Source organism: Pistacia vera, unplaced genomic scaffold (assembly GCF_008641045.1).
Source record: "Pistacia vera cultivar Batoury unplaced genomic scaffold, PisVer_v2 Contig374, whole genome shotgun sequence".
Lineage (NCBI taxonomy): Eukaryota > Viridiplantae > Streptophyta > Magnoliopsida > Sapindales > Anacardiaceae > Pistacia > Pistacia vera.
The window spans coordinates 570,597-642,685 of NW_022196195.1; the positions used below are offsets into that span (position 1 = coordinate 570,597).

A 72,089-nucleotide genomic window follows, 5' to 3' on the forward strand; every position below is an offset into this window, starting at 1 on the left:
AAGCAAGATAAGAATAAATTAGAATTGGTAAAGAAATTCACAACACTTTGATTTATACTAGAAAGCAATATCTGAAATCAAAAGGGAATAAGAATAAAACCGAGTATCACTTCCTTTCTTTTGTCCGTATTTCCGACAATGCAACCAAATATATAGTTATTTCCGACAATGCAACCAAATATATAGTTTTCACAACAAAAACCATATATACTTTGACTCCACACCTCATTTTCATTCAATATTTTAACACACAACAAAACCTAATACATCCAACAATTAAAAGTTGTTTAATTTAAAATTAACCCACTTTATGGTATCGTTGGTTTTTAACCTAAAATTAATTTTTGATTTATGAGAGATTGCATATTATTCCAAAAGCTATTTATAGAAATAATTACCTCATGCATGCAACATGATTTTCTTATGAGGGTTGATTATTTTAAGTGTTGCATTTATCTATTTATTGTTATTGATTATTGTCAATACGATTTGTCAATAGGGCAAAGAAGTTGGAGATGAGTGGTTTCTTTAAACTTGTCAATAGGGCAAAGAAGTTGGTTAAACTTGAGGATTTGGTCAAAGAGTTGCGAATTGACATTGACAAAAACTTGGAGCCTGAGCTTGATGCTCATCAGTGTTGTATTTATAGGGTTCATAAATATCTTTGTAGCGTAAATGAAGAAGCCTACACACCTCAATTAGTTTCAATAGGTCCTTTTCACCATGGAAAAGAAGAATTAGCTAACATGGAAAAGATAAAAAGACAATATGTGAAAAGTTTTGTTGAAAGAATAACAATAGATAATCGAGATAAAATTTTAAACTTTATCAAGGATAATGACAAAAACATTCGTAATTGTTATGCAAAACATTTGAACTAATTGGGAGCATTGAGTATGTAATGATGATTCTATATGATGCTATTTTTATCATAGAGTTATTATTAAGGGATCAACTTGATTTTGATGTAAGTGATTTATTACTATCTACACCAACGGCAAAAGCATCTTTATGTTTGGACTTTCAGTTACTCGAAAATCAACTTCCATACTTCGTCCTCGAGAAAATATGTGAGTTAGCTCTTGCTGGCCTTAACATGCATACCTTCATGTTTCTTTCATGGTATTTTTTCTGGCCTTTCAACGATTTGGAATTGAGTATATTAACACCCCAGGTGATAGTTAAACATTTAACCGATTGGAGAAGAACTACGATACTGGAACGCTACCAAAGATCTGAGCAGACGAACGGATGGATTAATGATTTACCTTGTGCATGAAGTTGCATGAGTCAGAGGTGAAATCTGAGTGTTTTAAAGGAGAACACAGCTTAATTGACATAAGATTGAAAAAATGAAAGCAACAAATCCAATATTTTGAAGTACTTGAGATGCAAATACCACATTTAAAAATATTCGACATCACCGAAAGTCTACTTAGAAACGTTATGGCTTTGGAGCAATGTCATTACCCATGGAATACTCATGTTTGCAATTACGTTAGGATAATGAATTATCTTATTGATACTGAAAAAGATGTGGACTTGCTTGTTGGAAATGGAATTATTTCCAATTATGATATGGGCGACAATGCTTCGGTAGCAAGTATGTTTAACAAACTTGGCCTATTTATCAGTGTCAGCGGATCCTCTTACTATGGCATTTGCGAGGAACTCAAGAGACACTATAACAATCCAGGGAATAGAAGGAAAGCAACTTTGAAAAGAGTATATTTCAACAATCTTTGGAGAGGCACAACAACTGTTGCAGCAGTTTTACTCCTACTGCTCACTATCATACAAACCATATGTTCTATTTTGCAAGTTGTGTGATTGTAATGTAATTGTGTATTGAAGCTTGTTGTCTTAATAATGTAAAATGCTTGCTAAGTATTTCATTATTTCTCATTCACTCACTCTAGCATGTTTCAATTATATCTAGTTATTTTTCTTCTCAAACAGTCAATATTTTAATATGCATTCTTAATTTTTTGTATGGATGGCAAAAATGCTGGATTCCACTTCCACATGAATTTCTATCCAATCTAGTACAGTCCATTCTTATAATCTAAGGATGGATTGGATTAGATTTTTGTGGATAATGGATTGGATTATGGATTACTCAATTCATAAATTTTAATATGCATGCTTAATCTTATTTTTGGTATTTTTAATCAAGTCTTTCTATTTTCATATTAATTTTTGTAATTAGTCAAAATACAAATTTTCCTTCATACTAATTTGTGTTTTAATAAGTAGTTAATAAATATTTAAAAATGTATTATAACAATATTAGTTATTAGAAAATGCTAGTTAACCATCGTTGATGGGTCAACAGTCTGTCAACCATCATTGACCGGCGATTAACATGAGTCAAAGGTAGCATGATGGCCCCACCTTTGATCTAGTCTAGATCAGACTTCTCCGATCTATAGGAATTTGGTTGAATCATCGAATTTTGGCGCTTATTTTGGACATAGAAGATGGTGGTGAATATTTCATTGCCTTTTGAAGCCAAAATCTGATGATTCAACTGGATTCCTATAGACCGGCTTGTTTCAATTTTAACAGGATCAAATTTGACTCTAGCGGGCCACCTTTGACCAGCATTGATCATCAACAGTGGTGCCCAACAACCATTGCCATTTCAAAATTTTTTTAATTTATAAAAAAATTATGAAATTCGTTGATTTTTTTTTTTTTTATTAATTTAAAGAATGTATAGATAATGTATAAGAGTAATACTAGCCTTACAAAGAGGCATACAAAGAGCCATATAAAGAGTCAAATCTAGCCCTTGAAATTCATAATTACCTCTTTCTCTCTCTCTTTTTCCCTTTTTTTAAGGGTTGGATTTGACTCTTTGTATGACTCTTTCTATGCCTCTTTGTAAGGCTAGTATTATTCAATGTATAATGGATGGGATATTAGATATCTGTATTCTAGTCCCATCCATATGGATTAATGTGGTTCATATCCATATTGATCCATTTCTTATATGGACTAGATCCAATCCAATCCAAATTACATAACACATCCCTGCTGTGTGGTAGCTGTGGCTTTCAAGGGGAGGAAATCAAATAAGGTCAGGATACTATCATGCTGCTATTAACCTTTACTTAAACTACCCGAGCATGTACTTAATGTTCATTTGCTTATTTATCCTAATCAAATTCAAGACTAATGGGATTGCCAGATTTTGACACCAGAAATTTTTTTTTGGCGAGTGACACGACACATCCAACACCAGTGTGATCAATGTCTGGTGATCAATCTATTAGTGCTAGCCGTGTAGCCTAAATCATCACATTTGTAGTTGTTTCTAGAAAACTGAAACTTCAAACCTTCGATGACTATGAAACTCGGACAAATATGTTTATCTTCAATGACTGAAGAGTAGCAAACTTTTGTAGTTCTATAATTTAATGACAAATCCTGAAAACGTAATGTATAAACTTTAACACAACAATTTTTATGTCACTTCTCAATGTTTCCACCAAGAAAAATCAGATTTTGCAGATCGTTAACATGTCCGTTGATCTGCATTTGTCTTCCAAAAACTTTATGAAAGATGTGACTAAGCCTTGGATTTCTTCCCTTTAGCTTCAGCAACTGGTTTTGCTTTGAAAGGCAGGAAGGTCTTGCCACCCATGAACGGTTGCAAGGCTTCTGGTACTTCCAAACCATCTTCCTTTTGGTAGTTCTCAAGGATACAGCAAATGGTCCTTTCGGTTGCTGTGAGTGTAGAGTCCAATAAGTGCAGATATTGCTTCGTCTGCTCATTGCTTTGCAATATTTCAAAATTACAAAAGCAAGATTGTGAGTTTGGAAGAATTCTGGCCACAAAAATAATATTAAAAGATCAGTGAATGCTCTGATTAATTTCCATACTACCTACAAAGTTCTACTGGTAAACAATACAACATGATACCAGCAGTCCACGTTAGAACCAGTACCTCAAACAAAATGGATAACAATCTTTGTGTAATACCAGCAGAAATTGCTAGCTTCTATATCATAAAGGAGTTTGTTTATTTTGAAAATGAATAGGGGCATCATACTACTGATCATATCATGTGGCTTTGCCCGCACTACATAGGAACAAGTAAACAGAACATACATTTTTCTGTCCATATCGAATCTCCAATCTTCTCGACTGATAATCTGTACAGTTTGAACATGACAACAACTCTCTATAGGTTTGCGATGCAGGAAACCATCCTTCTAAATCGTACTTCTTCGCAGCCGCATCATTCAAAGCACCAGAGACAATGGCCACAATTTGATAGGGGATGCCTAGCTGCATGTAAAATAAAATTCAATTAGAGCCAAACCTTTCCTCATTAATTAGTTGATTGCAGCTCACAACTTTGCTACTAAAAAGATCCATATAAGAATCAGACTTATGATTGCCGATTTAAGGCTTCAATATTTCAACGCCATCTTCCTTCTGGTAGTTCTCAAGGATCGATACAGCAAACGGTCGTCTATGTTATTGGGAGGGTACTAGGGTAGAGACCAACAACTGGACATATTGCTTCCTCTGTTCAGTGCTGTGAAACGGTACAAAATTACAAAAGAAAAACTTGACCTTGGTAGACCTTTTGCCACAAAAATCGATATTTAAAGATTAATGAATGCAGGTTCAGTTGCTCTAACACCAACCGAGTTCTACAGGCGAGCAATATAGTACTGTTCACTATCTAATAAGTGCAGCAAACAAAATGGATGACAATCTGTGAATCACACCAGCCGTAGCTACCAACAATCAAACTAAACATTGCTGCGAACTTCCCTTATAAATATAGGTTTGCCAATCCCGTAAGTAGGAACAACGAGTTGAACCTCCAATCTTTTTGACCGATAATCTGTACAGTTCAAACAGAACACCTATACTATCTATACGTTTGTTATCTCGGAAACCACACATCCAAATCACATTATACGTTTGTCATATTAATTTTTGTATTTTAAGCCTAAGTAATCAGTCAAAATACAAATTTTCCTTCATACAAATTTGTATTGTAATAAGTATTTAACACATTACCAAACACAGAGAGAGGGAAGGGTGTATCAGGTAGAGGAATCTGGATTGTTGAATATTGGTCTAATATATGTTAAGTCCTCATCTACTAGGTTAAACTTTTAAGTAGGATGACAACTTAACATTGTATCAGAGCCAAATGTCTCAAGTTCGAATCCTCACATACAATCTAGATATAGAAAAATGAAAAAAAATTCAAATTTGATGTGAGAGAGCTTATTGATCTAATATATATTGAGCTCTCGCCTATTAGCTTAACCTTTTAGGTGTTCCTTGGATAAGTGAACGACCTAAGAAAAGAATTTAGCATTACTTGTATTGGAGAGGGGAATCTGGATTGTTGAAATTCATTGTTACTCCTTGGGTAATTGAACGACCCAAGAAAAGATTTTAGCATTACTTTCATTGGAGGATTACCCCAGACGTATGTATAAAGAAATCCTATATTCTTTCCTTATTAATTTAGGATTGAAATGTGGACAAAAAAGGAGGCACTCATGAATGTCAAGATCAACACCTGAAATTACAGAAGAGAGAAAACTCATTATCATACAGAGAGGGAGAAAGATAACACATAGTAAGAAAATAAATATCTGTGAGCTGTGATTTTGAAGAGGAAGGAGCTCTTTGGACCTCTTAACTACATATTCAGGTTCACTTGGAGTACTTCTTTCGTTATATTTATATTCTTAATTTATCTTGCGATTTATTTTCCGCCAAAAATTCCATGATTAATAATTTCGATTAATTATCTTTCATTTTAATTATTAAATATTAAGGTGATGTTTGGTCAACAAAAATAAAGCCATAAAATGTAGGAATTAGATATAAGTAATGCTAGATTCACAACCTTCTCTCACAACCCTTGATGTGATAATTCGTCATTGATTAGTTCGTAAAATGGGTCTTGTCTGCTTGTAACTTAGCCATTTGCGAACTAACTAATGATAAACTGTCACATCAAAGGTTGTAAGAGAAGGTTGTAAGCGATGGTTGTAGAACTAGCATTATTGATTAGATATATGTTGGCCTAGTTAAAAAGAATTAGACTTGGGTTCGGATGAAAAGGAAAGTTTTGGAAAACTGATGTAACTAAGGTCAAAAGGACCCTGTAAATTTCATGTATCTAGTTTTAGCTACCTCTCATACGAGATTAAGTCCAACAATAATTCTATGTTTTTCATGTGGATTAATTATACAAACTTGCTTGAATAACCCATATATATCATTATTTTTAATTAAGAGGTATTAATTGGAGAGGAGGATCTAGGAAACTGCTTAATTTGCGGTCAAAATTTCAGGTTCAAATTATATTACTGCACTTTTTTTTTTTTTTTTTTTCATTTCTTATTATTATTATTTGAATTGATCCATTAGTTATTCATGCTCTTAACATGTTAATAATAATTGATAGGATTGCGTGCAATGTATAATATAATTTTATATCCCACTTAATTTTAGTTGATTTTATCTATTGGCTTTCTTACATCTTTTGATTTCCATACATGTGGAATGAAGATTCTTAGGAATATTATGAATATCAGTTTATATAAAAGCTATATATTTTCCATGTTATGGTTTTTTACTCTAAAAGTATTTAAGCTATTTTATTATGAACTATATGTATATATGAAGGCTGAGATACAATTTTTTTTTTAATTTTTATTATTATCATTATAAATTGAAAAGAAACTAATTAAACTAAATGTTTAAAATAATTATTATTCAGATAATTAAAGTATATAAAATAGTAAAATACTTTTTTATTCGACCTTTTTAGTTTTTATATATATATATATATATATGTTATGCCCGGGAAAATACAGGGCTGACGTGGGAAAGTCACGTGAAGGGTGACCTGCTCCCGTCAGAGCAATACGCACACGTCAGACCTGCCAAATGATATGGAGCTCACACGCGTCCATTTCCCTGCAATAAGTCGTGCGAAGTCAGCCTGGGGAAGGGAAAATGGGACATAAAGCCGAATTAAATCCTGACAATCACACCAAACCACGGATTTAATGATGATTACACGCTTCAGTTTGATATAAAATGAGGAAGACCCCTTCATTAAGGGGATTCGGCCATTTTTCATAAAAAGAAATCTCTCTCTCTCCTGTAAACATTTTCACTTTTTCAACTTATGTAAGTCAGCCCGCAGTCGCGACCTGACCCACACTAACATCAATACAAATCAGTGGACGTAGGATTTGCTACCTTAGCATCCGAACCACTTAAAAAACTCCCTTTGCATTTATTTCGCTTTATATATTCCATTTTCATGTGTATTTAACGGCCAATCAACGTTACGCACGTGAGAATTCGTTGGTGCGTAATCCTAGCATCAACAGTTTGGCGCTAGAAGGAGGGCTGATTTAGTGTCAACCTTTCATCAGGAGAATCTTTGACCTACGGGTCCTACAGCTATAATGGCCCGTCAATCTGAACCTGAGCAGGGGACCAGTATGCTGAACGAGTCCCCCCAGCCCAGAGGGACACCCCTTCCAACATACCTCCAGTTTCGCAAAATGCTACTGGGAATACCCCAGCAGCCCCGCAACTGGACCCTGCCATCAGAAGCTACCTGGAGAGGTTCGACAATACTCTCCAGACGGTCAACCAGAGGTTGGACCGTCTGGACCAAGGCATGTCATCTACGACAGCCGGAGCGGTACAACCGCCAAAAACGCCTGCAAGTCGTGCGAAAGCGCGGCAAAGGGCGATAACCCATGCCGCGAGCACTGCAGCGCGTAAGCGCAAGGGTAAACAAGTGGCAAAAAGTAAGCCTACGGACTCCCAAGGGCCGGCGAATACCAAAGGTGCCCCGAGCAGGGTATCGGCAAAGCTGAGACTCGGTGAAAAAGTAAATCCCGAGCTGTCCCATGCCACGTCGCAAGCAAACCCAAGCGGAAGTGCTGGGCGCGATGATTCCGATCACCACCAGCAGAACGATCCCAATCGTTCTCATGCTGGTGGCCCCCACACCTCGCGGGGCGGTTCATACCACCGCGAGGGTCGTGAAAATGCCCCGCACAATACATCGCCTTCACACGCCTCTAGTCAGCATATGTCGAGCGCGGCCGGGAATACCGGCCGAGGCGAGGAGGGATCCGACCTCCGAACTCTCCTGAACAGCAACCGGGAAGGCCAGGCTCGCATGGGTGAAAGAAACCCAGGTATGGCTCCATTACCACAAATTGAGGAGCTGCAGCGAGCTCTGGACAGGTTAAGGGAGCAGCAAAACGAACAGGCGCAGGTCGCCTCTACATCCCCATTTTCTCCTGAAGTGCTAGCTGCCCCACTCCCACCAGGGTTCAGAATGCCAGATATGCGGCCGTTTGATGGAAACTATGATCCGCAGGATCATTTATATGAGTTCAACGACCTGATGGAGCTCACCATGTTTCGGCCTTGCGAAATGCCGTTGTTGGCTGTGACGCTGACTTCTCACGCCAAACGGTGGTTAAGGTCGCTCCCAGCGGGATCGATCAGTTCGTGGCCTCAGATGAGCACGACATTCTTGTGGCATTTCCAACCAACCGGAAATTTTCAATGCCTTTGAGCTACCTCAGCAATATAAGGCAAGAAGAGACGAATCCCTGCAGTCTTACGTTGACCGCTTCCACAGGGAACTCAACAAGGTGGCTCATGCCCCAAAGAGTCCATCCGAACTCTTATAATACCGGAGTTCGCCCGCAAACCGACCTGTGGAAGAGCTGCAGGCTGAGGACGATATTTCCCTCACCAGATTCTACAACCTGCTGAAAAGTATCTCCGATAGAGATTCACTTGCGGCACTTCGCCTTCGCGATCACGGCACTTCAAGCAGTATGTCAGGTCAGGGAGAACAGGCAGCTGATCGCAAGAGAACAATGACGATCAGCGAAAAGGGAAAAAAACCCCGCTACGAGTAGAAAAAATCCTATGCTCCTGTCCCCTGTCACGACCGCGACAGGACCCAATACACCCCGCTGAACGTGTCCATATCTGCGATCCTCGACAAATCCAGGAAGTCAGCCTGCTCGTGAGCCAGAACCCATGAAAACTCCTGCTCGGCCAGAAATAGCAAGAAATACTGCCGTTACCATCGGGATAACGGCATCACACTGATGAATGCCGAGCTCTAAAGCAGGCTATCGAAGAGCTTACAAGAAGGGGCACTTCAAGGAGTACATGATGACCCCCCAAAGAAAACCAGGGAGCAAAGAAAGCGTCGTGATCGCAGCGGGTACATCAGTGAACTTAATTTTCGAGTCCGCACCTCGCTGAAAACACGCGAGGGGCGCAGGACAGGTATGCTCGGGAAGCACATCACGACCATCAGGGTAATGAGCACATCGCAGCGACCTCAGAAAGCCAGAAGGAAGAACCAACACCTTCTGCGAGAAGGAGGCAGCTCGCTTGCACCACCCACACGAGACGCTCTGGTGATCACACCCTTGATAAGGTGTCATAATGTTTCAGAATGCTGGTGGACAACGGAAGTGCTGTGAACATTCTGTTCAAATCCGCTTTCGATAGAATGAACCGTCCGAGGCGGACCTGAAGCCAGCCTCGATGCTCTTGTACGGTTTTATAGGGGATCACCTGATCCCCACGGAACAATCCAGCTCCCAGTCACGCTCGGTGACTACGACGAGGTACTAGGGTTACAAAATTCTTGGTCGTGGACTACCCATCGGCCTTCAATGGAATCTTAGGGCGACCTCTACTGAGAACTTTCAGGGCAATCATTTCCATTTATCATCTCAAGATGAAGTTCCCCACTCCATCAGGGATCGGGGAGGTAAGCGTCGCAAAGCGCATCTCGCGAATGCTACGTAAAAACGGTCCAATGGCCGACAAGGGAAGCGTTTCCGTGGCGTGCCCCGCCAAGCTATGGCGATCAGCCGGATCGAGCCACAGCCTGGTCCGGCGGAGATAATATAGATCTGCGAATTCAGGAAATCCCCCCGAGCGGCCGGTTGAGGATCTGTCCGAAGTTTTGGTTGATCCAAAAGAGCCGAGCCGAATGCTAAAGATCGGAAGCTGTCTCAACCCCCAGCTCGCTTTTGAGCTAGTAACTTCTTGAAGGAGAACATTGATGTGTTCGCCTGGTCGCATGCGGAATGGTCGGATCAGCCCGGACGTTATTTGCCATTCACTGAACGTCGCAGTGAAGCTAAGCCATTTCGCCAAAAGAGAAGGGCGTGGATCCAAAGCGGTACGCCGCGTAAATCAGAAGTGGAGAACCTTTCCGAAATGGATCTGTTCGCGAGGCTCCTCTACCCGACCTGGGTCGCCAACCCGGTCCTGTAAAGAACCAAATGGCAATGGACGAACCTGCTAGACTTCAGCGACCTGAACAAAGCTTGCCCGAAAGACAGTTTCCCCCTGCCAAGAATCGACCAGCTCGTTGATGCCACCTCGAGACACGAGCTGCTAAGCTTCATGGATCTACTCGGGAAACAATCAAATCCTGATGTATGAGCCAGATGAGGAGCATACGATCTTTATTACGGATCGGGGGCTATACTGCTCCAAAGTATGCCCTTCGGCCTCAAGAAGCGGGTGCGACCTATCAGAGGTTGGTCAACCGAATGTTCTCCGACCAATCGGAGGACAATGGAGGTCTATGTGGCGACATGTGGTCAAATCCCAGGTCGCCTCAGACATATTCGCATCTCGCTGAGTGTTGACATACTCCGCTCTACAAAATGAAGCTGAACCCTCTCAAATGTTCATTCGGGTATCGTCAGGAAAATTCCTAGGGTATATGGTCAATCAGCGGGGCATAGAAGTAAACCCCGAAAAGATTCAAGCTCTGCTCGATGTGAGAGCCCGACCAACAAAAGCAGGTCATGAGTTTGAACGGGCGAATAGCGGCACTCAGTCGCTTCATATCAAGGCTAACAGACCGCTGTTTACCATTCTTCAATGTCTGAAGGCCAATAAGAATTCGAGTGGACTTCCGAATACAGCAGGCGTTCCAGAGTAAAAAGAGCCCTTAGAAGCCCACTCTCCTCTCTAAACCTCTTCCACAGGAAATCTTGCTCATCTACCTGTCCGTGTCTCAGTTCGCGGTCAGTGCAGCTTTAATACAGGTAAGGAAAAAGCTCAGTGGCCAGTATATTATGCAAGTAAACGTCTATCGGATGCCGAGATGCGTATCCGAAATGGAGCGACTAGCTTTTGCCCTACTGTCGCGTCTAGAAAGTTGCGACCTCCTCCATGCCCATACGATCATGTAATGACAAATTACCCCCTTAGGCAGGTCCTCCAAAAACCTGAGCATCAGTAAACTGCTCAAATGGCCATGGAGCTGAGCCAGTTCGACCTAAAGTATACGCCCAGGTCGACCATCAAAGGGCAGTTGTTGCAGACTTCATCTCGGAATTTTCCTATCTCCCAACGAGCACAGTCTAGCGAAGTCGGGCAGAAACTATTCGGGCCTATCGACCTGGAACCTCTACGTCGACGGGTCTCAAACAGGAAAAGCTGGGTCGGGTCTTTTCCTGGTGAGCCCCGAGGAGTTCGAATTCATGGTATTCTCCGTTTCGGGTTAAGGCGACCAACAATGATCCGAATATGAAGCTCTGCTCGTCGGGTTGCGACTCGTCAAAGAAATGGGTGCAACCGCGATCAGTATCTACAGCGACTCCATGCTGTCGTCAACCAGATTCTAGGAGAATCCCAGCCAAGGAAGGAACATGGTCCGCTACCTAAGCAAGGTCTCTCTGGGGTCGTTTAGGCACTTTGAAATCGCTCAGATCCCCAGGGAGAGCAACTCTATAGCGGACGCCATGAAAAGATAGCCTCATCATTAGATTCTGAGCTCCTGATAGCATTCCTGTTCGTTTCGTCGATCTCCGACTATCAGCTCGACCGAACAGGCCATGAATGTGGTTGCAGCCAGATTCCTGGATGACTCCATGTACAGTACCTCAAGGATGGAACCTTGCCTAGCGACAAGGTCAAGGCAAGGGTCCTGTGAGTAAGGTCTGCTCGTTTCACACTCATCGGGATCAGCTGTACAGGAGAGGATTCAGTGCCCCCCCCCTCATGTGTAACCAGTGAAGAAGCAGACTACATCATGAGGAAATTCATGAAGGGATCTGCGGTAACCACACAGCAGCTCGATCTCTTGCGAACAAGATTGTTCGTCAGGGATATTATTGGCCCCGAATCCAGGAAGATACGCACAACTTTGTTAAGAAGTGCGACAATGTCAGCGGTTCGCGAACATTCCGCGAGCGCCATCTCACGAGCTGATTACTATGTCTAGGCCCTGGCCATTTTCCATGTGGGGGATCGACCTCATCGGCCCCATGCCAGTTGGAAAGGGAGGGGTCAAGTACGCCGTGGTCGCGGTAGACTATTTTACAAAATGGTCGAAGCCGAGCCACTAGCCGCAATCACGTAGGATAAGAGACTTCGTTTTCAAGAACATAGTGTGCCGCTACGGAATTCCTCACCCCTCATCTCGATAATGGAAACAATTCGTAATGAGAGTTCAAGCAGTTCTGCGACGAGCTAGGCATCCATAAAAAATTTGCCTCAGTCGCCAGGCCGCAAGCGAATGGCCAAGTTGAAGCAGTCAACAAGACCATCAAGCACACTCTGAAGGCCAAGCTCGGGCAGCCAAGGGAAATTGGGCTGACAATCTCCCCGAAGTCTTATGGGCGTACAGGACAACTCCAAGGACCTTCACCTCGAAACCCATTTTGCTGCCTAGGCTGCGAAGCGATGATCCCTGTAGAGTCGGGACCGGTTCTCTTCGGAGGACCTGTACAACGAGGACGACAACGGTACTTCTGAAGCAAGTTTGGATCTAATTGAGAGGCATCGCAGCAAGGCTTCGCTAAGGATAGCAGCCTACCAGCAGCGAGCAAAAAGGTTCTTCGACTCAAAGGGCAGCTCAGAGACTTCCAGGTCGGAGACCTGGTGCTAAAGGAAGTTCTCCTCGGGACCAGAGAGCCAAGTGCGGGGGAACTAGGGCCTAACTGGGAAGGTCCGTACCGGGTCGACAAAATGATCAGACCGGGGACCTACCATCTCAAAAGATTGAACGGCTCCAAGGTACCCCGAGCTTGGAATGCCGAGCACCTCCGGCCATACTATCAGTAATCCTGAACTCAGCTCTCAGTTTTTGTTAATTTCTTTTTCAAAGTATTACTCTGTTCGCTTAAAACAGTTCGCATGTGTTCTGTTCGCGTGTAAGAATTTATATGTAATCGCTCATGTAAATCACAGTTGTAAATAGTGCATATTTATGAGAAAACGAACTGCAATTGTAAAGAAAATGTCTTCATTTATATACAAAAAGTCAAGACTCGAGTATAATGAGAATGACTGTTAACGCTAAGGCTAGTCGGGAAGATCCTTCGAGCAAGAGCCACCTGTCTGGTCGGGTCCCTGGGCGGCCGCGGTAGCCTGGTCGTCCTCCTTGGCCATGATCCGCAAGGTCGCCTGCCAAACCTCCGGGAGGTCGGAGAAGTCCAAGGCAGGGTTCCTTGCTCGCAGGGTGTAGATGGACCCGACTGCCCAGTCCGCGGCCTTCTCCTCCATCTCCTCAGACTGATTCTGTATTTCTACAGTCAGAGAAGCGACTCTCTCCCGACTCTCCTGAAGCTCGGCCTCAAGAGCTAGCCTTTCCTGTTCGGAGGCCCCTTTGTCTTCTTCAGCTCGCTGAGCCCGTTCGAAGGTCGCCCGCATCTCCTGGTCCTTTTCTCCGACCTCCTTGGATAGCCAGGCGGTGGTCCTTTGAAGCTCTTTGATCTCCTCCGCACGTCGGTTGAGCTCCGTTTTTTGGAAATCCACCGTTCGTAAAGCGGCGTCCTTTTGGTTCAGATACCTGTTCGCCGCTTCGAACGCTTGTGTTCTTTCAGCTTCGACGGACTCCAAGTTCTGTTTTAGCTTCGCGACCTCCTCCTCCAGGTGGCTTGTCCCCTTCGCTTCCCCCAACTGCGTGTTTTCCATGGCCATCCTCATCGCAAGCAACCCCTGCGAGCAAGATGAGTTAGAAATAAATCAGAATGAAGTTTTAAACACAACTCATTTACCTTGCTCAGATGCTGGAACGACCTGGTCATCAGGTCGTCGCCCGTGTCGGCGAACTCGTCGTAGGACTCCGATAGCTCGCACTCGAGCAGGCCATAGACAATCGGCTGTAGGTACTCGGGCAGACTCCCCAATGAGTCTAGAACAGGCGCGTCCTTCGCCTTATCACCGGTAACCGCCTCGCTCGCGGGCTCCTTGCCCGACCTCCAGGATCCCTGGCGCAACNAAGCGGCATCCTTTTGGTTCAGATACCTGTTTGCCGCTTCGAACGCCTGTGTTCTTTCAGCTTCGACGGACTCCAAGCTCTGCTTTAGCTTCGCGACCTCCTCCTCCAGGTCGCTTGTCCCCTTCGCTTCCCCCAACCGCATGTTTTCCATGGCCATCCCCATCGCAAGCAACCCCTGCGAGCAAGATGAGTTAGAAATAAATCAGAATGAAGTTTTAAACACAGCTCATTTACCTTGCTCAGATGCTGGAACGACCTGGTCATCAGGTCATCGCCCGTGTCGGCGAACTCGTCGTAGGACTCCGATAGCTCGCACTCGAGCAGGCCATAGACAATCGGCTGCAGGTACTCGGGCAGACTCCCCAATGAGTCTAGAACAGGCGCGTCCTTCGCCTTATCACCAATAACCGCCTAGCTCACAGGCTCCTTGCCCGACCTCCGGGATCCCTGGCGCGACCTCAGAGGCTCTCCCTCAGATTCAGTCTCCGACTCCTCGGGCTGAATCTGCTTCCTCTTCTTTGACCTCTGGGCCGGAGCCTTCCGCTTTGAGCGAGCAGTTAGCGCCCGAGCGGCCTGTTCCATCCGGGTCGCTCCTTGCACAGGACAGGGCTGGGAAGCCGGGACTGTTCGCACTGGCTGTGCCAGGACAAGACGAGCAGCTTCGGTCGCCCTCTCACTCCTCGATCGAGGGAAGACAAAGGGTGCTCGGCGGGGCTGCCCGGACTCCTTTGGGGGCATCGTTTCTGCATTTAAGTTCGTTAGTAAGCAAACTTATTCTACGACCAGAAAGGAATCGATATAACTTACCTTTTGGGGGTTCTAACGACGCCTTGTCGCTGAAAAAACCGTACTTCCGCAAGTTCACGGTCGTCACAAGCTTCCTCGCGTCGCGACTATCCTCGTCCAGTACTCCGAAGGATACAAGCCTGTCTGGGTCAGTGAGTAGCGCCTGCTCGGTCGTTCTATTAACTGCAAAACAAAGCAAGTCGTTATTATGGATCAGGCGAACAGATAATGACCCCAGCGAGAGAAAACCTACTTGGATTTTGAAAACGGCAGTAGCCGTTGTAAAAGAAAAAGAAGAACTTTGTCTCGTAGGCCCCCGCATTGCTGGGATAGCTGTGTATCCCCGCGACAATGGTAGGTCGCCGAGACAAATAGTACGAGTCCTTGTCCCTACTCTTCTTAAGGTAGTAGGCGACACCAAGCTCCACCGCCGTTGGCTCTCCCAAGCCGCTCTCGCAGCACGCGATGTACATCGCGACAGCGATGACATACGCGTTTGGCGTCAAATGCATTGGTGCGATCCCGAAATGATCCAAGACCGACCTGATGAAAGGATGGAAGGGAATCCTCCCTCCACCCTTGAAGATCTCTTCAGAGATCGCAGCAAGGCCATCGGCCGGGCGCCGTGACGGTCTGGTGTGGTCGAGGAACACCTCCGCGCGAATATCGAACTGCGTCTTTATTCTATTATATTCCTCGGAAGTGAGAACTGAATAGACATCGAGGGCTGCGTCCTCGGGAACTTCCCGCGAGGACGAGCTAGCTCCTTCCTCGGGTCTGGATGTTGACGGTTCCATTCCAGTCTGCAACATCGACAGACACGGTCATTAGGGCCTTCGTGTTCGTCCCGCGTAGTGGCAGGGGACATCTTAAAATCTACAAGTGACTCAAGCCGCCATCCACGGCTCGAATCCAATGGCGGCGTCGCGTCTCCAGTGAAACACCGGGAGACCCAACGCCATTATCCAACCAAACCAGTGCAAAAAACAAAAACAAAACAAAACAAAAGGGGGGAAAAGAAAAACCTTACTCTCTGGGATGCGAAGCTGAGGCCGAAACTCGTTTCGGTTGCCTGAAAAGCGCCGATCGGAAGAAAATCATTCCTGGTGTGTAAAGGTTTGTCACTCGAAGCGAAAGAAATTTCAGTGACCTCATCAGAAAAATGCAAGTTTTTATATATGGATTGCGAATCGACGGTTACCACCCATTGGAACTGAAACGACAACCCACTCTCTCTCCCCGCATTAAATGCGCCCCACGTCGCATTAAATGACGTGATAATGGTCGTTGTTTCGATCGCGCTGCACCACTAATGCTGTCAAACGGAGTCAGCTCAGCACGCGGTGCATTTAATGTGCCTGACAAAAGCTTTAACGCGTGCAGATCGCCTGACAGCGTAAAACCAGGTTCATTGAATCTGTACAAAGAGGAGCGCCCCTCAGATCCAGGTCGCTAAGGTGAAGATTGTCAGGTCGCTCTGGCAAGGAATTGCGCGAGATCGTGTTCGCCAGGAGTTCTGTGCCGAGCTCATCCCGTTCAGGTCGGAGCGACCAAAAGCTCCTATGTGGCTTAATTTCCAAGGTCCAATCCTCGAACCTTAAAAACTAGGGGGCTTCTGTTATGCCCGGGAAAATACAGGGCTGACGTGGGAAAGTCACGTGAAGGCTGACCTGCTCCCGTCAGAGCAATACGCACACGTCAGACCTGCCAAATGATATGGAGCTCACACGCGTCCATTTCCCTGCAATAAGTCGTGCGAAGTCAGCCTGGGGAAGGGAAAATGGGACATAAAGCCGAATTAAATCCTGACAATCACACCAAACCACGGATTTAATGATGATTACACGCTTCAGTTTGATATAAAATGAGGAAGACCCCTTCATTAAGGGGATTCGGCCATTTTTCATAAAAAGAAATCTCTCTCTCTCCTGTAAACATTTTCACTTTTTCAACTTATGTAAGTCAGCCCGCAGTCGCGACCTGACCCACACTAACATCAATACAAATCAGTGGACGTAGGATTTGCTACCTTAGCATCCGAACCACTTAAAAAACTCCCTTTGCATTTATTTCGCTTTATATATTCCATTTTCACGTGTATTTAACGGCCAATCAACGTTATGCACATGAGAATTCGTTGGTGCGTAATCCTAGCATCAACAATATATATATAATACAATGGATATGCGTTAGCTAATTGTACCTTCGTCTTAATTAAATGCATAGTATTACTTTGGATTATAACATGCAATTTGTTCCTTTTTCAAGCCTTTGGTATGACAGTTATTCTATATTACCGTTACAAATATAACAGTCAATTCTTCCCAATTCCAACATTCTATGTAAGGGGATTCGTCCCAGGAATCTCTACCCACATATTTTTAATTTAAATCTTTGCAAATGATATTGATATAAAATATTTATTCGTGATTTATGACAGATTGCATATTATTCTTAAAGCTATTTATGGAAATAATTACCTCATGCATGCAACATGATTTTCTTGATTATTTTGAGTGATGCATTTATCTATTTATTGTTATTAATTGACTACTGTCAGTTTGTCAATAGGGCAAAGAAGTTGGAGATGAGTGATTTTCTTAAACTTGAGGATTTGGTCAAAGAGTTGCAAATTGACATTGACAAAACATTGGAGCCTGAGCTTGATGCTCGTCAGTGTTGTATTTATAGGGTTCCTAAAGATCTTCGTAGCGTAAATGAAGAAGCTTACACTCCTCAATTAGTTTCAATAGGTCCTCTTCACCATGGAAAAGAAGAATTAGGTAACATGGAAAAGACAAAAAGAAAATATATGAAAAGTTTTCTTGAACGAATAACAACAGAGAATCGAGATAAAGTTTTAAACTTCATCAAGGATAGCGAGAAAAGTGTCCGTAATTGTTATGCAGAGACGTCTAAACTTGGGAGCATTGAGTATGTAATGATGATTCTATATGATGCTATCTTTATCATAGAGTTATTTTTAAGGTATCAAACCAATTATGGCCGTGAAAGTGATTTTTTACTATCTACAACAACACTTCACGCATCTTTATGTAGGGACTTTCAATTACTCGAAAATCAACTTCCATACTTCGTCCTCGAGGGAATATGTAAGTTACCTCTCGGTAGCCTTAACATGCCTACCTTTATGGAGCTTTCACGTTCTTTTTTCGATTGTTTCCAAGGTTTGGAATTGAGGAGATTAACACCCCAGGTGGTAGTTAAACATTTAACCGATTGGAGAAGAACTACTATGCTGGAACACTACGAAAGATCTAAGCAGATGAATGGATGGATTGATGATTTGCCTTGTGCAGTGCAGTTGCATGAGTCAGGAGTGAAGTTTAAGTGTCTTGAAGGAGAACACAGCTTAATTGACATAATATTGGAAAAACGAAAGCAACGAATCCCATGTTTTGAAGTATATGAGTTACAACTACCACGTTTAGGTATATGTGATGACAGTGAAAGTCTACTTAGAAACGTTATGGCTTTGGAACAGTGTCATTATCCAAGGGATGCTCATGTTTGCAATTACGTTAGACTAATGGATTATCTTATTAATACTGAAAAAGATGTGGATTTGCTTGTTGGAAATGGAATTATTTCCAATCAGATGGGCGACAATGATTCAATAGCAAATATGTTTAACAGACTTTCTGTTTCTATCAATTTAAGCAAATCCTCTTACTATGACATTTGTGTCAAACTCAAGCAACACTGTGACAATCCATGGAACAGAACAAAATCAACTTTGAAAAGAGTATATTTCAACAATCTTTGGAGAGGCACGGCAACTGTTGCGGCAGTTTTACTCCTACTGCTCACTATCATACAAACCATGTGTTCTATCTTGCAAGTTGTGTTTATGTAATTTATAGTTGCAAGTTGTGTGATTGTTATGTAATTTTGTATTGAAGCTTGTTGTCTTAATACTTAAAATGTTTGCTATGTACTTCATTATTTTTCTTCTATAACAGGGGCAGAGCTAGAAAATTTTTCTGAGGGGACCAAAATGTTATCTTTAATGAATAACGAGGCCAGAAAGCTACATTTACTGGAGCTAAAGTGTTTCCTTCAAAAATTACAGGTGGCTAGATAAATAACTATATTTATAGGGGTTAAATTAGATTTTTATAAAATTTCCAAGATTTTTTGTGGGGCCCGGTGTGGCTACGCCGCCCCAAGCCTAACGTCTCCTTTGTCAAACTGCTGCTATTAAATTAATCGGTCTATATATCTATCTATATACTCTGAAGCCCATCCTTGATCGTAAATTGGACTTCATGTGGGATTCCAGTATTCCACATAAGATTTCAGCAGGATATTGCTCATCGTGTAGGATCCTGAAGCATATCTTGGCTGAGTGACATGTAGGATATTGGTTTAAAGATATATTAATGCATTGTATTGTTATTCCGAAAGTTGTGGTTTAATGAGATATTAATGCAATTATTCCAAAAGTTCATATCAATCCAAACATTTCTTGATTACACAATTCTCTTTCTCTGTCTCATCTCTGAGATTAAACTCACCCAATGGATTTAACTGCTCAAATATAATCAAAATGTCTGATCTCTCCCCACGAATGGCAACTAGGCTCTTACAATCACACCTCTGTCGCTTTATACACTCTCCATCTCACACGCCGCCGCTCTATCACCTCCTCCATGCGACACCACAATCACCTCCAGATTCCGTCACCGTCGTCCGACTGCCGACACTTGCTGGTGACCTCTCGATTCTTCCACTCTGGTCTTGCGATTCGGCGTATTGGTGGCGCAGCTAGAGTCTATAGTCACCTCTGCATCGCAACAATCGCCTGACCCTCTCCTATGCGTCGATCTCCTCTCTGATCTCACCTCCGCCATCAACGAAGAGCCCAAGGTCGGTCGATCTAAACGGTGCGTTTTCTTTCTGTACTCATTTTTACTCCAAATGTGATTTTAACTGTGCGATATAGTTTAGTTTTTGTTGGTTACTAAGAGAGACGTTGGAGAGAACATTTGCTGAACTCTATTTACAAAACACTTTCCTTTTATTCATTTGCTTCTATGGTTATTTTTACCAAGAAATTAGGGTCATTGTTTTTAGTATTTGTGTTTGTCTTGTGGTGAAAAGCAGGGTTTATGAGAATGGGTGAAGTGGTTTTGAGCGTTGAAGAAGCAATGGAAATGGAGTTGGAGGCAGAGAAGAACGACAGTAAGAAGGATGGCTCGTCCGAGGTGGTTAGGTGGGAAAGATTTCTGTCGAGGATGGTTCTTAGAGTTCTATTGGTAGAAGCAGATGATTTTACACATCATATTATCTCTGCTCTTCTTAGAAAATGCAATTACAGAGGTATTACTTTAGTGTTTCTCTTCTTCTTCTTTATTCATTTGCATTATTATTTATTTATTTATTTTTGGTAATGATAAGAGATACTAGAAAAAGGAAATGAACTTCAATTGGGTTTCTTTTAACGAACCAGTAGTTTTTAATTTGATAATTTAGATGTGAACATTGGTTTGAGATGCTTAATTTTATCATCAGATCTCACAAACTTCATATGATGTTAATGATGGTTGAATTTATGTTTTCAGTAATTTGGGTGTGGGAGTTTACATAAACCTGCTTGCAGTGTATAGATCCATCTCTGACAGTCAATCTCACAATCACAATGCTTGATACAAATGCAGAAGACGGCACAACCATGGTTCATCGAAGGTCTAAGCCCTGCCAACTCAAACAACCACTGACAAAAGCCTTCGTCTCTGCTGGCTGATTGGAACTCTTACACCTTTTCTCAAGAATCTGATTCCTCCGCTTTCAATCTTGAAGCTGCCGTCTGCACCACCACCGGGAAAGTCAGCGGCAGTTTTAGCATTTGTGGCGAGTTTGAGAGGTTGAGTGGATTTTGCTCTTTGGCTGCCCTGCTGGTGCTAACTTGCTCAATGCTCTTCCTTCAAGTGTCTTCATATTTATTCTTTTTGTTTAATGTTTAATTGTGGCAAGTTCAGATTTATTTCTCTTTTTTTTTTTTTCATGATATTTCTTTTTTCTAATTTCCGTTTTGGGTTTTGAATTTGGATGGCGGTGGGACTGATGAAAAGCTTGAGGACTCTGGGAAATCCACTTCTGAGGTGCATGATGAGGCTGAGCAGGAATCCAGATCTTAGGTATTCTCTCACTGTATGCAATTTGTTTATTGGGTTATTGTGTATGTTTAATTGCTGTGACTGGTGATTAATGGATCTCATTTGATGTCAATTTTTGCAGATAGATCTCAGAGTTGCTTTGGGATCAGGGTGTGTACAGTGGCGAAGGAATCATGAACTGAATAGTTGTTTAGAAGGTTTTATGTTTTTTTTTCGCATTCTAGTTTCCCTACTCCTTCTCAATCATGACTTATTATGGTAGTTGATAATGATAAAAATGTATATTTTATTTACTAAATGTTGATAAAAAAAATTTACAATAAAGCCTTCCTGATACAACTATACTGCATGTTAAACTGTGTTTATAGTCTGAATCCGGATATTCTTGAAACTGTCATTAATTAACCAGATTAAACATCAACATCTTCGCCTACTTTACACATTTCAGATGTACATTGCTTCTTAATTGAGGACATTAGTATATACTAACAAAGATATAGTTTTTTTTTTTTTTTTTTTTTAATAAAAAACTGTATGAGATTGACATAATGTTTAATACAGATAAAGTTTATGTTGCATTTCATGATGAATCCTGGGGATTTCCAGTTTATGATGACAAGTCAGTCAGCTGTAATATTTAATCCAATGAATATATAAATTATGAAAAAATAAGTGCCAACTTTTAAATGGTAAATTATCATCAAACAGTCAAACTGTTCGAGCTACTTGCATTGTGTGATGTGGTGATGGATTACAACTGGATTGAAATCTTGAAAAGAAAAGAATTATTCGGGTACTACTGCTTTTGCACTACTCAAATGTAACTAAAATTTACATATTTCAAGATACCTTCATCTTAAATCTAAACATTTGGTCGATAACATAGAGAAGTTTTTGCGGGATTTGATCCTAAGGCTGTTGCGAAAAGGGGGAGAAAGGAATCTTAGAGATATTATCAGACAAGGCAATAAGATATTATCAGACAAGGCAATAATGTTGGCAGAGAGCAGAGTGAGGTGCATACTAGACAATGCCAAATGCATAATGAAAGTAAGTTTGAATATTCAATTCCTCGGTATATATTTGCTTTTTCTGCAATCTCTTTTAATTGCAGTGCTCATTAGTTGCTCACTTAACCTCATTGTCCAAATGCAGACTATGAACGAATTCCGGTCCTTCAGTAGCTTTATGTGGGGTTAATGTAAATTACAAACCAGTGATTAACAAATACAGATACTCAAGAAATGTTCCCTTAAGGACTCCAAAAGTTGAAGCCATCAGCAAGGATTTATTGAAGGAGGGGTTCCAATTTGTTGGACCGGTGATAGTTTACTCATTCATGCACGCAGCAAAGCTGACAATTAATTGGCATTCTCTCACTCTATTCAATCTGTTTATTGGGTTATTGTATATGGTTAATTGCTGTGACTGGTGATTAATAGATCTTATTTGATGTCAATTTTTGCAGATAGATCTCATGGTTGCTTTGGGATCAGGGTGTGTATATTGGCGAAGGAATCATCAACTGAATAGTTATCAAGTGAAAAGTGACTCAGATGGGTCACTTTTCACTTGGGGTTTGTCCTTTAATGAATTTCCTTTAAAGTGTTTTAAATTTTAAGATAATTCATTGTTAAGGGTATGCATTTATTCAGTTGCTACAGAGGAATTGAATATGTTAAGGAAAACAAAAAAGAACCCCATCTACGTCATCAAAATCTGATTGATAGCAAGAAAAACCAATGTACACATTTCCTTTACAATCAAAATATATTAAATATTTCACACTTAAAGTTTCTCAATACCGAATATTCAACTTACTAACTGATTCACTATATCCTACTTTATTTTGCTTTCGCTTTTAATCTTTACCGAATCCAACAGCTCCCATAATATTTCCTATGAAAAAAATATGTTTAGCAATTGTTATGGCTTAATATAATTGGTTTATGTCATTACTAAAAAAACTGTTTACAAACTGTTTAAAAAACATTCAATAAACATATCCCTACAACACTCACGCTTGCCATCTAGTTCTATGATAAAACTATAGCTTTTGGTGACTTATTATGGTGTTTGAGAGATTTGAACAAATTTTACTATGAATTTAAGCAACGACGTAGCCATAAATGAAATATAGCGAGGTCAAAGTTTGAAAGAACAAAACAATTCAAAATTAAAATAAATACAAATTTTATATTTATAAAATATTGAAAATTTAAATTCTTTTACCGGGTGAATTAAACCTAAGCGGAATGGGCTATTAAGTTGATTGAGAATTCAGTTATCATAAACATAAAGCAATCAAAATGAACCAAGGTAAAGAACACCAGATTTTTACATGATTCGACAAAGTGTCTACATCCATGGGACCAAGTCTAGAATGAAGTTAATCTACTTTTGTATATTTTTTAGTTTACTTACAAAGCCAAAGATTTATCAGTCCTAGCAAATCCTCCTGTTATGACATATGTGAGGAACTCAAGGGACACTGTAACAATCTATGGAATAGAACGAAAGCAACTTTGGAAAGAGTATATTTCAACAATCTTTGGAGAGGTACAACGGTTGCAGCAGTTGTACTCCTATTACTCACTATCATACAAACCATGTGTTCTATTTTGCAAGTTCTGTTTATGTAATTTATATTTGCAAGTTATAACCATATGTTCTATTTTGCAAGTTCTGTTTATGTAATTTATATTTGCAAGTTGTGTGATTGTAATGTGATTTTGTAGTGAAGCAGCTTGTCTCAATAATGTAAAATGCTTGCTATGTAAAACTATGGATGGCAAAAATGGTGGATTGGATCCTATCCAATCCGATCCAATCCACATGAATTTCTATCTAATCTAATTCAATGCAATTTTAAAATATGAGGATGAATTGGATTGGATTAGATTTTTGTGGATAATGGATTGGATTATGGATTATTCCATCCATATTTTTTAATATGTATGTTTAATCTAATTTTTGTATTTTTAATCAAGTTTTCACATTTTTATATTAATTTTTGCATTTTAAGCCTAAGTAATTAGTCAAAATACCAATTTTCCTTCACACAAATTTGTCTTGTAGTAAATATTTAATAAATATTTAAAAATGATTATAATAGTATTAGTTATTAGCAAGAGTCAATCAGCAATCGTTGACGGGTCAACGGTCGGTCAATTATAATTTGTTAAATAGGAATTATGTAAGCTGAGAAGGAAGCATGTAAATAATCACTAGATGTTACAATATGCATGGATACTCTCTCTAGGTAATCATATTTTATTCCGTAAACCCACCGAATTTGCATTTATAATAAGTTTATATAGTTTTTGTATTAAATAGTAAACGGTAAACCCCAATTAAATTATTTACACCGACTTTAATTAGTTTTTTCTGTGTTGTTCGATTAGCATATTGAAATAGGAAATACGTGCATAATACAAGCTGGGAAGCTTATATGTGACAATATAAGCCTGGTGGTTGACTTAAGTATAGTCTTTGTTTAATTGTTAAATTGAAAAGAAAAATTACATGATTAATTATATAATCCAATATAAAGATAAGCTTGTATATATATAACACATAGTAAGACAAATAGTGGAAGCTACAGAAGAGAACATATTATTGAAGAGAGAGGGAGATGGATAAGATCTTTAACTAACACATCCCTGGGAGCCGTGACATTATAGTTGGGAGTTGATAAATTAATACTATGATTTGTTGTTACTCGAAAATCCGCTTATGTACTTCGTTGGAGAATTTAAACAAGATAGCTTTTGCTACCCCTAATGATCCTACCTTCATGAATCTTTCTTACAACTTTTCTAGAGATGACATGCACGATAACATGACAAGATGTTAGTGAAACATTTTACTGATTTGATGAGAACTGCTCCATTGAAAAATTACCCAAAAGTGAGGCATGGTGGATTAAATGATTAAATAATTTATGAAAGGGTGTATTAGGGAGAGGAATTTGGATTGTTGAATATTGGTCTAATAAATGTTAAGCCCTTGCCTACTAGCTTAAGTTTTTAGATAGGATAGCAATTTAATATCGTATTAGAGTCAAATATCTCAAATTCGAATCCCTACATACAAATTAGAATAAAAAAAAAAAAAATGAAAAATTCAAGTTTGATGTGAGAGGCCTATTAGTCTAATATATGTTGAGCACCTATTAGTTTAAGCTTTTAGAAAAGATGACAACTTAATATTAAAGTTTATTATTATTCCTTGGATAAGTGAACAACCTAAGAAAAGAATTTAGCATTACTTGTATTAGAGAGAGGAATTTGGATTGTTGAAGTTCATTATTAATCCTGGGGTAATTGAACGACCCAAGAAAAGAATTTAGCATTACTTTCATTGGAGGATTACCCCAGACGTATGTATAAAGAAATCCTATAGTCTTTCCTTATTAATTTAGGATTGAAATGTGGACAAAAGAGGAGGCATGCATGAATTTCAAGATCAACACCTGAAATTACAGAAGAGAGAAAACTCATTATCATAGAGAGAGGGAGAAAGATAGCACATAGTAAGAAAAGAAATATCCGTGAGCTGTAATTTTGAAGAGGAAGGAGCTCTCTGGACCTCTCAACTATATTTTCAGGTTCACTTGCAGTACTTCTTTCATTATATTTATGTTTTTAATTTATTTTATGATTTATTTTCCGCCAAAAATTCCATGATTAATATGTTCGATTAATTATCTTTCATTTTAATTATTAAATATTAAGGCGATGTTTGGTCAACATAAATAAAACCATACAATATAGGAATTAGATATGAGTAATGCTACGTCTACAACCTAATTTCACAACCTTCAACGTGGTAACTTGTCATTAGTTAGCTTACAAAATGGGTCTCGCCTACTTGTATGGGTCTTTCCTATCCATTTGCGAGTTAACCAATGACAAGTTGTGACATTAGGGATTGTGAGTGAATATTGTAGAACTAGCATTATTGATTAGAGATATATGTTGGCCTAGTAAAAAAAAAAAAAAAATTAGACTTGGTTTAGGATAAAAAGGAAAGTTTTGGAAAACTGATGTAACTAAGGTCAAAAGAAGCCTGTAAATTTTCATTTATCTAATTTTAGCTACCCCTTATACGGGATGAAGTCCAACAATAATTCTGTGTTTGTTTTAATATTTCTATACTATCCTATCCCTATCCTACCCAAAATATATATTTGTTCCTTATTTTGAAAATTCTATTCTATTTTATTCAACTATTTTTAAATCCCTAGGTTTGTTAATTTAACTAAACACCCAAAAAAGTTTAGAAATTGACAAAAACACCCCCATCCACCCACATTGGCCAGATTATGGCCACCACAATCGAAAGGTAGCTGGAATCTAGCGTAATGGCATACTATAGGCTGGATCTGGCTATTAGTGTGCCGATCTAGCCTTTGACGACCAAATTTTTGGCGGTAGCTGGTTGTCAACAACGGCCAAGATATGACCATCGTTGACCATCAATGACGACCATATTTTTTACTGTCATTGACGACCAAACGTGGCTAGATCTGGTCGAAGGGCCATATTGGTGCACGATCGGCCAGATCCAGCTAGTCGTGAACCATTATGGCAACTACCGACCACCCTCCGATGATGGTGGCTGGCTGTCAGCATTTAATGGGTGGTTGGGGGTATTTTTCTTAATTTTTAATGTCTTATTGTAGAGGTGTTTAGCTAAATTAACAAATCTAGGATGTGGATTAAATGATTAAATAATTTATGAAAGGGTGTATTAGGGAGAGGAATTTGGGTTGTTGAATATTGGTCTAATAAATGTTAAGCCCTTGCCTACTAGCTTAAGTTTGAAAAGAGTATATTTCAGCAATCTTTGGAGGCTCGGCAACTGTTGCAGCAACTCCTAGTGCTTACTATCATACAAACCATATGTTCTATCTTGCAAGTTGTGTTTATGTAATTTGTATTTGCAAGTTGTGTGGTTGTAATGTAATTTTGTATTGAAGCTTGTTGTCCTAATAATGTGAAATGCTTGCTATGTATTTCATTATTTCTCATTCACTCACTCTGGCATGTTTCAATTATATCCAATCTAGTACAGTCCATTCTTATAATCTAATATGCATTCTTAATTTTTTGTATGGATGGCAAAAATGGTGGATTCCACATGAATTTCTATCCAATGTCGGACAGTCCATTCTTATAACCTAAGGATGGATTGGATTAGATTTTTGTGGATAATGGATTGGATTATGGATTACTCAATTCATGAATTTTAATATGCATGTTTAATCTTATTTTTTGTAATTTTAATCAAGTCTTCCTATTTTCATATTAATTTTTGTAATTAGTCAAAATACAAATTTTCCTTCATACTAATTTGTGTTTTAATAAGTATTTAATAAATATTTAAAAATATATTATAACAATATTTTATTAATAGTCGCCAATCAACCACCGTTGACCGCGATTAACACCGGTCAATGGTGGCACGTTGATGCTGCCTTCAATCTAGTTTGGATCAGACTTCTCCGATCTATAAGAATTTGGTTGAATCACGAAATTTCGACGTTTATTTTGGTGACAAAAGATGGTGGTGAATATTTCATTGCCTTTTTAAGCCAAAATCAGTGCCAAAATCCGATGATTCAACTGAATTCCTATAGATCAGATTGTTTCGATTTTAACGGGATCAAATTTGACTCTAACGGGCTACCTTTGACCGGCGTTGATTGTCGGTAATGGTGCCCAACAACAACTGCCATTTCAATTTTTTTTTAATTTATAAAAAATTATGAAATTCACTGAATTTTTATTTTTTTTATTATTAGTTCTTTAAATTTGAAGAATGTATAGATAATGGATAATGGATGGGATATTAGATATCCATAACCTAGTCCAATCCATATGGATTCATATCCATATTGATCAATTTCTTATACAGACTAGATCTAATCCAATCCAAATTACATAACACATCCCTGCTGTGTGGTAGCCGTGGATTTCAAGGGGAGGAAATCAACTCAGGTCAGGATACTATCATGCTGTTATTAACCTTTACTTAAACTACCCGAGCATGCACTTAATGTTCATTTGCTTATTTATCTTAATCAAATTCAAGACTAATGGGATTGCCAGATTCCAACACTAGAAATTATTTTTTGGCGAGTGACACGACACCTCCAACACCAATGTGATCAATGTCTGGTGATCAATCTATTAGTGCTAGCGGTGTAGCCTAAATCATCACATTTGTAGTTGTTTCTAGAAAACTAAAACTTCAAACCTTCGATGACTATGAAACTTGGACAAATATGTTTATGTTCTATCTTCAATGATTGAAGAGTAGCAAACTTTTGTAGTTCTATAATTTAATGACAAATCCTGAAAACATAATGTATAAACTTTAAGACATGGTTCAAAAAAATAAGGCTACTCCTGCTTGGAAATTCAACACAACAATTTTTATGTCACTTCTCAATCTTTCCACCAACAAAAATCAGATTTTGCAGATCGTAAACATCCCCGTCAATCTGCATTCTGTCTTCCAAAAAGTTTATAAAAGATGTTGACTAAGCCTTGGATTTCTTCCCTTTAGCTGTAGCAACTGGTTTTGTTTTGAAAGGCAGGAAGGTCTTGCCACCCATGAACGGTTGTAAGACTTCTGGTACTTCAACACGATCTTCCTTCTGGTAGTTCTTAAGGATACTGCAAATGGTCCTTTCTGTTGCCGTGAGTGTAGAGTTCAATAAGTGCACATATTGCTTCGTCTATTCATTGCTCTGCAATATTTCAAAATTACAAAAGCAAAATTGTGAGTTGGAAGAATTCTGGCCACAAAAATAATATTAAAAGATCAGTGAATGCTCTGGTTAATTTCCATAACACCTACGAAGTTCTACTGGGTAACAACAACATGATACCAACTGACCCTTCAGAACCAGTACCTCAAGCAAAATGGATAACCAGCAGAAGTTGCTAGCTTCTATATCATAAAAGAGTTTGTTTATTTTGAAAATGAATAGGGGCATCACATTACTCATATCATATGGCTTAGCAGGCACTAAATAGGAACAAGCAAACAGAACACATCGTTTTTTGTCCATATCAAATCTCCAATCTTCTAGACTGATAATCTGTACAGTTTGAACATGACACCAACTCTCTATAGGTTTGCGATGCAGGAAACCATCCTTCTAAAAGAATCAGACTTATGATAGCCGGTTTAAGGCTTTGATACTTCAACGCCATCTTCCTTAGGTAGTTCTCAAGGATACAGCAAATGGTCGTCTCTATTATTGTGAGGGTAGAGACCAACAACTGGACATATTGCTTCCTGTGTTCAATGCTGTGAAACAGTACAAAATTACAAACGAAAAATCTCGAGTTTGGGAGACCTTTTGCCACAAAATTGATATTTAAATATTAGTGAATGCAGGTTCAGTTGCTCTAACACCACCTGTGCAGTACTAATTGTTGACTCACAACAGCCATAAGCAACACAGTACTAATTGTTCACTTTCTAATCAGTGCAGCAAACAAAATAGATGACAATCTGTGAACCACACGAGCCATAAGCTACCAACAATCAAGCTAAACATGGCTGAGAACTTCCTTCTCTTATAAATATAGCTTTGCCAATCCAATAACTAGGAACAAGCCCATGTTGACTCTCCAATCTTTTTGACCGATAATATGTACAGTTCACATTATACTTCTTTGCAGCCGCATCATTTGAAGCACCAGAAACAATGCAATCAGGGAAGGAAGACGAATTGTGATCATATGCAAGGCTGCTGTAGAGTCACTCTCCAACTAGAGAAAATTCCAAACCTGCAGGGAACAAACTAAATATGTTTTACACTTCAAGTTTGCTATATGCTTTTTACTTTGACACGTTCAAATAATTTGCAGTTTTTTTTTTTTTTCTCACAAATTAAACCAGTACCATTGCTAAATCAATCACGTCAGGAGAAAACTATTATCTGGATTACTAATTAAATTGAACAGCTGTCTGTTATGAAGATATTACAACATTGATCTCATTGTCTGTAACAGTGCCAGAAAATTACAGAACAAAATTTATAAATTTGAAAGAATTTCAGCCATGACAATGAGAACAAAAGAAATAGGGAGTGCTACCAAGTTCAGTGGTTCAATTGAATCAATTCCATGATCAAATCTAAACTAACTAGACATAGATAAGACACAATTAAGTTTGCGTATCTTAAATTGTCAATAAATTGAACATATTTTGTACAGTAAATTATTCCACTTTATTTTATTGTTCGTTGACAATAATTTTACTTCAAACGGGAAAATTCCACAATGATGATCCAGATGACTGAAGAGAAGCAAACTTTTGTAGTTCTGTAATTTAATGACAAATCCTGAAAACATAATGTATAAACTTTAAGACATGGGTCACAAAATAAGGCTATCCTGCTTGGCAATTCAACACACAACAGTTTTTATGTCAGTTTTCAATGTTTCCTCTAAGAGAAATCAGATTTTGCAGATGTTTAACATCTCCTTCAATCTTCATTTGTCTTCCAAAATTTTTATAAAGAATGTGCCTAAGCCTTGGATTTCTTCCTTTTAGTTTCAGCAACTGGTTTTGTTTTGAAAGGCAGGAAGGTCTTACCACCCATGAATGGTTGTAAGACTTCTGCTACTTCAACACCATCTTCCTTCTGGTAGTTCTCAAGGATACAGCAAATGGTCCTTGCAGTAGGCGTCGTGACAGAATTAGTGCTCAGAAACATAACGGCTTCGGAGCAGTGCTATCAAATTAATATTCTGATTTATTACAATTAATTTTGTTTTTCAATTTATTACAACTGTGAAGTAAATGTACATTCAGGCAGAATTAAGCATGAGAAGCTAGAAACCAGCAGAGCTTAATATTAAATGAAAAATATATAATCTCTTGACTAATAGCAGGGTAATTGCTGCTAATTATTCAAAGCAAAGAGGTTTGATATAGTTTGACTAAATTACAGGGGATCTGACTAAAAGTTTACCCACACTACACGATGTGAGATTCTTAGCATCGAATGAGGAAATTCTATAAAGAAAGAAAGAAATTAAAAAAAAGAATAGAAAAACTTTCTAGAGAAACAAACAGAAAATTTAGAGATAAAAAACTTCAAGGAATAGGGCTGGTCTTGGATTTCTTCAATATTGAGTTCATCAAACGCAGCGTTTCATCTGTTCGTTTAACGTTTCTTGTTAAACGAACATTACCAGACTTTAATAAACACTTCAAACTGCCTTTTTATAAAACACTTCTCAACAGCATCTGCTAAAATAATACTGAACAAACTAAGTGAAAATGTAGAAAAATGATAGACGCATTTTGTTTTATTCAATTTTTCACTGATAGTTACAGTTATAAATGATTATTAATGTTATAAGTTTTAGGAAAAGGACACATTGACATATGATGGATCATCTCTTTTTAAGAATTTATATAAGTTTTTATTTTTAAGGTCCTCTATATATTAACTTACTTGTAGACAGTTGTTGGCTAATTCGTATTGTATTAATTATTGACTTGTTAGACATATGTAAAAATCTTAAGAGTTACTTAAAATTTTCTGACTAAAATGAAGAAAACGAAGTTAGTGGTTGAAGAAAAGGAGATGTCTTGAAGAGTTGACGGAACTTCAAAACCTGTTAAAGTCTGTTAGTTTTTAAATAAAAGTGACGGGTGCGTTTGGTTTATTATTTTGGATAGGATTTTGAGGACAGTATTGGATAATTGAATAGGGAGTATTACGAGGTAAAATTTAAAAATTTATAAAAAATAACCCCTAAGTTTGCTAATTTAATAAATACTCCAATATATAAAAATATGTAAAATAACAAAAAGACCCCCACCACCTGCAGTGCCAGATTCCGGCCACCATCATCGAAATCTAGCCGGAAAATTGCATAACTACACATACCGGCTGGATCTAGCCAGTATGGCGTCGCTATAGTCTTTTCCGGCCAGATCCACCACGGATCTGGCCAGAAAAGGCCAGATCTACGGCCATATGTGGCCGTCGACGGCCGAAAAAGGCCAAAGAAGGCCATCTTTGGCCGTCAATGACGGCCAAAGATATGGCCGTCGTTGTCGGTCAATGATGGTCAAGATTTGGCCGTCGTTGGCCGTCCAGATCCACGATGGATCTAGTTGGAAAAGGCCAGATCGGTGAATTACCGGCCAGTTCCGGTCGGTAATTCATCGTTGTAGCAGATTCTGGCTACCACCGACGACGGTTGCTAGAAGCTGACAAGTATGGGTCACGGGGGTGTTTTTGTTAATTTTTAAACTTTTTTCAGGGGGTATTTAATGAAATTAATAACCTTATGGGGTCTAAAAGTAATTAAAAAAATAGGATAATATTTTTGCAAACATTATTTGGAGAATAGGATTGAGAATATAGGCAAAAATAATAAGCCAGACGCATCCGACATTGTTTTAAAGTATTTTGTTCTTCCTTAAGCAGCAAAAAACATAGATCCTACTATCCAGCTTTTGTAATTTTGTGTTTGTTTCTAATGATAAAAGAGTAATATGACATTTATGAATACTTTATACAAAGTCATCCATACAAAGTGACATGACACTACTCATGCATTATCATGTTATTCACTGTCATTAAATGTGTATTTATTAAATTGATTTTTTATATTAATTCTTTCAATCATACTCTGACATATTACTTTGTAAGGAAGATTTTGTATAAAGTTCTCATAAATATAGTATTATTTATGATTGAATGGCTGGGATTTTCTTTTGTTGTGAATCACTTGGATTACCATGTAGATCAATCTTTAGCTATACAAGCATACTGTAAATACATTTGAGATAAATGAAAAATTGAGAAGTTCATTTTTCTATCTGAAATTACCAACTGTTTAGTGTTCACATTTAATTTTATATGCATTGAATTTTTTGGTACAACGTGAATCATGCATGATAGTCGCTCTCACCAATTAATTATTGTCCATGTAAGACAACTAACTGCATGATGCATGACGAGGCAACCACTTAAATATATATTTATTGATTGACGAAGACAGTTCATCTTTTATCTCACACTAGGTAAAAGACTTGGCCCAAGTCTTCCTTGATCATTCAATTTCTTTTTCTATTTTCTATTTTTTTTTTTTTTCATTTTGAAAAAATTTTAGCGCATGTCTCTTACCCACTTTACCATTTTAATTATAGCTCACTTCTGTTTATTATCTATTGGGTATGACCAGATAATCAGAAAATGTAGCACCGCTTAACATTTACACTTAACAAACTTAAGCCAAATATATGTATATATTACGTACATTCCTATATTTCAGAAAAATGTTTAGATATATAATTTTTTTACTATTTTTTTCAAATAATTATAATTATAAATGATTTTTAACGTGACAAATTTTGGTAATTTTAAGACTTATCTAATTGCAAAGTTGATTGCAAAAATTGCACATACAAGTAATTTAATTGTAAGATGAGATACTATAGTTAATGCATATAATATACATTCACCTCATTTTATTTAAACTTAATATACATTCACCTTGTTTTATTTAAACTTCAAAATCTGTATTATTAGATTGCTCACAAGTACTTTCTAATCAATGATTTTAATAAATGAAAATAAAAAACTTAATTTACATACCATAATCCTAATTTCCTTTACATCTTCTTTCACTAATTATATATGCACTATTAATTAAACATCAAACTCCATGTCAAGATGCATGCTAATAATATAAATTTGAAAATCAATAATGAGGCATAAGTTACCAATTGATAATTTCCAAGAGCTCCGGAACACAAGAATTCTTTTCAACATAATAAAACAAGAACAAGTGTTATATTGAAGTATTATTTCAAATTTAAGGATAATTACAATCACAAGGATAAATTTTTTTTTCTATAAATTATATGCAAGAATTTAACAATGCAAATAAAATTATAATTTTTTTATTTGTATATCAAAAGAATCTAAATAATAACATATGTGTATTGTATAAGTTTATTGTTGATACATTAAGAAGTATTAATTTAATAACTCGATATAAAAACTTGAATAATACAATTTAAATGTTTTATTAATGAATAATCTTAATAATAAACAAGATAAGTACTAAATAAAAATGAAAGACATTACATATATATATTTTTCAAATGGAAAATAAGAGAGGCACCGGGAGTAGTACACTGAATTTGTACACCGAATGACGTGACAAAATCTTGCCCGTCGATTAATTATAACTTAATATTAATCTATGGTTAGGATTATATCATGTTATTCGATACATAAATTCGATGCATTATTCCTGATGACTGTAATATTATTCTTTTCAAATACCGTAAGTTAGAAATTATTATGATACATAGGTATGATGTAATATATTGTATAGCATCATTCATGTAGAAATTAAATATTCTCATTTGGTGAAAGAGATTAGGTTGATGGCTCCACTTATCCATAAAATTGGTTCATGTGATTCATGCTAATAGCCCCACACCTCCACTCCCCAGTCCACACTTATCAATAGCTATTGACTACCAGGTCTTTCTTTATAAATTTTCCTCTTTTGTTAGTTGTTTTGTCTATATCTACAACAGTTAATCTCTTGTGATTTATTTCTATTTGGTCAACCAAATCATTGTAGTCTAGCATTACCACTTCAATATCTTTAAAGTTTCTTTTCTTAGTTACATTAGTGATAATTAAATAATAATTGTGCGTAATTTCTCACGTGCATATCTTCGTATAAATTAATTAATGATAATACCATTCATCGCAAAAATAATTTCAAAATTTTCTTGAGTCTGAAGTGGTGTATAATCTCATATGGTGTTGAGATTTAAAAGAAGTGGTAAATTAGTGACTACCGTGACATGACATTGTCAAATAAAATGACACATAATTTGGGATGTGAATTTTGTAATATGTTTTGAAATGTAATTTTATTTTGAAAATTAATTAATTACTTCTTGAAATGCAATTTCTTTTATCTTTTTTACTTATCAATCATTTATACTATAAGGAAAAATATTTTTTTTTGGGTTGTCTCCACGTGCCTCTTAAAACACATGTTAAGACGTTAGAAGATAGAATATTTAATATTATGATATGTTAAAAATTGTGTTTTTTTATTTCTTATACATAATATGCATCAGAATAGATAATTTTTTTTTTTATCTTTTAGAAATGTACGTTAAGACAGCCTTCTCTCTTTTCCAAACCAACACTAAACGATTTTGCCATGTTGCGTTATATTCTAGGTTGTTTGTGTCGTAAGAAACATATAAGCCATGCGTTTCAAACGGAGGGGGTGGAGGCATGCCACTGTAATAAAAAATTTAAGATAATTGTTAAAGGTTATAGCATTATTGATGTGGAAAATTAATTAAAAATCACATGTTTTTCTTGTTTTGATCGATGGCTCCACTTACTGATTTGAGCAGGTGTACGTGTTTGGATTTTTCTTGCTAATTAGCCCCACTCTCACCAATATCATGCTTTTATTTTAAAGACATATGTACTATAATGAATGGTTCTCGGTTTTTGAGGCCTCTCTTTAAGAGTATATTAAGTATCATATATGACTTTTTCTTGCTAATCAGCCCTGCACTTTCAATATCATCTAATAAAATATATATTTTATTTTGAAAATGAAGAAAATTGAAAGTGGAGTACCTATAATATAAATTCAACTTTTGCTAATCTTGTAGATCTAGAGAAGAGGAACAATAATCACCAAATGTAGCACAGAAGAGAAGAAGAACAATAGTCACCAAATGTAGTTGGAAATTTTCTCAATTGAGATTTGAGAGTAATTTTTTTTTTTAATTTAACACTTATCTTTTTAAAAACTTTAACAAAAATTGTACATGCAATTATAAGATGGGAACCCATATTGCATATAATATAATGTTTAATTTAATAATTGATATTACTGTTGATCTTAATGATTGCAAGACATAAATAGTCTTTCTAAATTGGCCCCACTTCTTTTTCATTGTAATAATAGTCTTTCTAAATATCATCTCTTTGTGGGAAATCCCAAACCCCTGAGATATACCCTAAATATGAACCCCCGTTGTTTTTGAATAAAACTGACAACACCCTATTATTAGTCAAACGTTCACACCTTTCACATCAGGGATAAAAGTTAACTTTATATGAATAACAATTAAAAAAAAAAAATAAAGATTAAAACTACAATAATACTACATATACATTATTTTCATACAACATTTTTTATACAATATTATATGATAAAATATGATTGACTAATTTAAAGTTAAAATTAAACTTTCATCCAATCATATTTTACCATATAATATTATATAAGAAATGTTTTATGAGAATGATGTATGTGTAGTATTATTCTAAAACTAATTCAAATTACAAAATCATAACATATTAAAAAAAAAAAAAAAAATGAAAAGCCTAAAAACATTATTTTCCTCAAAAGTCGGCACCTTCTTTCATCTTTTCTCTTTATGCTGCCACTCTCCTCTTTCTCCTTAGGCCGCCGCCACCACCTCCTCTACTCAAGTCGCCTCCTCCCATCTTCTCAAACTGCCCCTTCCCATCATCCTGTCACGCCACCATCTGTCGCGTTGCCCTCCTGAAGGCTACTTTGTCATAAGTGATTTTTATTTGATTATTTATTATATAAATTTAAAATGGTTTATATTTATTATTTTATTTTTGTTTTATTTTATTTTATGCAAATCAGGGGTAAATATGAAATTTAAGTTGTGTATGATGTCAGATGACAGATTTTAAGTAACTCTGATTAACGGCGGTAAGGGGTCGTGAGTCATATGTCACTCATATCTAAAACTACAAGGTTATCGAATAACTCAGATGGTGTTGAGTAATTTTAACGGTATCAGATTCTTTCAAATCAAAAATCGAGAACCATAATGATGTCTATAAAATAGAAGCAGCCGTATGATTTCATTTGGCGGTTTTCCATGTGAAAGAGATAAGGCTGATGGCCCACTAATCCATAAAATGTGGAACTAAGTTTATGTGACCCATTTCATGCTTATGGACCACACTTACCAGTTATCAATATCATCTGCCTAAAGGTTGCATTATTGTTGTAGAAAATTAATTAAAAATCTTTTAAAAATTATTGATCACCTGTCGTTTTTCTTGTTTTGATCAATGGCTCCCACTTATTGATTTGAGGAGGTGTACGTGTTTTGATTTTTCTTGCTAATTGACCACACAGTTTTCTATTTTATAGACATCTGTACCATAATGAATGGTTCTCGGTTTTTGAGGCATTTCTTCAAGAGTAATTAATTATTAAGTATCATACATATGACTTTTCTTGTTAATCAGCCCCACACTTTAAATATCATCTAATATTTTGAAAATGATGCGAATTGAAGATGGAGTACCTATAGATTAAATTGAACTTTTTATAATCTTGTAAATCTAGAGAAGAGAAGAGGAACAATAATCACCAAATGTAGCACAGAAGAGAATAATAGACTTAACTATAGCTATATATATATATAGCACAGAAGAGAAGAGGAACAATAGTCACCAAATGTAACTTAATAAATTATAAAGTTAACTTATCTTGGATAATAATATTTATAATTTTTTTCACTTGCCCCATTGAGACAAAATCCTTGCTCCGTCGCTGAACCCAATCCACAACCAAATGTATGGTTCTCAAGAATTTTTTGCAACTAAAAACCATATATACTTCGACTACCAAACATCATTCCAATTCAATATTTAACACATAACAAAACCTAACTCTTTCACTTACAAAAATTTACAAATACCACATTTACAAATAAACGATGGGACTAAATGTCCACTGAGAAACACTATGGCCTTGAAGCAATGTCATTATCCATGGGATATTGACGGTAAGGCGTCACATATATCTAAAACTAGAGAGGTACTGTTGGTTTTTAACTGTACTAGATTCTTTCCAATTAAACACTAAGGCTAGGAAAAAAAAGTGAAAACTATGGATGACACAAATGGTGGATTGGATCCTATCCAATTCAATCTAATCCACATGAATTTCTATCTAATCTAATTCAATGCAATTTTAAAATATAAGGATGAATTGGATTGGATTATATTTTTGTGGATAATGGATTGGATTATGGATTATTTCATCCACAATTTTTAATATGTATGTTTAATCTAATTCTTGTATTTTTAATCAAGTTTTCACGTTTGAACCCCCATCCTCCCCACAACAAAACCAAATGTATTATCATTTGGTGGTTTTCTATGTGAAAGAGATAAGATTGATGGCCCCACTTATCCATAAAATGTGGAAATAAGTTCATGTGATCCATTTCATGCTTATAGACCACACATATCAATATCATCTGCGTGCAGGCTGCATTACTGTTGTAGAAAATTAATTAAAAATCTTTTAAAAATTATTGATCACCTGTCGTTTTTCTTCTTTTGATGAATGGCTCCCACTTATTGATTTGAGGAGGTGTACGTGTTTGGATTTTTCTTGCTAATTCGCCCCACACTTCTCAAGAATATCATGTGGCTGCTTCTATTTTATAGACATCTGTACCATAATGAATGGTTCTCGGTTTGTGAGGCCTTTCTTCAAGAATATATTATCATATATGACTTTTTCTTGTTAATCAGCCCCGCACTTTAAGTATCATCTAATATTTTGAAATATAACTTAATTCACCGATAGTTACATTATAGATGATTATTAATGTTATAAATTTTAGTAAAAGGACACATTGACATATGATGGGTCAGCACTCCTTTGTATTAACTTACTTATAAACAGTTGTTGACTATTTCATATCGTATTAATTATTGACTTGTTAGAAGTATGTAAAAATCTTACTGCTTTGCTTGAGGAAGGATGTTGAGAATTCAAATTACAAGTTAGAAAGTTAGAAGTGTTGGGTTTTGAAATTGATGATTTAAGAGTTGCTTAAAATTACCTAACTAAAATGAAGAAAACGAAGTTACTGGTTGAAGAAAAGGGGATGTCTTGAAGAGTTGACGGAACTTCAAAACCTGTTAAAGTCTATTAGTTTTTAAATAAAAGCGACAACGTTTTAATGTATTCTTGTTAATATTTTGTTCTTCCTCTCTTTTTGTTCTTCCTTAAGCAACAGAAAACACAGTTCCTACGGTCTACCTTTCGTTATTTTTTGTTAGAGTAAACTACCTTTTCCTACCCAAGGTTTGCCTTACTGACACTTTCCTACCCAAAAAGTTTCAAAATACCACTTTACCACCTAAAGTTTATATTCCATTAGTACCTAAAGCTGATTTCGGCCGATTTTGGCAACGAAAATTCTCTCTATCACTACCATTTGAACCTCCACTCTACAAAACCCCTCTTATTCTAGCTCCTAGTAACTCGTTGAACGTCGGCTAAGAAAGTGAAGTGTAGTTTGGGTATTAACGAAATATAAACTTTGGGTAGTAAAGTGGTATTTTAAAACTTTTTGAGTGGAAAAGTGTCATTAAGGCAAAGCTTGGGTGGGAAAAAGTCGTTTACTCTTTGTGTTATTCCAAGTAATATTACATTTACAAAGACTTTATATAAAGTCATCCATACAAGGCGATATTACACTACTCATGCATTGTCATGTTATTCACTATCATTAATTAATGTGTATTTATAAAATTGATTTGTTATATTAATTTTTTTCAATCATAATCTGACACGTCATTTTGTAGAAAAGATTTTGTATAAAGTCTTTGTAAATGTACTATTATTCATGATTGAATGGCTGAGATATTTTTTTGTAATGAATCACTTGGATTGCCACATCAAATCAGTTTTTAGCTATATAATATGCATACTATGAAAACATTTGAGAAGTTCATTTCTCTATATGAAATTACTGATTGTTTAGTCTTCACAATGCAGAAGACTTTGTCTTTCATTTTATATGCATTGATTTTTTTGCTCTTCAGTATTTGCTAGTTGCTACAACGTGAATCATGCATGATATTAGAGTACATATTTATAAGGGGCTAACTGTATGATGCATGTAAAAGAAAGACTACCAGCTGTATGACGCATAACAAGGCAACCAATTCTCTCTATATATATATATATATATATAGAGAGAAGTGGTTGCCTTGTTATGCGATATATATATATATACACGCATAACAAGGCAACCACTTCTATATATATATATATCGCATAACAAGGCAACCACTTCTCTATATATATATTGACAAATACAGTTTATCTTTTAGCTCCTTCACTTAAGGCATGGACAGTGGACACTGGGTAAAATACTTAGCCCAAGACTTCCTTGTTCATTCACTTCCTTTTTCTATATTTTTTCTTTTTAAAAATATTTGATTGCCTGTCTCTTACCCCTTCACCAATTTAATTATAACTCTCTTCAGTTTATTATATATAGAATATGACCAAATGAACCTCCAGACTTACAAATGTAGCACCGTTTAACATTCACAAATAATAGGAAAATTATTTGGGCACTTACCACTTAGAGAAATAACACTTAACAAACTTAAGCCAAATATACGTATACCAATAATGTTTTACTTACAACTAAATCATATAAACAGATAAAAATTGTACAAAATTTATGTGAAATGATTATTATATCATTTATTTTTTATCTGTTTATATAACTTAGTTGTAAAACTCAATTATAAATATAACATTGTTCTATGTACATATTACGTATATTCCTCTATTTCAGAAAAACGTTAATATATATTTTGTTTTATTATCTTTTTTTTAAATAATTATAATTATAAATGATTTTTAATGTGACAAATTTTGGTAAAATGATTTACAGGAAACATGACAGGTAATCTCATTTAAGATTTTACAGAAGCATTTATTTCTAAGGTCTATTAACTTTCTTTCAGATGTTTAGGCAACACATGGGAGATGGGACACAAGGGTTGACTCGTTGGATGTCACGTGTTAAATAAGAAAATTATCATGAGCGGACGGGGAAGCACCTTAACAAGTATATATATACTATATACAGTGAAATACCATAAGTTTAAGTGGCATTTCTCTACCGTTAAAATATATATTTGAGAGGAGATACCATAAGCTCTGGTGCTATCGACTACTCATTGATTTCCGGCCAAAATATTCAGGTTCAAATATGCACCTGTTTCATTATTTTAATTATGTATTCGTATTCTTTCTTTTTATCATTTTGGTCCAGAAAAAAATATTCCTATTTATTCTGTTGTTTAGTTAAAAAAAAATTAATAAACCGTGCATAACTATCAATTTATATGCTTACAAAGAAACGAAAAAAAAATTGTTCTATATTTCTATAATTTCTAGCTCTGAAAATAGTTTAAGAGTTAAGTTGTCATTTCACCAAAAGCATTTTAAGGTATTACAGGATCTAGATATTAAATTGAATTTTGTTGTTAAGTTGTCATAAACTAGTAAGTAGTAACTCAGTATTATATCAGTCTCCTTTTATTTATTTATTTATTTATTTTTTTTGGTTTTAGAATTATTTAAGGATTATAAACAAAAGAAGCCCTTAATTAGCTTGGCATATAAGTGATGTGGATATAAGAGATTTTGTAGTATCTTATATGAATAAATATTTGTAGTATATGAGAGAATAATGCGTGCATATAAATTAGGAACTCGAGGCAATTTTAAGTAAATAACCTCATACACGAAAATGATTTCTTTTTGAGTTTGCATTTGTCTATTTATTTTTAGAGATTATTTTGTCTGCACTTTGGTAATAGGAATGAACGTGGAGATGAGTGCTTCCTTGGAACACGAGGGTTTGGCCGAGTTGCGAATTGACATCGACAAAAACTTGAGGAGTCTGAGCTTGATCCTAGTAAGTGTTGTATTTATAGGGTTCCTGAACCGATTCGTAGAGTAAATAAAGGAGCCTACACTCCTCAATTAATTTCAATAGGTCCTCTTCACCATGAAAACAAAAAATTGGCTAATATGGAAAAGGAAAAAAGAAGATATATGAATAGTTTTCTTGAACGTATAACGCCCAAGAAACAAGGTGAAATTTTTAACTTCATCAAGGATAATGAAAATGACATTCGTAAGTGTTATGCAGAGACATCTAAACTCAAGGGTCCTAAGTACATAATGATGATTCTATATGATGCTATCTTCATTATAGAATTATTCTTAAGGAATAAACGCCATGAAGGAACAGGTGATTCATTACTATCTATAGCAACAGTAAGATATAATCTGGGCTCAGACTTGCAGTTACTTGAGAATCAACTTCCATATTTTGTCCTTGATAAAATATTCAAGTTAGCTTCTGTTTACACATGCATGCCTACCTTGATGGAGCTTTCTTTTGAGTTCTACCGTTATAATGCCAGTTTGGCATTGAATATTCCAACTTCCCAATTGCAAGTTAAACATTTCACAGATTGGAAAAGAAACACTCTATTGGAAAATTACCCAATATCAGGTCAAGTCAACAAACGTCTTACAAATTTACCATCTGCAACGAAGCTGCATGAGTCGGGAGTGAAGTTTAAGAAAATTGATCAAAGAGGAGACAAGTTAATAAGATTTAAGAAGCAATTATATGAGTTGCAACTACCATATTTCAAAATAGTCGATGGGACTGAATGTGTAATTAGAAACGTTATGGCTTTGGAGCAATGTTGTTACCCAAAGGATACTCGTTTTTGCAATTATATAAAGCTAATGGATTTCCTAATCGATACTGAGAAAGATGTGGATTTGCTGGCTGAGCGTGGAATTATTTCCTGTTATGCGAGGGACTATTCTTCCACAGCAAATATGTTTAATAAACTCTGTCGATGTATCGGTTTAAGTGAAACCTCTTACTATGAAACGTGCGAGGAACTCAAAAAACACTGTAACAGTAATTGGAACAAAGCGATCGCAACTTTAAGAAGAGTTTATTTCAGCAATCCATGGAGAGGCACAGGAACTGTTGCGGCAGTTATACTTCTACTACTCACTATCATACAAACCATATGTTCTATCTTTCAAGTCGTGTGATTTTCATTTTACTTGTAGTAGACCTGCTGTTTACTTGTAGTGTAATTTTCATTGAGTTGCTTCAGTTTGAATAATAATCATATCCCTGCTATATGTTTCTCATCGACTCAGTGTAACATGTTCAGTTATTTATTCTATTTTTTATTTAAGTCCATGAGAAAACCCATTATCTTTAATTCTTTGGCGGTTTATTAATAGGAATGTATAAGCAAATCCAGCCAGGCATTGTTTTATATAATTTTAATCACTTTAAAATATGAGTATTTTTGTCATTTCAATATAATTTTATAGTTAACTCACATTTCTTAAAGGCAAAAGACTAAAATAGTAGTAATTTGAGACAAGAAGGACAAAACAAATATTTGAAATGACTGGACTAAAATAGTACTAACTCATAGGGGTGTGAAAAAAAAATTGAAAACCAAATTGAAGTTGAACAGAAAAATCAATTTTTTAAAAAACCAGTATGGTTTTAATTCATAAAAGAGTAATGTTATGGGTATTAACGGATTTTATTAATCAGGGTATTAACTTAAAACAATACGGGTATTATACATATAATACGAGTACTATGTGTGATTTTAACAAAAGTTAGTACACTGATTAGTAAAATCCGTTAGTACCCAAAGTATTATTCTTCGTAAATTGGCTAAACCCGTTTTCCAATTCGGTTATCTATTCAACCAATTTTGGAAACCAGTTTTTAAAACCGGTTTTTAATTAATATATTATATATGATGTGTGGCTATGTTGTGGATGTACAATCCAAGACAAACTTGCGTCACACCAAATCAAATCCTTCCTTTGCAAGATGTGCGGCTGAGATCTTCCCTCTTCCCTCGAAACTTCCCTAGGTTTATATTTAAAGCCGCCAGGGTTTTCAAGCTCTCTTTAGCCTCCAGCCTTTGTTTAGGTACTTTCCTTCCATTTCTCTGTGTCGTGTGTGTTTAGTCATGGCTTTGAGTTTGTTTTACGTTATGTTAAGATAATCTGCTTAGAGCCTCTAACATTTACCTTTAATTTATATATTCTCCCTTTTTTTTTATTGTATGTCTGTTGAGTTTGTGTTGTGTTTAAACTTTAATGAAAAGGTGAGTATCGAAGGGAATGACATAGGATTTTAGCCTTTTTAACAGATTCTTCTCTTACGTAAACTTCAGTTTATGAACTATTTCACCTTCCGAGCAAACTTGTTTGGTCTCTTAGCAGGTGGCGTCAATCGGTGCCTACACTTTTTTATTTTGGTTTTCAAGATTGTATCTCTGTAATGTTTAAATTCAGATTTGGGTCTTTTTGTTTTTTGATACCAGAATATGAATGACAAAGAACTGAGACCAACCATAAACACTACATGAAACTTGAAGAAAGGATTTTGATTACTTGTGATTGAGTTTCAACTTGAAGAAGGGAAAAATTAGAAATTAATTTTTTTAATTAAAAAATCGGTTCAAAACCGGTTAACCGGTTTTTTGAACCGATTATTCGGTCCGGTTTAAAATCGGTTTAAACAATAATTCAGTCCCATTTTGGTTTAGATTTTGAGTAGTGGTATTAACGGATTTTATAGTGTATAATATGGGTCTTATATGCAAGGTACAGTATTATGTGTGATTTTAACAAAATTAGTAAATTGGTTAGTAAAATCGTTAGCACTAAAATATTATTCTTAGATCTTTGCTTGAACCGGTTTTTCGGTTCGGTTTGAAAAATGCTCAGACCGGCTTGGTTAACCGGTTTTTCACACCACTGCTAACTGAGACACGTAGGGATGAAAAATGAATTATCTCATGGAAAATTAAGCTTATGATATAACTAGGTTGGGCCAGGCTAGAGCTAGACCCAAGCTTTGACTGGCCCAGCCCAGGCTCAACTATATTATAGGGAGAGCGACATTTTCCCACCAAGGTTTGGTGAAACAACACTTTCCCACCCTTCAAGTTTCCAAATGACACTTTCGCACCCTTCATTAGAATTTGTTATGTTTTTCATTAATATTTTATTGAAAAGACAAAAATTCCCTTAAATATTTGACTTTATAAATTTTTTATTATTTTTTAATTAGTCAAAAAGTCAAATATTAAAAAGTAAAAAAATAAAAAATAGTTAACCTCACCTAAAACGTTTTAAGTAATGTTATGGAATTGTTTAAAATTAAATGACCTTTATACTTATTTATAATGTCATCAATATCTCATTACTATTATTCAATAATCTACTAAATTTATTAGGTTTTTCATAATATAATGTTTTTCATTTTTACTAATTAACATAGAAAATCAATATTCCTCTTTAATTAAATAAACAAAAGAAAAAATATATATTTACACTCGAACTAATAAATAATCGAGTGAAGACTTTGACTTAACTAGATTTTAATTTATAATAAACTAATTAAGAGGCAAACTATTTAAGGGTATTTTCATATTTTCAGTCAAATATTAATCGAAAACACTAACAGAACTTTACGAAGGGTGGGAAAGTGTCATTTTGAAACTTGACGGGTGGGAAAGTGTCGTTTCACCAAACCTTGGGTGGGAAAATGTTGTTCTCCCTATATTATATGAAGTTTCAGTATAAAAACACATCTTAACAGTAAGTAGGAAAATGAAGATAAAGATAAAAATTCTTAAAAAAATCTCATATCTCGACAATTCCTTGAGGACCAGAACTTCAAGTTTAATTGCTCAATCTTCTCTTCTTTTCTGTGATCTCCTTATCACAGTAAAGGAAAGAATTATCTAATATTTCCCTAAAAGTCTTTAACATCTGGAAAATTCAACACTAACATTTGGTGTTTGTCAAGGAAACATCGTGATCCATACTCCAATTAGGAGTGTATACGAGCTGAGTATCGCCTAACTTGGCTTGGCTTGTGATGAACAGTAGCCGAGCTCGAGTTTGAGTTGAGCTCAGTTGAGCATGAATACTCGTGTTCGAGCTCGAGCTCACGAGCCAAAAAAGGTACTCGAGCTCGCGTTTGAGCTGCTTTAAATGAGCTTGAGACTACTTGAACTCGACAGCTGCTCGAGTATCTACTTTCACTTGCTGCTACTCTACTATTAGTGGGGCTTGTCAAGCATTTTAATGAAAGGGTGAACCATGGCCCTAGTCAGCAATGGTAAACCAAGAAAAAAAAAATGAAAAAGAGAAGAAAGAATGAGGGAAGAGAAAATAAAAAAAGGAAGAGGAGAAAAAGAAGAAAAAAAAAGTGTTATGCCTAAAAAAATTAAGGCCGACATAAGCTAATGTCAACAAGCACCAATCAGAGTTTAGAAAGGTTTTGCGTCGTCCAAAGTCTGTCACATCGCCCAACATAGAAAGAATATAGCTGTCAACAACCCAGCTAACTCAAGTGTTGTTTGTGAATGAATTTGGTTTGCACAGCTGTCCAAGCCCCATTCAATTTAAGAATATTTCCTAAGTTATCAACCAATGAGACGACACGAAGGATTTGAACGATACTTACCCACTTGTAGACTTGTAATCATTACCTTGAACTTAGTAGGTATAAATAGGCAGCTGCCCCTCACAAAATCAAGATCACACACTCTGAATTCAACAAAGAAAATAGGAAAGACACCCTACGAAAAAGAGATTGGCTTGATATTATCTAAGAACACTTAGAACACAAAACACTTGTAATTCAAATCGCAATTGACGACCTCTCATAAACTTGGCTAATAACCAAGAACTCACTCATATAAAAAAAATAGTGGATATAGGATTTTCTTTAAGCTCGCAAACCACTATAAAACTCTCATTGTCTCATTTATTTTAAATCTTTGCGTAAAACTATGATAACAACATTCTCTAATCAACTCTTATAATTATTCACATGTAATTTTTAAGATCTTTCTTAGCTCTTTATACGTACGAGGTTGTTAGTGTCAAAATAAAGCATCAACAAAAAGGAAGAGAATGGAAGGAGGAGGAAATCTGGAGAAAGATGGAAAAAGAAAACATGAAGAAGAAGAGACGGGACGAAGAAGAGGGGGAAAAAAGAGAGAAGAGATAAGGGAGAAAATATATTTTTATTTATGTTTCATTTAATGTTTTGTACTTTCTCTTCTACTCCTCTCTTACCAGCCTGCCACAATTTTTCAAGCCTATAAAAAATTCAAAATGATTCTTTTATTTGCCTTTTTGGGGGTGTGTTTGTTATTTTTTAAAATTGATAAATTCTATATAACCCCTAATAGTTGTAAAAATATCAGATATCCCCAAGCTTACTGAAGCTATATGTGAGCTTGGCGAGCCGAGCATTGGTTGTTTGAACTTAGCTCGCCTGCTGAGCCGAGTCGTTCGAGCTCGAGATCGGCTCGGACAAATCTCAAGCCAAACCGAGCTTTTTTCGAGCTCGCTTGGCTACCACCCCTTTATTTTTCTGCAACTAAAATATCTTATGATAAAAACATCTTCAATAGATGTACAAATGTCAAAATTTAATATATACCTGCGCATCTTGAGAAGATGAGAAATCAGAATTACTAGTTAGTTTTTAAATGAAAGCGACAACAAGGGCTAGCCCAAGGCTAGTCAGGTGCGGCACCTGTGCAGGGCCCCAAAAAAATAGAAACAAAAAGGGCCTAAATTTTTTATAAGTATTCTTTTTTAATATATTACCAAAAAAAAAAAAAAAAAGTTTACAATTTCTTTCCTAGGCTGGCCTAAGGAGCCCCCCAAAAAAGCCAAAAAGACCCAAATTTATTATTAACTTTTACATTATTCCCACACAAAATTTGACGAAATATTAGTTTATACCTCTAGTTTAATATATTCCAATTTACACCCCTAAATTAACACATTGAATTCCTTTTAACAATTAAATGCTAAAATAGTCATTTACATGTCTCAAATTACTCACCCTCAATTCAATCTCACACGTTGAATTTCTTTTAACAATGAAAGGCTAAAGTTTTAAAGCAATAAAATTTCAAGCTCCACAAATAAGAGGCGTTTTATATCAATTAGCAGAAACTAGTGAAGATCTTAAAACAAAAAGTGAAGCTATTTCTTTAGGAACATATGAGATTGAAACTTCTCAATTTCTATTAGGCATATTTATTTGGTATGAAATGTTATTTGCTATTAATACCGTTAGTAAATATTTACAATCTAAAAATATGGATATTGTTGTTGCAATAGATCAGTTGAAAGTTTGGTTTCATTTTCTGAAAAATTTAGAGAAAATGGGTTTACATCGTTTATGATTTCTGCTAAAGAGATTGCAAAGCAAATGAATATAGAACCAAAATTTAGTGAAAAACGTACAATAAAGAGAAAAAAAAAATTTGATGAGAATGAAAATGAAGAGATGAAATTGTTCGCTAAAGAATCTTTTAGAATAAATTATTTCACATAGTTAGTTGATCATGCCATTTCCTCGCTTCAAAGTAGGTTTGAACAATTTGAAATATATAGTGATAATTTTGGTTTCCTTTATAATATAGAAAATTTAAAATTGCTTGATGATGATAATTTGAGGAGAATTGTTTAAATCTTGAAAACTTTTCAAAACATGACATGCTCTCTAATATTGATGGTTTAGATTTATATTCAGAATTAAAAGTTTTAAAAGAAGTTATAAACGTGGAAATTAAAACACCACTTGAGATACTAGATTTTATAAAAAAAAAAAGGGTGAATTCTTCTCCAAATGCATGGATAACTTCTAGAATACTATTAACTATTCCTATTATTGTAACTTCATAGACAATGTTCTGAAAACTGAATCGGACCTTGACCTATTAGAAGGCTAGATTCCCGGGCTGACCGGTCTGACCGGTGATGTCAGCAATTACACATTAGTCCCGAAAGGTTTTTTCTAGCAAAAACATGCCTACAAATTTATTAATGCGTCCCTGCAAATTTGATAACACCCCTGCTATCTAGGCATTCGCGTGAAGAGTTTGGTGTAGAGGTGGCACGGGTCAGCACAGCTCACAAAAAATTTGGCACAACCCCCTACGACACGACAAGAAAATTTCATGCCTTGCCATGGCCCACGGGCCATGGGGGCCGTGCTATGGGCCACGGGTTTTGACACATGGTCTGGCACGACATGACTCACGTACCATAAAAAAAATATATATATATATTTGTGGGCTGGCCCGGCACAGCACAGCCCACGTGCCATAAAAAATAAAAAAATATATATATTATAAAAAAAATTTGTTTGTAGCCATTGCAATGTAGCCGTTGCTTTAATATATATTATAAAAAGTTTATTCTTTCCATGCATAGCATATGTTTCTTTTGTTTTGTTGGTTTAATTTCATCATGTAACCACGATATTCTTCCGCCATAACTGAAGCATTAATAAATTTTAGAGATACTGTCCTTGTTTTTTATAAAATATAATTATAAAAATTAAAAAAAAAAACAAAATTTTTAAATATTTTGAGAAGGCACATGGACTGGCCCACGAAAGCATGACACGGCACAACCCACACAGGCATGGTATGGCATGGCACGATGGGCCATGCTGTGAGGCTTGAGTTTAAAAAATGTGGCACGGCTCATATATTTTGTGGGCCGTGAAAATTTCGGCACGATCGCCCCACCGTCACCTCTAGTCTGGTGGCTAAGAATCAATGCTAATAAAATATTAAAATTGCATTATTTCCAACTCCAAATAAAAAGGTCTCATCTTAATTCACTTCTACTACTGTGCAAATCAAACCATTAAATAAAACCACCTTTATTCAACTTTATTCATCTTGACTTCAGATGAAAAAAATTTCTTGTATCTATCTTTTTCCCAACCCCCATCTTTCCCCGATACAAGCAAACCACCATTACAGCTCTTAATAAAAAACCAAGGCAATAACTCAACACCAAATCAACACAACGCCCAACAAATCAAAGCCACAAGACATACCTCATCGGCATCACAACCCCACACCAAAGCCACCTCCTCCACCATTCCCCACCCAAACCCATCCCCACCATATAAAATCATCACCCGCAGCCACCACAAAACACCACCACCACTTCACCATAACACACACTTAACAAGTAATAATAAATCCTATCCAGCACTTTCAAAACCCCAAGCATTCCACAACTAAAATAAAAAATCAAGAAACCCATACACGATTATAATGTCAAGTAAAAAAAAAAAAAAAAAAAAAAAAGAAACCAAAAGAACAGCCATAAAAAAGTACGAAGATTAAAATGTAAAAGCTGCTCGGGATGGGGGCGGTAGGAGCTATACAGGATAGCAAGCACCCACTCTCGCAGATGAACGAAGGTTGAAGATGATCGGCTGGTCAGTTGATAGTTTTCAGGCACGGAGGGGAGAACTGGAGAAGAAAGAAGCTAGAAATCTCGGATTCTTGAAGATGAATGATGGTTCGCTGTCGGCAATTAACGAAGCTGACCCAGAAGAGAACGAAGATGAATGAAGATGAGATGAGAAGATTTAGATCTGATTTGATTTTAGCCTTTTAGGAATTTTTAATTTGTGAATTGGTTTTTCTTCCGGTTCGGTTGGCCGGTGATCTGATACTATTACACCGGTCTAACCATGGTTTAAAACGGTTCAATTAAAGATATCGGTTTTTATATCTCAGTGGACTAGAAACACTGCCGAAACTCGGTCGGACCGGTTTAACCGGCCGGTCCGATCCGGTTTTTAGAACATTATTAACAGAAAGAAGTTTTCAAAATTAAAGTTATTAAAATCTTATTTGCGTTCAATAATGTCACAAAAAAATTAGGTAATTTAATTATGTTACCTAAATTTTTAAAATTAAAGTTAATAAAATCTTCTTATCTCGGCTCAAAAACCAATTAGGGACACAACCACTAATGTATGAGGGGAGGCTTGAGTCCCCGCTGCACTTGGAACAATTTATTTATGCCTTATACCCTATGTTTTAACATTACCCATTTATTTTATTTAATCAAAATAGCCTAAATTCAAGCATTATCACTTTTATTTTATTTTGTTCATCTCATATATCAAATATATTTATTTTGTTTCTTTTGTTATCAATCAAATATATAAATTAAATACAAAATTATTTTGTATTCGAAGATTTATTAACAAAACTTAATAAATTAAAAAGTTAATTTTTCATGGATTATAATATTTAAAATGTTTTTTGCTTGCCCTCTCGGAGACAAAATCTTTGCTTCGTCGTTGAACCCAATCCACAACAAAATATATGATTCTCAAGAATTTTTGGGAAGTTGTGGCTCATTATTATTTTAACCTCCTACACCAATTACTTGTTACTTCCCATCAATTATTTTGTAGTAATCACCATTTATATAAACTCTTCTTTCATAAAAACATTATGTAAAACCAAAAATATCATAGAGGGAAACATGGTCACTAGTTTACATGAAAGTTTGTGATTCTCCATCAATACATGGACTAAGGTCTTGAATAGACTAGAACTCATCCCAATTTACAAGCACCTTAGAAATTTGATTACTATGATTAGAGGTACGTTCTTATCCTTCTGATTTCAATTTAATAAATTGAATATATATATATTGTTTATATTTGGTATCAGAGCAATATCTCTAGTCTGTTATTTATTTCCTTTCAATTTAATTAATAAATATACATATGCCATGTTTTCCAATGTTTGATTGAAATTGGGATGAATTCTATTTTGAACTAGTTATATGGTTACGTATATTAATTTGGGTTCCGATTTAGCAATTTTTTTCATTATTTCTCATTCACACACTATAGCATATTTCTATTATATCTAGTAATTTTTATTCTCAAACAAGGGCAAAGCCAGAAAATATTTTCTGGGGGAACCAAAATGTAATCTTCAATGAATAACAAGCCAGTAAGAAATCAGAAAGTTACATTTACCCAAATTCATAGCAAAAAAAATTCAAATCTCTCAAACACATCATTCTCATTCAATATTTTAACACATAACAAAACCTAATCATTCACATCAAATACAAAAATTTAGATGTTTGCTTTGGAGCACTGTCATTATCCACGGGATACTGACAGTAGGGCGTCATGAGCTTTATCTAAAACTAGCGGGTGTTTAAAGTTATTTTTCTTTTATTTAAATTAACCCATTTTATTGTACGGTTGGTTTTTAACTGTACTATATTCCTTCCAATTAAACATTAAGGCGAGAGAGTATAAGAGAAAACTATGAATGGCAAAAATGGTGGATTGGATAGGATCCCATTCATATGAATTTCTATCTAGTCTAATCCAATCCAAGATTAAAATCTAAGGATGAACTGGATTCAATTTTTATGGATAATGTATTGGATTATGGAGTATTGAATCCATAAATTTTAATATGTATGTTTAATATAATTTTTGTATTTTAATCAAGTTTTTATATTTTCATATTAACTTTTTTGTATTTTAAGCCAAAGTAATTAGTCAAAATACAAATTTTCCTTCATACTAATTTGTATTTTAATAAGTAGTTAATAAATATTATAAAATATATTATAACAACAATAGTTATTAGCTAGAGCCAGTCAACCATCTTTGACCGATGATCAGTGCTAGCCGGTTTAGTCCAGATCAAACTTCCCCAGTTTACAAAAATATGGTTGAATCACTAGATTTCGATCCTTATTTTGGCATTAGAAGACAATGATGAATATTTTACTGCCTTTTGCAGCAAAAATTAGGGGTGGGTGTTTGCCCTCTTTTTCCAAGGACCCTTCTGTTAAGATTTGAGAGAAGAAGATATTGAATAAACTTTGAAGAGAAGAAGAATAGAATCTCTCTCTCATATTATTCACGTGATACTGTACAGTTTATATACAAACCCATGCATTGTTTACACATGCATTTCTAATCTAACTGATTCTAACTAATTACACTAACTAACTCTGACGTTTAACAAACTTAAGTTGACTCAGATGCCACGTAACAATCCTGGCCAACTTGCCCTTCAACACTCCCCCTCAAGTTGGTATCTTGTAGATATCTTTCATTCCAAGTTTTGCAACCAATTTCTCATGCTGCTGTCTACCCAGTCCTTTGGTCAAGATATCTGCTATTTGTTCACCACTGCATACATACTCTGTGCTTAAGGTTTTATCCTGGATTCTTTCTCTCACAAAGTGGCAATCAATCTCAATGTGTTTCGTTCTCTCATGAAACATTGGATTGGCTGCAATTTGCAAAGCAGCTTTATTGTCACAGAAAAGTTTTACAGGTTTTATCTTTTCCAGGTTTAATTCTTTCAGCAGTCCCAAAAGCCAAACAATCTCTGCAGTTGTGCTTGCCATGCTTCTATATTCTGCTTCTGCTGATGACCTGGACACAGTGCTTTGTTTCTTTGTTTTCCATGATATGAGAGATTCGCCTAGCTTTATACAATATCCACTAACAGATTTTCTNTTGTTGATGCTCGTTTTCGGCACCAACCAATTGTCACGTGGGTTTTGCTCTTTGATGAATTAATGCACGTGATAATGGATATATGAAATGAAATAAATGTAGGGGAAACTTTTAAAGTGGTTCGGATGCTAAGGTAGCAAGTCCTACGTCCACTGAGTTGTATTGATTTTAGTGTGGGTCAGGTCGCGAAGCGGACTGACGTACAAAAAGTTATGAAAAGTAAGTGTTTTCTTTTACAAGAGAGAGAGTTATTTTTTGTAAAGAATGGCTGAATCCCCTTAATGGAGGGGTCTTCTTCATTTTATAACAAATTGAGGCGTGTAATCATCATTAAATCCATGGGTTGGTGTGATTGTCAGGATGTAATCCGGCTTTACGTCCCATTTTCCTTTTTCCAAGCTGATTTCGCACGACTTGTTGCAGAGGAATGGACGCGTGTGAGCTCCACATTACTTTGCAGGTCTGACGTGTGCATGTTGCCCTGACGGGAGCAGGTCACCCGTAACGTGACTCTTCCCACGTCAGCCCTTTGTTTTCCCGGGTATAACAAGTTTGAACATGACACCAACTCTCTATAGGTTTGCGATGCAGGAAATCATCCTTCTAAATCGTACTTCCTCGCTGCCGCATCATTGAAAGCACCAGAGACAATGGCCACAATTTGATAGGGGATGCCTAGCTAGCTGGATGTAAAATAATATTCAATTAGAGCCAAGCCTTTCCTCATTGATTAGTTGATTATTGCTCACAACTTTACTCTAAAAAGATCTATAAAAGAATCAGACTTATGATAGCCGGTTTAAGGCTTTGATACTTCAACGCCATCTTCCTTAGGTAGTTCTCAAGGACACAGTAAATGGTCATCTCTGTTATTGTAAGGGTAGAGACCAACAACTGGACATGTTCAATGCTGTGAAACAGTACAAAATTACAAACAAAAAATCTCGAGTTTGGCAGACCTTTTGCCACAAAATTGATATTTAAATATTAGTGAATGCAGGTTCAGTTGCTCTAACACCAACTGTGCAGTACTACTTGTTGACTCACACCAGCCATAAGCAACACAGTACTAATTGTTCACTTTCTAATCAGTGCAGCAAACAAAATAGATGACAATCTATGAATCACACCGGCCATAAGCTATCATTAATCAAGCTAAACATGGCTGAGAACTTCCTCCCCTTATAAATATAGCCTTGCCAATCCAATAAATAGGAACAAGCCCATGTTGACTCTCCAATCTTTTTGACCGGTTATATGTATAGTTCAAACATGACACCTATACTATCTATAGGTTTGTGATGTAGGAAACCACACATTCAAATCACATTATACTTCTTTGCAGTCGCATCATTTGAAGCACCAGAAACAATGCAATCAGGAAAGGAAGACGAATTGTGATCATATGCAAGGTTGCTCTAGAGTCACTCTCCAACCAGAGAACAGGAGGTTCACCAATATTCGTCTGAATTGGCTGAGACATCACATGCTGAGGCACAACACCAGAATGAACTCCACTCATGGGATAGTGCAGAGGTATTCCAGATAAAGGAAAACTTTGACCTGAAGCTGTTTCAGATGGCTTTTCTTTTGAAGCCATTAAGGCAGAGGACAAATGCTCATGAAAATTCATCATTGTACCATGTTGTCTTTCTAAACGCATCTCATGTTTATGTAAAAGAAACTGGGCTTCTTGGAGTGTAGCATGGCTGCTATTTGACTGAAGATTTGCAATAACGGCATCATACTCTGGTCCAAGACCATCCAATATATATAGGAGTAACTCTTCATCATCAATATTCACTCCGCTGGCAATTAATTCATCCCCTAATTCTTTCATCCTCAAAACATATTCATTTATACTCTGTGACTCCTTTTTTGTTGTTTGTAACAAGTTTCTCAAATACAAAGTTCTTGCTTTTGAAAAGGACTGAAAATGCAATTCCAACGTATTCCATATTTCATACGCACTGTGACATTTTCCTACATGTCTAAACATTGACTCAGAAATAGACGAAATCAACCAACTCACCAAGAATTGGTCAGTTCGTTTCCACATATGATACTTAGGGTTTGGTTTTTAATCAAATCTTCATTTTCTTTTGTTTTCTCAAATTTAAAGATTGAAGGACAAGGATTCTCACCGGTTACAAAACCATCCAATTCGTGAGATATCAGTGCTGGTAGAACTTGTGAAAGCCAGTAATTGTAATTTCTGTCAGTCAATTTCACAGTCAGCGTGGGAAGTGAAGGTTGAGCTGCTTGGGTCTGTGCATTTGCATTACCAAACTGCTCCATATCTGCTTTAGAGGTGTTATTGTAAAACTCAGGATTCAGATCTGCCATTGACGTGTGTCTGAGGCTCTGATACCAAGTAGAAATTCAAGAAGAAAGCTTAAAGAACTGAATGAAAAACTGCAGAGAAGAAACAGAGAGACGAAACAGAGAAGCTGTTATAACAAACTGCACTTTTTAGTAAAGTGTTTTTTCATTAACTGTTCGAATCTTGCGCAGACACACTTATAATGCTGATGGTGACTAAAACGCACCGTTTACATAACTCATCAGAGTTTACAAAATAACCCAAGCCATCTTTTCTATTCTTACAATTTCACCCCAGGTTTCTACAAACTAAACAAAACATAAACTGTAATAGAAACCAAAACAGCGCATGCGAATACAGAAAACAAAAACTCCTTTGTTTTTTTTTTTTTTTTCGTCTGACACCTACACTTCATATCACAATACTCTCCAACTAGAGAAAATTCCAAACCTGCAGGGAAAACAGTAAATATGTTTAATACTTCAGGTTTAAGTTTGCTATATGCTTTTTGTAAGAAACTTATATGCAATCTAAACAGAAATACAAAGAATACAATGTTCTTAGACTATAAATCAAGAATCAAGGATTACCTATAGCCATTGAAACAAATTCACGAAGCTGTATTTTGCCTCTTCTAAGCTCTCAAGACACTCTAATATTGATTTTTTTTTTTTTTTTTTTTTTTTTTTTTTTTTTTTTTTTTTTGGTTGAGTACTTAAGCTTAGGGACCAAAACATTATATATATCCAAGCTTCCATCAAGCTCTTAATGGCATTGCTTAATGGCTACCATAAATCTCAATCAATGGTTATATAAAAACATTTGAAAAACTGAAGCAACAAATGTGCACCATTAATTTTTAAAACTGATTTATATTTAATGATAATCAATTATCAACGTTACGTGAGTAACGTAAGTTTTACATTCTCCCACTTGGTCCACATTTTTAACCATTATTTCATTAAGAAACAAATACACGAATCATGGCGACAAGTCCTCAAAATAAAAACGAGTATTATCTTCCATGTATTACAATGCATTTGATTTCTCAAGTTTACTTTACATATGACAACCTTATTTAGTGAATAAACCCTATGTGTATTTTAGTCCTACAGATGAATTTTCTCAAATGAAATTAAGGTGCACATGAATATGAGAAAACATCACAGTAAATAAGAGTTTTATTCAAACATTGTATATACAACTACATAGTGGAATGAAGTCCCATTTGTTCTACATGATCCTTGAATTTCAATGGTGACATGCCTTTGGTCAAAGGATCAGCGATTATCAATTTAGTACTTATGTGCTCAATGACCACTTTCTTTTCCTTAATACACTCTCTTATGGCTAAGTACTAAATGTCAATGTGTTTACGTTGACTTCCACTTTTGTTGTTCTTTGCCACAAAGACAGCAGCTAAATTATTGCAGTATATTCTCAATGGTTTAGAAATGGAATCTATAATTTTAAGCCTAGCTATGAAACTCTTTAACCATACACCATGTGAAGTAGCCTCCAAACAAGAAAAGAACTCAGCTTCCATAGTGGAAGTAGTAGTCAAGGACTGCTTGACACTTCTCTAAGATATAGCTCCACCAGCCATTATGAAAACATGTCCTGATGTTGATTTGTGTGAATCAACACAACCAGCAAAGTCTGAATCTGAATAACTGATTACTTCCAAATTGTCCATCCTTCTATACAAAAGCATGTAGCTTTTGGTTACTTGAAGGTACCTCATCACTTTCTTTGCAGCTCTCTAGTGGTCTATACCTGGATTACTTTGATATCGTCCCAATATTCCAACAACAAATGCAATGTCAAGCCTTGTATAGACCTGAGCATACATCAGGCTTCCGACAGCAGAAACATATGGAATGTTCTTCATTTGTTCCCTTTCAAAACGTTCTTTGGGCATTGGTTCAAATTGACCTTATCACTCTTCACAATGGGAGCCATACTTGGTGAACAATTTTTCATTCAAAATCTCTCTAAAACCTTATTGATATAGGTTTCTTGAGACAGACCCAAGAAACCTCGTAGTCTATCTCTATGGATCTTGATGCCAATGACATAAGATGCCTCACCCATACCGTTCATATCAAAATTTTTAGAGAAGAATTATTTTACCTCATGTAGCAAACCCTTATCATTGGTTGCAAGCAGAATATCATCTACATATAAAATAAGAAAGCATATCTTACTCCTACTAACCTTATGGTATATACATTGATCCATAGGGTTTTCAACAAAACCAAATGAAGTAATAACCCCATGGAATTTAAAGTAGCATTGGCAGGATGCTTGTTTTAGATCGTATATAGATTTATTGAGCTTAAAAACCAAGTGCTCACCATCATTGGAGGAAAATCCTTCAGGTTGTTTCATATAAACCTGCTCCTCTAGGTCTTCATTGAGAAATGCCGTTTTTACATCCATTTGTTACAACTCAAGGTCAAAATGGGCTACTAATGCCAATATGATGCGTAATGAATCTTTCTTAGATATAGAAGAAAAAGTCTCTGTATAGTCAATTCCTTCCTTTTGAGTGAATCCATTAATAACGAGTCTCGCCTTGTGTCTCTCCATGTTGCCTAATGAGTCTTTCTTTGTCGTAAAGACCCATTTACATCCAATGGCTTTTACACCATCAGGCAACTCAACAAGATCCCCAACTTCGTTACTCTTCATGGAACTCATCTCTTCCTTCATAGCATTGTACCATAATTCTGTCTCTTTACAACTCATGGCTTGTGAAAAAGACTCGGGATCACTCTCGGCTCCATATTATAGTCATCCTTTAAGTACACTACATAATTACTAGGAATGCCTAACGTCTTAGTTCTAATGGATCTCTTTAATATTTCACCATTATCTTCATGAGAAGCTTGTGGTTCAACAGGATGGTCAAAAGGTTCTGGTAATTCCTGAACTACTTGATCCACTGGAACATTGTCAACAGCTTGTGGAACTTTAATGATTGGTTGTTCAACACCAGTTTTTACTTGAGGGGTGCTATGAACTATGACCAATCTATCACTTGAGGTGGAAGGTCGAAAATCTAAATGATCATGTTCAGGAACATTGTTTCTGATTTGATCATTCCCACTAATTAAGTCATACTCAAGAAACTTGGAGTTTCTTGATTCCACAATCCTGGTGTTGTGAGATGGATAATAAAATCTATACCCCTTAGACCTTTCATCATATCCACTGAAATACCCACTAATGGTCCTTGGGTCTAATTTCTTCTCTTGTAGATTATAAATTCTCACATCAGACGGGCATCCCCAAACGTGCTTATGTTGCAAACCCGATTTCCAACCTTTCAATAATTCAAATGGTGTCTTTGGGATAGCCTTGGTTGGAACTCGGTTTAATATATACACAGCTGTCTTAAGTGCTTCAGTCCACAAGGACTTAGGTAGATTGGAGCTACTAAGTGTACTCCTCACCATGTCTAATAATGTTTGGTTTCTTCTTTCTGTCACACCATTTTGGTTTGGTGAACCAGGCATGGTATATTGGGCAACTATCCCATGTTCTTGAAGAAATTTAGCAAATAGATCAGGTGCTTGTCCACTCTTGGTTATTTACCATAATATTCACCACCTCTATCTGATCTCACTATCTTAATTTACTTTCCACATTGTTTCTCTACTTTAGCCTTAAAGGTTTTAAACGCATCTAATGATTCATTCTTGTTATAAAGTAAGTAGAGATACATATATCGTGAGTAATCATTAATAAAGGTGATGATGTGTCTCTGACCATGTGAGTCCATGTCTGGACTATATTATATCAGTATATATGATTTCTAATATGTCTAAACTCCTATTGGCACCTTTCTTAGACTTTTTGGTCTACTTTCCCTTAATGTAGTCCACACATGTTTCAAAATTAGTGAAATCTAGAGTACTAAGTACACCATCACTCACTAATCTCTTAATTCTATCTATGGAGATATGTCTTAATCTCCGATGCCATAACATAGAGGAGTCCTCGTTAATAACACACTGCTTAGACCCAGTGTGAACATGCATTGAATTATAAGTCATATTGTCTTGTAAACTAATACGATAAAGACCATTAGACAAAATACCATTCCCAACACAATTTGAATTATAAAATAAATTGAATGATGTGTTTGAAAAATTAAAGGAATAACCCAAAAGTACAAGTATAGAAACTGAAATCAAGTTTCGTGAAAAACTTGGAACATAAAAGGTCTTATCTAATTCTAATACAAAACCATAACTTAAAGTTAAAACACATGTTCCTATGGCCTCCACATGTGAGCCCATCTTGTTTCCAGATAAGATGCTTTGGTCACTTCCCATTAGTTTCCTTAGATTTTGCATATCCTGCAAGGAGTTTGCAATATGGATTGTAGATCCAGAGTCAATCCACCAGGTGTTAATATTAACATTAAACGTATTAGATTCATAACAACAAATGAGGTTGGATTACCTTTATCCTAAAGCCATTTCTGAAATTTGGGGCATTCTTTCTTCGTGTGTCCCTTCTTTTTATAGAAGAAACATTTGGCCTCTTTCTTGATATCAGCTTGGGGTGGTGTTTTACCTTTCCCCTTTTGATTAGCTTGAGGTTTGCCTTTCCCGCTTGTTGTTGCTAGCATTGGACTTTCACCAAGCTCCATCACAAGCCTCCCTTCTTCCTGAACACACATGGTCATTAATTCATTGATTGACCATTTGTCTTTATATGTGTTGTACAAGATTTTGAATGGCCCGTACTGTTGCGGGAGGGTGTTCAATATACAGTGCACCAGGAAGGATTCAGACATCTCCACCTCAAGTTTCTTAAGTTGAGCCACAATGTCCCTCATACTCATGATGTGCTCATGCACACCTTTCACACTGGTGAGTCTGATGGATGAAAATTTCATGATTAGGGTGCTTGCCAGTGCTTTATCTGAAGTGATGAATTGATCATCAATAGCTTTCAGCAAGTCTCGGACCTTTTCATGCTAATCAACGGAACCATGTATACCAGCAGAAATTTTAGTCTTAATGAATATCACGCTGAGGCGATTAGATCGCTCCCGTTGTTCATAAAGCGCGATGGCTGCTGGAGTGCTGGTATCAATGATAGCTGGTGGTTCGTCTTTCCTAATAGCATAGTCAATATCCATCCATCCTAAATGAAGGAGAATTCTCTCCTTCCATACCTTATAGTTATCACCTTTCAATTCAGGGATATCACAATGAATATCAAAGAAATTAGCAGGTTGTGAAGCTACATTAAAATTGCTTTTGTCAAAATTTGAGGTCTAACAATTTTCATGTTTTACCAATGCAAAACATGTAAGAATTGAATATAATGACATAAAATTTTGCCTGTGGGCTTAAATTTTAATTCAAGTATATTCATATATAGCTTATGATAGAATCATCAAATTATGTTCTTAATTCATAATTAGTGGGTATATTATGAAAGTAATTTAATTTTCTATCTTAATCTTTATGATAAAACTATCAAATTATATTTCTTCTCCTAATTCCTATGGGTAAATCAAGAAATATAATTTGATATTCTATCCTAATTAATTATATAAATATAACAAAATATCCTATGGGATAAAATTTATTATATTAAGTATAATTAATTACAGTTAATGTCTATAATTCTTTATGTGATCCTAAATAGTCATAATATATAATTTTATTTAACTAAGGATGCTATGACTAGAGATGAGCCAAACAGGCCACTTACCGTTTTTGTCATTTAATTGGTAATAGAAAAATTATACTATGTCTAATTTTGCTCATTTTAATTATCCATATTATATTAATTCTGGTTTAATCATATGCATTTTTGGATAAGTTAAATTGTGTAGAATCTTAAATTAATTATGCTCATATTTATTTTTCATGAATTGATTATATCTTTCTAGATGCAATTTTTGAATGAGTATATATGAATAAAAGCATGAAATTAAATGTTATGCAAATTATGCATTTTTTTATGTGAATATTTTATGCATAATAATAACATGGTTATAGATTGAATTATGCAATTTATTCTTATATTGAATTTTCTTATGTTATGAGAATATTTCTCCAGGATAAGAAATATTTTATATTTCTCCTAGAATTGGCAGATTTAAAATTTTTATTTTTTAATTGACAAGTAAACGATATGTCGTTTTCAAAACTTAAGAAAAACTAACATGTCATCTCTAGTCGTCTTCAACCTTTGATCGGATCTATAACCAGATACCCGACCCGAAAAAGACCCAATAGCCAAACCCAAGTGGAAATCCACCATTTAAATGCCAAAATAATTATTTCAAAGCCGAGAAATGATAGAAATCCAATTTCCTAATGATTTATAACATTTATTTTCATTAAAAACAAACTTTGTATTTTAAAAAAAAATTCAAACGGCCATGAACAGAGAGCTTCAAAAATTTCTTTTGGAAAACATCAAGGCAAAGGTATTTTATGGCTCTGATACCAACTGCAAGAAACTTATCTGCAATCTAAATAGAAATACAAATAATACAATGTTCTTAGACTATAAATTAAGAATCAATGATTACCTCCAGCCATTGAAACAAATTCACAAAGCTGTATTTTGGCTCTTCTAAGCTCTCAAGACACTAATATTTTTTTTTTTTTGAGTACTTGAACTTAAGGACCGAAACATTATATATAGCCAATGTTCTATCAAGCTCTTAATGACATTGTTTAATGGCTACTATAAATCTTAATCAATGGTTAAACAAAAACGTTTGAAAAACTGAAACAACAAGTATGGACCTTTAATCTTTAAAACTGATTTTTATTTAATGAAAATTAATTGTCAACGTTACATGAGTAAAGTAAGCTTAACGCTTTTCACTTTGACACGTTCAAATAATTTGCAATTTTTTTTTTTTTTTTCTCTCAAATTAAACCAGTACCTTTGCTAAATCAATCACGTCGGGAGAAAACTATTCTTTGGATTACTAATTAAATTGAACAGCTGTCTGTTATGAAGATATTGCAACATTGATCTCACTGTCTGTAACAGCGCCAGAAAATTACAGAACAAAATTTATAAATTTGAAAGAATTTCAGCCATGACAATGAGAACAAAAGAAATAGGGAGTGCTACCAACTTCTGTGGCTCAATTGAATCAATTCCATGATCAAATCTAAACTAACTAAACATTTTTTAAGAGACATAGATAAGACACAATTAAGTTTGCATATCTTTAAAATGTCAATAAATTAAACATATTTTGCACAGTAAATTATTCCCCTTTACTTTTATTGTTCGTTGACAATTATTTTAATTCAAACGGGAAAATTCCACAATGATTATCCAGATGACTGAAGAGAAGCAAACTTTTGTAGTTCTATAATTTGATGAAAAATCCCTGAAAACATAATGTATAAACTTTAAGACATGGGTCACAAAATAAGGCTATCCTGCTTGGCAATTCAATATACAACAGTTTTTATGTCAGTTTTCAATGTTTCCACTAAGAGAAATCAGATTTTGCAGATGTTTAACATCTCCTTCAATCTGCATTTGTCTTCCAAAATTTTTATAAAGGACGTGACTGAGCCTTGGATTTCTTCCTTTTAGTTTAAGCAACTGGTTTTGTTTTGAAAGGCAGGAAGGTCTTGCCACCCATGTATGGTTGTAAGACTCTGCCACTTCAACACCATCTTCCTTCTGGTAGTTCTCAAGGATATAGCAAATGGTCCTTGCAGTAGGCGTCGTGACAGAATTAGTGCTCAGAAACATAACGGCTTCGGAGCAGTGCTATCAAATTAATATTCTGATTTATTACAATTAATTTTGTTCTTCAACTACGATACAACTGTGAAGTAAATGTACATTCAAGCAGAATTAAGCATGAGCAGCTAGAAACCAGCAGAGCTTAAAATTAAAAGAAAAATATATAATCTCTTGACTAATAGCAGGGTAATTGCTGCTAATTATTGAAAGCAGAGAGGATTGATATAATTTGACTAAATTACAGGGGATCTGACTGAGGGTTTACCCACACTACACGATGTGAGATTCTTAGCATCAAATGACGAAATTCTACAAAGAAAGAAAGAATTTAAAAAAAAAAAAATTCTAGAGAAACAAACAGAAAATTTTAGAGATAAAAACCTTCAAGGAACAGAGCTGGTCTTCGATTTCTTCAATATTGAGTTCATCAAACGCAGCGTTTCATCTGTTGACTTCTCCAAAGCGCAGTACTTCACTGACTAACAGATGCTGTAAACTTCCGTTATTCCGAACGTGTTGCACTAACTTTTCTTGTTAAACGAACATTACCAGGCTTTAATAAACACTTCAAACTGCCTTTTTATCAGACACTTCTCCATTGCAGCTGCTGAATAAATCTTCTGAGCTCGTTTCCTCAACTGCAATTTTCAATCTCACCTTTATTATTGTCTTCATTAACGCATGAATATACAAATGAGTATTATAACCCCAGGAAGCATATAACACAATCCAGAAGAAGAATAGCAAAAAAAAATTCATTGTTCTATTATTCAAAAACAAATCCTAAAACATCTAACTATATAGTTTTTAGAGTGATTAATATGGTGTGCCCGAATAAGATATAATGTCTGTTTCTTCAGTTTTTGTGACTAAAGATTTGAAAATAAGAGATGGATTATTATACAAGCCAAATTTTATAAAATATTTTGGAATTAGAAATATATTATAATAATAATAATAATAATAATAATAATAATAAAGATTTCATATTTTGACATAACAATGGAATCTTATTTGGTCAATCTTTTCATTCTATTCAAGGTGCCTTTACTTTATTTATATTATTTTAAAAAATTAAATATGACTCCAGTGACCGACTTTATCTCTCTTTTTTAACTATTGAATTGAAAAATATTACGATCTAAGTTAAAATCTTTATCCCATTATTATTCTCACTCATTTCTACAAATCAAATACTACCTAATATTTTCACTATTGAATTGAAAGAATTTTTATTTTAAAAAACTAGAAAAAAGAAATTAATGATAAAAGTTGATGCAAATAATAGGAGTGGATTCCATGATTGTAAACAATTTTATTATTATAAGCAAATTTCCTATTTACAAAGTTGAAATTCTAATTAATATGATTATTGACCTAAATTATCACATTTATTATAAGCTGAAGTGATGAGTAAATTTTTTTTTTTTTTTAATAGTTAATTTGTTTTTTACACATCAAATCATATAAATTTTGGATTATAACTTTTTATAATTTTATTATTTAAAGTTTAACTTTTATATAGTTGTTATCTCTCACAATCACAAACATTCAAGTATTATCCCTAAAAATAAATGATTATCCAATTTATCCAGCCCGACCTCAGGTTAGATTTGTCACCTATTTGAGTTGATGTGACATTTTAACATATTTTTTAATTAAATATATTTTATATTAATTACTTAAACCCCACTTGATTGAAGTAAGTCTTTCTTACTTATTGGAAATTATTGAATAGGCAACATGTGCTTTAAGAGAATATTAAAGCACCGCGTGAAATACAGGTAAGTGTTCAGTCCTGTGTAACACATTGGTGATAGCAAAAGGTTCGCAACTTTTTGTAGCTAATCTTAATTGCTTCCAAACATCTTGAGTGAGACGTGCCCATACGTACCCAATATAAGGTATCTCATACCAACAGCAACTCTCAGCAATATGCATTGATTTTTCAGCATTATGGTTTGCTCCTCATTATTTGTTGCAGTGAACGTGAATCATGCATGATCTTAGACATATTTATGAGGGGCCCAAGGCCACCTTGAAAAGTTTCTCTCAGAAGTTAATTACTGTTAACTCTATGATGCATGACAAGCCAATCACTTCAGTATTATCTATTGATTGACAATTACACTTCCATCTTTTAGCTCCTCCATGTAAGGCCTGCGCACTGGTTAAAGGACTTTAGCCCAAGGGATCAATTTCTGTTTTTATTTTTTATTTTCTTCTAGTAGTTTTTTTTTTTTAAATGTGGTTACCATCTTTTAATCCCTTTACCATTTTAAGTAGCTCTTTTCTGTTAATTATCTATTGGGCATGACTACATAATCATCTACACGTGGCCATCAAAATTTTTGGGGTTATCAGCTGAGGGTGAAAATGTAAGGATTTGGTGAAATAACATTGAACAAACTTAAGTGAAATAGATGTACATATTACATCCATATATATATCACTTGTAAAAAAATGATAGAAACTGTTATGCCTGGGAAATCAAGGGCTGACGTGGGAAGTCACGTGATGAAGTGTGGCCTGCTCCCGTCAGAACGATAAGCGCACGTCAGGCCTGCCAAACGCGCTGGAGCTCCCACGTGTCCATTTCCCTGCTCCAAATCGCATGAAATCAGCTTGGGACGTGGGCAATGTGTCACAAAGCCGGATTATGTCCTGACATTCACACCTACCCATAGATTTAATGATGATTACATGCATTCATCTCGTTATAAAAAGATGAAGACCCCTTCATTAAGGGGATTCGACAATTTTTACACTGAAAACTCTCCTTCTCTCTCTTGCAAACTTTGTATTTACTTTTCCTAATCATTAGTAAGTCAGTCCACTATTGCAACCTGACCCACTACACTAATACAAATCAGTGGACGTAGGACTTGCTACCTTAGCATCCAAACCACTTTAAAAAGATCTCTTTGCATTTACTCTACATTTTCCCATAATCACGTGTGTCCCTTGATCAATCAACGTTATGCACGTGTCGATTAGTTGGTGTTCAAATCACGAATCAACAGTTTGGCGCTAGAAGGAGGGCTGATTTAGCGTTCATCCTTCATCAGGAGAATCTTGAACCTACTGGTCCTACAGCAGCAAATGGCCCGCCAATCTAAACATGAGCAAGCCAACCAGCGTGCTGAGGGAGTCCCCTTGACTCAAGGGGATACCTCTTCAAGAATACTTCCAATTTCGCAAAATGCGGCGGTAGATATCCCAATAGCTTCGCTGCTGGACCCCGCCATCAGAAGCTACCTAGAGAGGTTCAACAACACCCTCCAAACGGTGAACCAAAGGCTTGACCGTTTGGACCAAGGCATGCCATCCAGAACAGTTAGGGTGGTGCAACTGCCAAAAACGCCTGCAGGTCACGCTAAAGCGCGGCAAAGGGAAATAGCCCGTGCTGCGAGCGCTGCAGCGTGTAGACGTAAGGGTAAGCAAGTGGCAAAAAGCAAGCCTACGAGCTTCAAAGGGTCAGCGAACACAAACCATGCTCCAAGCAGGGTGCCAGCAAAGCTGAGACTCGGCGAAAAAGTGAATCTCGAGCTGTCCCATGCCACGTCGCAGATGAACCCAAGTAAAAGTGCCGAGCAGGATGATTCTTATCACTGCCAGTAGAGCGATTCTGATCGCTATCATGCGGGAGGTCCCCACACCTCGCGAGGCGGTTCATAACACCGCGAGGGTCGTGAAAGTACCCCGCACCATCCATCGCCTTCACACACCTCTAGTCAGTGTGTGCCGAGAGCGGCCGGAAATGCTGGCCGACGGGAAGAGGAGTCTGACCTCCGGACTTTCTTGAACCATAATCACGAAGGCCGGACTCACATGGGTGAAAGCAATCCCCAATTGGCTCCGTTACCACATATTGAGGAGCTACAACAAGCTCTGGATAGGCTGAGAGAGCAGCAAAATGAGCAGGCCCAGGTCACCTCTACATCCCCCTTCTCCCCCGAAATGCTAGCTGCTCCACTCCCACCAGGGTTCAGAATGCCCGACATGCGACCGTTTGATGGGAATCATGACCCGCAGGATCATTTGTACGAGTTTAATGACCTGATGGAACTCCACCAGGTATCGGATCTTGCAAAATGCCATTGTTTGGCCGTGACGCTGACTTCTCATGCCAAGCAGTGGTTGAGGTCACTCCCAACGGGATCGATCAGTTCGTAGCCTCAGATGAGCACGACATTCCAATGACATTTCCAAGCAAATCGAAAGTTTTTGATGCCTTTGAGCTACCTCAACAATATAAGGCAAGAAAGAGACGAATCCCTGCAATCTTACATCGACTATTTCCACAGGGAACTCAACAAAGTGGCTCATGCCCCCGAAGAGTCCATTCGAACACTTATAATAGCTGGAGTTCGCCCGCAAACCGACCTGTGGAAAGAACTACAGGCTGAGGATGATGTTTCCCTCACCAGATTTTACAATCTTGCAGAAAAATATCTCCGAATAGAGAATTCATTGGCAGCACTCCACCGTCGCGATCATGGTACGTCAAGCAGTATGTCTGGTCGGGGAGAAAATAGGAGAGCTGATCGCAAATGAGACATTGATCATCAGCGAAAAGGGAAGAAACCCCGCTACGAACACAAAAAGCCTATGCTCCTGTTCCTCGTCGCGACCGGGACAGAGCTCAATACACTCCGCTGAACGTGTCCATATCTGCAATCCTTGACAAATCCGAGGAGGCCAGCCTGCTTGGTGAGCCGAAACCCATGAAAACCCCTGCTACGGCCAGAAACAGCAAAAAGTACTGCCGTTTCCATCAGGATAACGGGCATCATACTGATGAATGCCAAGCTCTAAAGAAGGCAATCGAATAGCTCATCAAGAAAGGGCACTTCAAGGAGTATATTGATGACTCTGCACCGAAAGAGAACCAAGGGGAGCAAAAGAAAAAGCGTCGTGATCGCAGCGGATACAATAGTGTTCACATAATCTTCGGAGGCCCGCACCTCGCAGGAAACACGCGAGGTGCGCAGGAAAGGTACGCTCGCAAAGCATATCACGACCCGATCAGGGTAATAACACTTTGCAACGACCGCAAAAGGCTCGAAAGGAGGAACCGATCACCTTCAGCGAAAAGGAAGCAGCTCGCTTGCACCATCCTCACGAGGACGCCCTAGTGATCACGCCCCTGATAGGATGCCATAATGTCTGCAGAATGCTTGTGGACAATGGAAGCGCTGTGGACATCTTGTTCAAGACCACTTTTGAAAAAATGAACCTAGACGAGGCTGACCTGAAGCCCGCCTCGATACCTCTTTATGATTTTACAGGGGACCACCTGATCCCCAAAGGAACGATCCAGCTACCAGTCACGCTCGGCGACTACGACGAGGTGACTAGGGTTACCGAATTTTTGGTCGTGGATTGCCTATCGGCCTTCAATGGAATCTTGGGGCGACCTCTGTTGAGAAGCTTCAAGGCAGTCACTTCCATATATCACCTCAAGATGAAGTTTCCCACTCCAACAGGGATAGGGGAAGTGAGCGGATTGTAGAGCGCATCTCGGGAATGCTACGTGTTACAAACAGAGAACTGATTGTAATTTTCTTATATTGTATTGACAAATTATACATCAATATATAGGAAAATAAAGAACTAATCTAGGAAATAAATAATCTAATATAGGAAATAAAAAATCTAACTTCTTCTTTTACAGATTTGTTCCTATTATGTATTGATTACAATCCTAATATCCTATTATAGATTTATACACTTAATCATGCAATATCTGTAAGATTTTGCATGATTATCTACAACACTACGTAAAAGTGGTACAGATGGCAGGCAAGGGCATTTCGTGATGTGTGCCTTGCCAGGCTATGGCGATCAGCCAGATCGAGCCACAGCCTGGTCCAGCAGAGGATAGCATAGATCCGCGAATCCAGAAAATCCCTCGTAGCGGCCCGGTTGAGGATCTATCTGAGATTTCGGTTGATCCCAAAAAGCCGAGTCGAGTGTTAAGGATTGGAAGCTGTCTCAACCCTCAGCTCGCTTCCGAATTGATAAACTTCTTAAGGGAAAACATTGACGTGTTTGCCTGGTCACACGCAGATATGGTTGGGATTAGCCCGGACATTATTTGCCATGCATTAAACGTCAATAGTGAGGCCAAACCGGTTCGCCAGAAAAGAAGAGCAATGGATCCGGAGCGGTACGCTGCATTAAAATCAGAAGTGGAAAACCTCCTCTGAAACGGGTCCATCCGAGAGGCACTCTACCCGACTTGGGTTACCAACTCGGTCTTGGTAAAGAAGCCAAACGGTAAGTGGCGGACCTGCGTTGACTTCAGCAACCTCAACAAGGCTTGCCCGAAAGATAGTTTCCCTCTGCCGAGAATCGACCAGCTCGTTGATGCCACCTCGGGGCAAGAGCTACTAAGTTTCATGGATGCATACTCGGGATACAATCAAATCCTGATGTAGGGGCCAGACGAGGAGCATACGTCCTTCATTACGGACGGGGGGCTGTACTGCTACAAACTTATGCCTTTCGGCCTCAAGAATGCCGGCGTAACCTACCAGCAGCTGGTTAACCGAATGTTCTCCGACCAGATCGGAAAGACAATAGAGGTCTATGTGGATGACATGCTGGTCAAATCCCAGGTCGCCTCAGAACACATTGCACATCTCGTTGAGATGTTTGACATCCTCCGACTATACATAATGAATCTAAACCCTCTCAAGTATTCATTCGGGGTATCGTCAGGAAAGTTCCTAGGGTATATGGTTAATCACCAAGGGATAGAAATAAACCCCGAGAAGATTAAAGCTCTGCTCGATATGGAGAGCCCGACCAGCAAAAAGCAGGTCATGAGTCTAAATGGGCAAATAGCGGCACTTAGTCGCTTCATATCGAGGCTAACAAACCGCTGCTTACCACTTTTCAATGTTCTGAAGGCCAACAAGAAATTTGAATGGACCCCCGAATGCGAACAGGCGTTCCAGAGTATAAAAGAACATCTCGGGAAGCCACCTCTCCTCTCTAAGCCTTTTCCGCAGGAAACCCTACTCATCTACCTGTCCGTCTCTCAGTTCGCGGTCAGTGCAGCTATAGTACGGGAAGAGGAAAAGGCGCAATGGCCAGTGTACTATGCGAGCAAGCATCTGTCGGATGCTGAAATACGGTATCCGAAAATGGAGCAACTAGCCTTTACTCTGCTGATCGCATCCAGAAAGCTGCGACCTTACTTCCACGACCACACAATTCATGTAATGACTAATTACCCCCTCAGGCAGGTCCTCCAGAAACCAGAAGCCTCGGGTAAACTGCTCAAATGGGCCATGGAATTAAGCCAATTCGACTTGAAGTACAAGCCTAGGTCGACCATTAAGGGGCAAGCTGTTGCTAACTTCATCTCAGAATTTTCCTATCTCCCAAGCGAACAACAGCCTAGCGAAGTCACGCAGGAAAATATTCAGAACCTGTCGACCTGGAACCTTTACGTCGACTAGTCATCGAACAGGAAGAGAGCCGGTGCAGGTCTTCTCCTTGTAAGCCCCGAGAGGGCTCGAAATCATGGTATTCTTCGGTTCGGGTTTAAGGCGACCAACAATGAGGCTGAGTATGAAGCCCTACTCGCCGGGTTGCGACTTGCTAAAGAAATGGGCACAACCGCGATTAATGTCTACGATGACTCCATGCTGGTCGTCAACCAAATTTTAGGAGAATATCAAGCAAAGGAAGAAAACATGGTCCGCTACCTGAAAGAAACTAAGACCGCTCTTGGGTCGTTCAGACACTTTGAAATCACTCAGATTCCCAGAGATAGCAATTCTATAGAAAACGCCCTAGCAAAGATAGCCTCATCGTTAGATTCAGAGGCTCCAGATAACATTCCTGTTTGTTTCGTCGATGCTCCGACTATCAGCTCAGCCAAACAAGCCATAAATGTGACTCAACCGAATTCCTGGATGACTCCCATTTTCCAGTACCTCAAGGATGGGACCTAGCCAAGCGACAAGGTCAAGGCAAGAGTCCTGCGAGCAAGATCTGCTTGTTACACACTCATCGAGGACCAACTGTACAGGAGAGGATTTAGTGCCCCTCTCCTCCGATGTGTAACCAGTGAAGAAGCAGACTATATCATGAGGGAAATTCACGAAGGGATCTGCGGCAATCACATAGCTGCTCGATCTCTTGCGAACAAGGTTGTTCGCTAGGGATATTATTGGCCCTGGATCCAAGAAGATATGCACAATTTTGTCAAGAAATGTGACAAGTGCCAGCAGTTTGCAAACATTCCACGAGCCCCTTCTCACGAGCTGATAACAATGTTTAGCCCCTGGCCATTTTCCATGTGGGGGATTGACCTTATCGGTCCCATGCCAGTCGAAAAAGGAGGGGTCAAGTATGCTGTGGTCGCGGTAGATTATTTCACGAAATGGGTGG

General features: G+C 36.8%; 3 protein-coding genes and 1 long non-coding RNA gene across 6 annotated transcripts; all 4 read left to right on the forward strand.

The window, feature by feature from the left end:
- The first annotated feature begins 515 nt into the window (after positions 1-515).
- Positions 516-1,870, forward strand: LOC116140589 (putative UPF0481 protein At3g02645). The gene is made up of 3 exons (XM_031426204.1): positions 516-852; positions 936-1,174; positions 1,360-1,870. The coding sequence occupies exons 1-3, from the start codon at positions 516-518 to the stop codon at positions 1,828-1,830; spliced, it is 1,047 nt and encodes a 348-aa protein (XP_031282064.1). The 3' UTR covers positions 1,831-1,870.
- A 15,809-nt stretch (positions 1,871-17,679) lies between these two features.
- LOC116140590 lies at positions 17,680-18,969 on the forward strand. Its single transcript, XM_031426205.1, has 2 exons — positions 17,680-17,875; positions 18,281-18,969. The coding sequence occupies exons 1-2, from the start codon at positions 17,680-17,682 to the stop codon at positions 18,967-18,969; spliced, it is 885 nt and encodes a 294-aa protein (XP_031282065.1).
- Positions 18,970-19,379: 410 nt separating this feature from the next.
- Positions 19,380-22,548, forward strand: LOC116140652. 3 transcript variants are annotated; one of them, XR_004129671.1, is made up of 5 exons: positions 19,380-19,999; positions 20,220-20,435; positions 20,678-21,253; positions 21,354-21,429; positions 22,388-22,548. It is a non-coding gene; the product is annotated as an uncharacterized LOC116140652 (long non-coding RNA). The 3 variants fall into 3 exon arrangements; XR_004129669.1 differs by lacking the exon at positions 22,388-22,548 and having other exon boundaries at positions 21,354-21,695; XR_004129670.1 differs by lacking the exon at positions 22,388-22,548 and having other exon boundaries at positions 19,380-19,982; positions 21,354-21,695.
- Positions 22,549-38,079: 15,531 nt separating this feature from the next.
- Positions 38,080-43,245, forward strand: LOC116140591 (UPF0481 protein At3g47200-like). The gene is made up of 2 exons (XM_031426206.1): positions 38,080-38,151; positions 42,061-43,245. Exons 1-2 carry the CDS (start codon positions 38,080-38,082, stop codon positions 43,243-43,245), a joined length of 1,257 nt encoding a protein of 418 aa, XP_031282066.1.
- Positions 43,246-72,089: the final 28,844 nt, after the last annotated feature.

What these genes read in the sequence shown, in the direction of transcription:
- LOC116140589 (XM_031426204.1), top strand. Translation starts at nt 516, where the DNA reads ATGAGTGGTTTCTTTAAACTTGTCAATAGGGCAAAGAAGTTGGTTAAA. An exon ending in GGATAATGACAAAAACATTC is followed by an intron (nt 853 to 935) that starts GTAATTGTTATG and finishes TTTTTATCATAG; the next exon opens with AGTTATTATTAAGGGATCAA. An exon ending in TGAGTATATTAACACCCCAG is followed by an intron (nt 1,175 to 1,359) that starts GTGATAGTTAAA and finishes AAAAAATGAAAG; the next exon opens with CAACAAATCCAATATTTTGA.
- LOC116140590 (XM_031426205.1), top strand. Translation starts at nt 17,680, where the DNA reads ATGAGTGATTTTCTTAAACTTGAGGATTTGGTCAAAGAGTTGCAAATT. An exon ending in CCATGGAAAAGAAGAATTAG is followed by an intron (nt 17,876 to 18,280) that starts GTAACATGGAAA and finishes ATTGTTTCCAAG; the next exon opens with GTTTGGAATTGAGGAGATTA.
- LOC116140591 (XM_031426206.1), top strand. Translation starts at nt 38,080, where the DNA reads ATGGCCTTGAAGCAATGTCATTATCCATGGGATATTGACGGTAAGGCG. An exon ending in ATATATCTAAAACTAGAGAG is followed by an intron (nt 38,152 to 42,060) that starts GTACTGTTGGTT and finishes AAACTTGAGGAG; the next exon opens with TCTGAGCTTGATCCTAGTAA.